The sequence below is a fragment of the Triticum aestivum genome, chromosome 1A (assembly GCF_018294505.1).
Source record: "Triticum aestivum cultivar Chinese Spring chromosome 1A, IWGSC CS RefSeq v2.1, whole genome shotgun sequence".
Classification (NCBI taxonomy): Eukaryota; Viridiplantae; Streptophyta; class Magnoliopsida; order Poales; family Poaceae; genus Triticum; species Triticum aestivum.
The window spans coordinates 460,790,590-460,862,678 of record NC_057794.1 but is presented as its reverse complement, the minus strand read 5'-3'; the positions used below and the strand labels follow the sequence as shown (position 1 = coordinate 460,862,678).

The following is a 72,089-nucleotide window of genomic DNA, read 5'->3' as shown; positions in this document are numbered from 1 at the left end:
GATTAGTCGGTACTGGAGAGGTGATTCGTTCCTCTCGACAAAATGGTGGGAAACCATAGCATTAAAATTTAGATAGGCAGGAGGTAATTCAATATCATCTTCGCGCACATCTATACCAAGAAAATTAGCTACGCGGGTTGCATAAATTCCACCAAAGAAATCTCCATTACGTCTATTATGATGCAACCTACGAGCTACAATGGCTCCCATATGATAAGATTGGTCTCCTAACACAACACTCCTGAGAATGCTAAGGTCAGGGACACACATGTGACATGCTTCATCCTTAGCATTTATGCACCTACCTATGAAGAGAGCAAAATAATGTATAGCAGGAAAGTGAATGCTCCCTATGGTAGCTTGCGTTATATCTCTAGATTCCCCTATAGTTATACTAGCAAGAAAGTTTCTAAATTCAGATTTAGGGGGATCCCTAACACTACCACATTGTGGAAGTTTGCATGCAGTGGTAAAATCCTCTAAGTACATGGTATAAGATTTATCATAAAGATCAAACAGGACAGTTGGAGAACTACATGAAGTGGAAAATTCAAACCTCCTCACAAAGGAACTAGTGAGGTTATGATACTGACTGCACTTCTCTTCCTCGAAGCTCACAAGATCAGCGCTATGCAAATATGTGTTGAGTTCTTCTTTTATTCCCGCTCGATCCATAAAATTTTCAGAAGGCCACTCGCAAGGACGCACTGGAGCATCTCTTGGTGGCTCTTCGTCAGCATCACGATTGCAAGCCTGGGTCCTTGCTTCTTTGAAGAACCACCTTGGAACATCTTCCTAAGCATTTTTCTTCCTCTGAAAAAATTCTAAAAAAAATTAGTAACTTCAAAATAAAAGTAAACCAAACTCAATATTGATAGAAACTACTCCTACAAGTGCCTAGGGCCTATATCATGCAGCAAAACTACTTTTGACCATATAAATTTGACATGCAAGCTTAAGAACAGGGTCACATAAGCAGCAAAAATTTGCAATGAATAAAGCACTAGAACAAAAACTAATTGGACCAATGGAGGAGTCACATACCAAGGAACAATCTCCCCAAGCAGTTTTGTGAGAGGTGCCTTGAGCAAGGAGATCGAAAATGGCAGCAAAACGAGCTTGGACTCGTGCTTGAGTTGGTTTTTCGTGTTTGTGGGAGGAAGAAGAAGAGGATGGGTGCAGGAATAAGTGGAGGAGGGCCACCGTGGGCCCACGAGGCAGGGGGCGTGCCCTAGGGGGGTGGGCGCGCCCTCCACCCTCGTGGCAAGGTGGTTGGCCCCCCTGGTGTGTTCTTTGTTCCATAAATCCTCAAATATTCTAGAAAAAATCATATTTAATTTTCAGTGCATTTGGAGAACTTTTATTTTCGAGGTATTTTTATATTGCACGGATAATCAGATAACAGACAGAAAATTATTTATTTTTACTTTATTTCAACTAAATAACAGAAAGTATAGAGAGGGTACAGAAAGTTGTGCTTCTAGTTTCATCCATCTCATGCTCATCAAAAGGAACCCACTAACAAGGTTGATCAAGTCTTGTTAACAAACTCATTCCGATTAAAATGAAACTAGAGAAATTTCGAATAACACTAGGTTACCTCAACGGGGATATGCACATCCCCAATAATAAGTATATCATATTTCTTCTTGACAGTAGGAAGAGGAAATTCAAAACCTCCAAATATAATCGATGGAATTTTTCCGATAGAATTGATACTATGAACTTGAGGTTGTTTCCTTGGAAAATGTACCGTATGCTCATTGCCATTAACATAAAAAGTGACATTGCCTTTGTTGCAATCAATAACAGCCCCTGCAGTATTAAGAAAAGGTCTTCCAAGAATAATAGACACACTATCGTCCTCGGGAATATCAAGAATAACAAAGTCCGTTAAAATAGTAACGTTTGCAACCACAACAGGCACATCCTCACAAATACCAATAGATATGGCAGTTGATTTATCAGCCATTTGCAAAGATATTTCAGTGGGTGTCAACTTATTCAAGTCAAGTCTACGATATAAAGAGAGAGGCATAACACTAACACCGGCTTCAAGATCACATAAAGCAGTTTTAACATAGTTTCTTTTAATGGAGCATGGTATAGTAGGTACTCCTGGATCTCCAAGTTTCTTTGGTATTCCACCCTTAAAAGTATAATTAGCAAGCATGGTGGAAATTTCAGCTTCTAGTATCTTTCTTTTATTTGTAATAATATCTTTCATGTACTTAGCATAAGGATTAGTTTTGAGCATATCAGTTAATCGCATACGCAAAAAGATAGGTCTAATCATTTCAGCAAAGCGCTCAAAATCCTCACCATCCTTTTTCTTGGATGGTTTGGGAGGAAAAGGCATGGGTTTCTGAACCCAAGCCTCTCTTTCCTTACCATGTTTGGGAGGAAAATATAGGTGAAGTAGCAAAAGCAGGGTCATGTCTCATCCTAGCATTTAGAGATTGCTTATTCCATTTAGCTAATAGCCTTTTGAGTTCATATCTATCTTTGCAAGCTAAAATAGATAAAGAAGCTTCTTGATCAAATAAATAACCCTCAGGAATAACAAGTGATTCTTCATCATCACTTTCATCTTCATAATCAGATTCAATATTTTCAATCTCTCTAGCCCTAGCAAGTCGTTCCTCGAGAAAATCACCAAGTGGCATAGTAGTATCAAGCATAGAAGTAGTTTCATCATAAGTATCATGTATAGCAGAAGTGGCATCATCAATAACATGCGACATATCAGAACGAATAGCAGAAGCAGTTTTAGGCGTCGCAAGCTTACTCAAAACAGAAGGTGAATCAAGTGCCTTACCTCCCCTCGTAGTTGAGGGATAAATCTTGGTTCTTGGATCTTTCAAGTTCTTCATAATGATAAGCAGATATAAATCCCAAGTGACTCAAAGAATAGAGCTATGCTCCCCGGCAACGGCGCCAGAAATTAGTCTTGATGACCCACAAGTATAGGGGATCGCAACAACTTTCGAGGGTAGAGTATTCAACCCAAATTTATTGATTCGACACAAGGGGAGCCAAAGAATATTCTCAAGTATTAGCAGCTGAGTTGTCAATTCAACCACACCTGGAAACTTAGTATCTGCAGCAAAGTGTTTAGTAGCAAAGTAATATGATAGTGATGGTAACGGTAACAAAAGAGTAACGGAAGCAAAGTAATGTTTTTGGTATTTTGTAGTGATTGTAACAATAGCAGCGGGAAAGTAAATTAGCGTAAACTAGTATATGGAAAGCTCGTAGGCATCGGATCAATGATGGATAATTATGCCGGATGTGGTTCATCATGTAACAGTCATAACATAGGGTGACACAGACCTAGCTCCAATTCGTCAATGTAATGTAGGCATGTATTTCGAATATAGTCATACATGCTTATGGAAAAGAACTTGCATGACATCTTTTGTCCTACCCTCCCATGGCAGCGGGGTCCTAATGGAAACTAAGGGATATTAAGGTCTCTTTTTAATAGAGAACCGGAACAAAGCATTAACACATAGTGAATACATGTACTCCTCAAACTACGGTCATCACCGGTAAGTATCCCGATTTTTGTCACTTCGGGGTTAACAGATCATATCACATAATAGGTGACTATAGACTTGCAAGATAGGATCAAGAACACTCATATATTGATGAAAACATAATAGGTTCAGATCTGAAATCATGGCACTCGGGCCCTAGTGACAAGCATTAAGCATAGCAAAGTCATAGCAACATCAATCTTAGAACATAGTGGATACTAGGGATCAAACCCTAACAAAACTAACTTGATTAGATGATAAATCTCATCCAACCCATCACCGTCCAGCAAACCTACGATGGAATTACTCATGCACGGCGGTGAGCATCATGAAATTGGTGATGGAGGATGGTTGATGATGACGACGACGACGAATCCCCCTCTCCGGAGCCCCGAACGGGCTCCAGATCAGCCCTCCCGAGAGGTTTTAGGGCTTGGCGGCGGCTCCGTATCGTAAAACGCGATGATTTCTTCTCTCTTAGTTTTTTCTCCCGGAAAGCAGTTATATAGAGTTGGAGTTGGAGTCGGGAGGTCTCCAGGGGGCCCACGAGGTAGGGGGCACGCCCTAGGGGGGGGGGTACCCCCCACCCTCGTGGCAAGGGTGTGGGCCCCCTGGTCTTCATCTTTGGCGAGGATTTTTTATTATTTATTGTAAGACATTCCATGGAGTTTCGAGTCATTCCGAGAACTTTTGTTTTCTGCACATAAAACAACATCATGGCAATTCTACTAAAAACAACGTCAGTCCGGGTTAGTTCCATTCAAATCATACAAGTTAGAGTCCAAAACAAGGGCAAAAGTGTTTGGAAAAGTAGATACGTTGGAGACGTATCAGTGCCCCAAAGTTTCTACCGGAGAGTCAAGACGAAAACGTGTGCCAACCCCTATGCATAGGTTCATGGGCGGAACCCGCAAGTTGATCACCAAAACATACATTAAGTGAATCAATAGAATAACCCATTGTCACCATGGTTATCCCATGCAAGACATATATCAAGTGTTCTCAAATCCTTAAAGACTCAATTTGATAAGATAACTTCAAAGGGAAAACTCAATTCATTACAAGAGAGTAGAGGGGGAGAAACATCATAAGATCCAACTATAATAGCAAAGCTCGCGATACATCAATATCGTACCACCTCAAGAACACGAGAGAGAGAGAGAGATCAAACACATAGCTACTGGTACATACCCTCAGCCCCGAGGGAGAACTACTCCCTCCTCGTCATGGAGAGCACCGGGATGATGAAGATGGCCATCGGAGAGGGATTGCCCCCTCCGGCAGGGTGCCGGAACGGGTCTAGATTGGTTTTCGGTGGCTACGGAGGATTCTGGCGGCGGAACTCCCGATCTGTTGTGCTCCCCGATAGTTTTAGGGTATATGGATATATATAGGCGAAATAAATACATCATGGGAGCCATGAGGGGCCCACGAGGGTGGAGGGCATGCCCAGGGGGGTGGGCGTGCCCCCTGCCTCGTGCTCTCCTCGTTGATCCCCTGACGTGCACTCCATGTCTCCTGTATTACTTTCTTTCCAAAAATAACTTTTCCGAAGGTTTCATTCCGTTTGGACTCCGTTTGATATTCCTTTTCTGCGAAACACTGAAACAAGGGAAAACAGAAACTGACACTGGGCTCTGGGCTAATAGGTTAGTTCCAAAAATCATATAAAATAGCATATAAAACGTCCAATGTTGATAATATAATAGCATGGAACAATCAAAAGTTATAGATACGTTGGAGACGTATCAATGATGCAAAGGTTTGATCTCTCTACGAACGATACGAATAAGCTACTCACCCTAGAGCCCCCCTTGATAGTACGACTATCAATCCTATAATCCGGTCTCCCAACTAACACCATGAGACCGGTAAAATAGAAACCTATCAAGGACAAACCTTTGCCTTGTGCATAATCCATTTGAGCTAGGTGATGAAGATCTTGACCTCCTCAACTTGTACCACCTTTCTTGATTGCGCTAGCTTGATGAAGACTAGTAGATTGCTCCCCCATACTCCACTATGGGTGAGCCACTACTTGGCACATCTTCACGAGTCCATTGTCACCAGAATGGACGGCAAGCATCAAGGACATGATCTCTTCATGATGCTCCACTTGAACTTGCACACCGCAATCTTGATGACGATCATCACCTGATGTCATCCTCTTCATGGGTTGTATGATATCTTCCTCTTCACACAAGTCCATGGAACATACCTAACCCCTGATACGTCTCCATCGTATCTACTTTTCCAAACACTTTTTCCCTTGTTTTGGACTCTAACTTGCATGATTTGAATGGAACTAACCCGGACTGACGCTGTTTTCAGCATGATTGCCATGGTGTTATTTTTGTGCAGAAATAAAAGTTCTCGGAATGACCTGAAAATCAACGGAGAATATTTTTGGAATATATAAAAAATACTGGTGAAGGAATCAAGGCCAGGGGCCCACACCCTGTCCACGAGGGTGGGGGGCGCGCCCCTACCTCGTGGGCCCCCCTGGTGCTCCACCGACCTCAACTCCAACCCTATATATTCACGTTCGGGGAGAAAAAAAATCATAGAGAAGGATTCATCGCGTTTTACGATACGGAGCTGCCGCCAAGCCCTAATCTCTCTCGGGAGGGCTAATCTAGAGTCCGTTCGGGGCTCCAGAGAGGGTAATCCGTCGCCATCGTCACCATCAACCTTCCTCCATCACTAATTTCATGATGCTCACCGCCGTGCATGAGTAATTCCATCGTAGGCTTGCTGGACGGTGATGGGTTGGATGAGATTTATCATGTAATCGAGTTAGTTTTGTTAGGGTTTGATCCCTAGTATCCATTATGTTCTGAGATTGATGTTGCTATGACTTTGCTATGCTTAATGCTTGTCACTAGGTCCCGAGTGCCATGATTTCAGATATGAACCTATTATGTTTTCATGAATATATGCGAGTTCTTGATCCTATCTTGCAAGTCTATAGTCACCTATTATGTGTTATGATCCGTTAACCCCGAAGTGACAATAATCAGGATACTTACCGGTGAGGACCGTAGTTTGAGGAGTTCATGTATTCACTAAGTGTTAATACTTTGGTCCGGTACTCTATTAAAAGGAGGCCTTAATATCCCTTAGTTTCCAATAGGACCCCACTACCATGAGAGGGTAGGACAAAAGATGTCATGCAAGTTCTTTTCCATAAGCACGTATGACTATATTCGGAATACATGCCTACATTACATTGATGAACTGGAGCTAGTTTTGTGTCACCCTATGTTATAACTGTTGCATGAGGAATCACATCCGACATACTTATCCATCACTGATCCATTGCCTACGAGCTTTTCTTATATTGATCTTTGCTTATTTATTTTTCCGTTGTTACTGTTACAATCACTATAAGACCAAAACTATTACCTTTGCTACCGTTACTGCTACTATCATATTACTTTGCTACTAAATACTTTGCTGCATATATTAAGTTTCCAGGTGTGGTTGAATTGACAACTCAACTGCTAATACTTACGAATATTCTTTGGCTCCCCTTGTGTCGAACCAATAAATTTGGGTTGAATACTCTACCCTCAAAAACTGTTGCGATCCTCTACACTTGTGGGTTATCAAGACTATTTTCTGGCGCCGTTGCCGGGGAGCATAGCTCTATTCTTTGAGTCACTTGGGATTTATATCTGCTGATCACTATGAAGAACTTGAAAGATAAAAGAACCAAGATTTTTCCCTCAACTACGAGGGGAGGTAAGGAACTGCCATCTAGCTCTGCACTTGATTCGCCTTCTGTTTTGAGTAAACTTGCGACACCTACACCTGCTATTCATTCTGATATGTCGCATGTTATTGATGATGCCACTTCTGCTTTGCATGATACTTATGATGAAACTACTTCTATGCTTGATAATACTGTGCCATTAGGTGAATTTCTTGATGAACAACTTGCTAGGGTTAGAGAGAATGAAATTATTGAAACTCATAATATTGATGAAAGTGATGACGAAGATTCTCCCCCTAGATATGAATTGCCTGTTGTTCTTGAGGGTTATGTTATGGATGCAGAAACTGCTAGAGACTTCTTAGCTTGCAATGATAGATATGATCTTAAGAAATTATTAGCTAAGCTTAAAGAAAAATCTTTGAATGCTAGAATGAAATATGACCCTGCTTTTTCTACTTCACCTATCTTTATTTCCGATAAGGATTATGATTTCTCTGTCGACCCTGAGTTAATTAATTTGGTTAAATCTGATCCTTTTTATGGCTATGAATCTGAAACTGTTGTGGCACATCTTACTAAATTAAATGATATAGCCACCCTGTTCACTAATGATGAGAAAACTCGCTATTACTTTATCCTTAAATTGTTTCCGTTCTCATTAAAGGGTGATGTTAAAACATGGTTTAATTTCCTTGATCCTGGTTGTGTGCATAGTCCCCAGGATATGATTTATTACTTCTCTGCTAAATATTTCCCCGCTCATGACAAACAAGCTGCCTTAAGGGAAATATATAATTTTGTGCAAATTGAAGAAGAGAGTCTCCCACAAGCTTGGGGGAGGCTTCTCCAATTACTTAATGCTTTGCCTGATCATCCTCTCAAGAAAAATGAAATACTTGATATCTTTTATAATGGACTAACTGATGCTTCTAGAGACCACCTGGATAGTTGTGATGGTTGTGTTTTCAGGGAAAGAACAGTTGATCAAGCTGAATTGCTATTGAATAATATGTTGAGTAATGAAAATGATTGGACACTTCTTGAACCAACTCCTAAGCCAACTTCGAAGAAAAGGGGTATTCTATTTCTCAGTCCTGAAGATATGCAAGAGGCAAAGAAATCTATGAAAGAAAAAGGTATTAAAGCTGAAGATGTTAAGAATTTACCACCTATTGAAGAAATACATGGTCTTGATAACCCGACACAGGTAGTAAAGGTAAATTCTCTCTATAGATTTGATGAAGGTGATATCCCTCGTTATAAGTCTGCTAGCCAATGCTTAGATGAGTTTGATAGTTTTATTGTGAAACAAGAAAACTTCAATGCTTATGTTGGTAGAAAATTGAAACACAATGCTGATATGCTTGAACACTTGAGTGATTATATGTCTAGAGTTAAAGGTGAACTTAAACTTATTAGTAAACATGCTTCTATGGTTACCACTCAAGTAGAACAAGTGCTTCAAGCTCAAAATGATTTGCTCAATGAATTAAATAATAAGAAAAATGATAATGCTATTAGAGTTATGACTAGAGGGGGTAAAATGACTCAGGAACCTTTGTATCCTGAGGGTCACCCCAAGAGAATTGAGCAAGATTCTCAGAGAACTAATGTTGATGCACCTAGTTCTTCTAAGAAGCAGAAAAAGAAAATGATAGGACTTTGCATCCTTCTAGTGAACCTATTGTAGACATACCTGAGAATCCCAATGATATTTCTATTTCTGATGCTGAAACACAATCTGGTAATGAACATGAACCTAGTGATAATGTTAATGATGATGTTCATGTTGATGCTCAACCTAGTAATAACAATGATGTAGAGATTGAACATGCTGTTTGATCTTGATAAACCACAATCAAAGAATCAACGTTATGATAAGAGAGACTTCATTGCTAGGAAGCACGGTAAAGAAAGAGAACCACGGGTTCAGAAACCCATGCCTTTTCCTCCTAAACCATCCAAGAAAAAGGATGATGAGGATTTTGAGCGATTTGCTGAAATGATTAGACCTATCTTTTTGCGTATGCATTTGACTGATATGCTTAAAATGAATCATTATGCTGAGTATATGAAAGATATTGTTACTAATAAAAGAAAGATACCGAAAGCTGAAATTTCCACCAGGCTTGCTAATTACACTTCTAAAGGTGGAATACGAAAGAAACTTGGAGATCCAGGAATACCAATTATACCATGCTCCATTAAAAGAAACTATGTTAAAACTGCTTTTTGTGATCTTGGAGCCGGTGTTAGTGTTATGCCTCTCTCTCTATATCGTAGATTTGAATTGAATAAGTTGACACCTACTGAAATATCTTTGCAAATGGCCGATAAATCAACCGCTATACCTGTCGGTATTTGCGAGGATGTGCCAGTTGTGGTTGCAAATGTTACTATTTTAACGAACTTTGTTATTCTTGATATTCCCGAGGACAATAGTATGTCTATTATTACGGGAAGACCCTTTTTGAATACTGCAGGGGCTGTTATTGATTGCAACAAAGGCAATGTCACTTTTCATGTTAATGGTAATGAGCATACGGTACACTTTCTGAGGAAACAACCTCAAATCCATAATATCAATTCTATTGGAAAAATTTCAACGATTACTATTGGAGGTTTTGAATTCCCTCTTCCTACTGTCAAGAAGAAATATGATATTCTTATTGTTGGGGATGTGCACATCCCCTTTGTGGTAACCTAGTGTTATTCGAAATTTCTCCGGTTTCATGCGATCCGGAATGAGTTTGTTAACAAGACTTGATCAACCTTGTTAGTGGATTCCTTTTGACGAGCATGAGATGGATGAAGTTAGAAAGCACAACTTTCTGTACCCTTTTTTTAATTTCTGTTATTTAGTTTAAATAAAGCAAAAATAGTATTTTCTGTCTGTTTTCTGAATTATCCATGCAATAAAAAATACCCCGAAAATAAAAGTTCTCCAAATGTCCTAAAAATTAAATATGTTTTTTTCTGAAATATTTAAGAATTATTGGCACTGAGAACACACCAGGGGGCCTCACCATGTGCCCACGAGGATGGAGGGCGCGCACTACCCCCCTAGGTGCGCCCGCTGCCTCGTGGACCCCACGTGGGTCCCCTCCACTTATTCTTGCACCCACACACTTCGTCTTCCTCCAGAAAAAATCATTCACCAACTCAAACCCGAGTTCTAGCTCATCTTGCTGCCATTTTCGATCTCCTTGCTCAAAGCTCCATTCACAAAACTGCTTTGGGGGATTGTTCTTTGGTGTGTGACTCCTCCAATGGTCCAATTAGTTTTTGTTCTAGTGCTTTATTTATTGCAAAATTTTGCTGCTTAGGTGACCCTGTTCTTGAGTTTGCATGTCAAATTTATTTGGTCCCAAGTAGCTCTAATGCATGATATGGCCTCTAGGCACTTGTAGGAGTAGTTGCTATCAATTTTGTTGAGTTTGGTTCACTTTTATTTTGAGTCACTAAAAATTTTAGAAATTTTTCAGAGGAAGAAATATGTTTAGGAAAATGTACCAAGGTGGTTCCTCAAGGAAGCAAGGACCCAGGCCCGCGATACGTGAGCCGGACTATGAACTACCAAGAGAAGCTCAAGTGCGGCCTTGTGAATGGCCGTCAGAAGATTTTATGGTCCAAGCAGGAATTAAGGAGGAATTTGACGCGTATGTGCGTAACGCTGATCTTGAGGACTTCATGTCAGATAAGTGCCCGCAATACCGCTACCTAGCTGATTCATTTGTGAGAAGGTTTAAATTTACATCATCACGTAATTCTCACACTATCCTATTTGATCTCTATGATAAATCTTATACCATGGACTTAGAAGATTTTAATACTGCTTGTAAACTCCCTCAGTGGTGTAGTGTCAGTGATCCTCGCAAATCTGAATTTAAAGACTTTCTGGCTAGTATCACTGTGGGGGAATCTAGAGAAATAACACGAGCTACAATAGGGAGCATTCATTTTCTTGCCATACATTATTTTGCTCTCTTCGTGGGTAGATGCATTAACGGTAAATATGAGGCATGCCACATGTGCGTTCCAAATCTTAGTGTCCTCAAGAGTGCGGTATTGGGTGATAAACAATACAACTTGGGGGCTATTGTTGCACGTAGGTTGCATCTTAATAGTTTAACTGGAGGCCTGTTTGGTGGAATTTATGCAACTCATGTAGCTAATTTTCTAGAGATACCCATTCATGAGAATGATATTGAGTTACCTCCTACTTATCTAGATTATAATGCTATGGTTCATCATCAGTTTGTTGAGAGGAACGATCAGTTCCTCCAGTACCGACTAATCTTTGACAGACGGTGCACCGTCCATGTTGCTCTCCCTACTCCTGCTTTCTTTGACTTGCAGACAAAAGGGAGATATGTTATAACCAGGGAGGAGGCGAACGAGTACGAGAGGAGGACGGAGGTAGCCCGCCTCCAAGCTGTAGCCCGTGAGGCAATAGCTGTTGCATCTCAGTACGATCCCAGTTACAGCTTTGGATTTCCACCAGGCCAGCCATGGCCATAGACCAACTTAGGCCAAAAGCCTAAGCTTGGGGGAGTACATATCTCTCACCGACATTACATTCATGTTCACACACTCATGCTAGTTGTCGGTGTTCATACTTTTTCATTGTATCATCCATGCTAGTTTATTTTCTGTTTAAGCTTTCTTCTTGTGTGTTTGAAAAACCTAAACAAAAACCAAAAAAATAGTTGTAGCTTTTAGCTAGTTTACTCTCCATGCCTATAGTTAGTAATTATTAAAAAGAAAACCCCAAAAGATTTCTCGTTCTTCTTTTGCTTGTTGGGAGCTTTCCAGTGTAAATAGTTTTATTTCTTTTCTTTGGGGGTCGAGAGGAGAAGACCTTAATGAAAATGTTGAGTGGCTCTCTTATGCATTATTGTTGATCTAACAAAGAGCGCATATTACCTTGTCTTCTCCCTTGAATTGAACTCTTGCAGATTCCAGCTTAGTCCAATGCACGTGCACTATTATTATTATCCACACTATTCGGTTGTGCAAGTGAAAGGCAATAATGACGATATATGATGGACTGATTGAGATGCGAAAAGCTGGTATGAACTCGACCTCTCTTGTTTTTGTAAATATGATTAGTTCATCATTCCTGATTCAGCCTATTATGAATGAAACATGTTTGCAATGACAATTAGAGATTATAGTTGCTCATGCCATGCTTAAGTAGCTAGGAGTTTATAATAGTTTACCTTGCGTGCCAACATGCTATTAAAATGGCTGTGATGTGGTATGATAGGGTGGTATCCTCCTTTGAACGATTCGAGTGGCTTGACTTGGCACATGTTCATGCATGTTGTTGAAACAAAATCAACATAGCCTCCACGATATTTATGTTCATGGTGAATTATATCCTACTCATGCTTGCATTCAGTGTTGATTAATGTTAGTGCATGTTCATGACTGTTGTCACTCTCTAGCTGGTCGCTTCCCAGTCTCTTTCTAGCCTTCACTTGTACTAAGCGGGAATACTGCTTGTGCATTCACTTCCATAAACCCCAAAAGTTATTCCATATGAGTCCACCATACCTTCCTATATGCGGTATCTACCTACCGTTCCAAGTAAATTTGTATGTGCCAAACTCTAAACCTTCAAATGGAATTCTGTTTTGTATGCTCGAATAGCTCATGTATCAACTAGGGCTGTCTGTATCTTCCATGCTAGGCAGGTTATTCTCAAGAGGAGTGAACTCCGCTCCTCACTCACGAGAAAATGAATGGTTACCGGGATGCCCAGTCCCATGCTCAAACCAAATCAAAATAATTGCAAACAAAACTCCCCCAGGATTGTTGTTAGTTGGAGGCACCCGTTGTTTCGGGCAAGCCATGGATTGATGCTTGTTGGTGGTGGGGGAGTATAAACTTTACCATTCTACTTGGGAACCGCATATAATGTGTGTAGCATGGAAGATATCGAGATCTCTCGGTTGTTATGTTGACAATGAAAGTATACCGCTCAAAATATTATTCATCTCTACTTCAAAACCGAGCTCTGGCACCTCTACAAATACCTGCTTCCCTCTGCGAAGGGCCTATCTATTTACTTCTATGTTGAGTCATCATCCTCTTATTAAAAATCACTAGTTGGAGAGCACCGCTATCATTTGCATGTATTATTATTAGTTTACATTGAGTATGACTGTGACTGGATCTCTTTTACCATGAATTACAATTTCCAGTCAGCCCTTGATCTTCAGAGGTGCTCTGCATTTATGTTTTGCGGTCTCAGAAAGGACTAGTGAGATACCATCTTGTTATATCATATTATGATTGTTTTGAGAAAGTGCTGTCATCCGAGATTTACTATTATTGCTCGCTAGTTGATTATGTCATTGATATGAGTAAACATGAGACCTAAATGTTATTGTAAATATGGTTAGTTCATAATCTTTGCTGAAAATTTGAATGCTGGCTCTACATATTTACAACAACAAGAGCAAACAGAGTTTGTAAAAGTTTTTCTTTATCACTTTTAGTTTATCAACTAAATTGCTTGAGGACAAGCAAAGGTTTAAGCTTGGGGGAGTTGATACGTCTCCATCGTATCTACTTTTCCAAACACTTTTGCCCTTGTTTTGGACTCTAACTTGCATGATTTGAATGGAACTAACCCGGACTGACGTTGTTTTCAGCAGAATTGCCATGGTGTTATTTTTGTGCAGAAATAAAAGTTCTCGGAATGACCTGAAAATCAACGCAGAATATTTGTGGAATATATAAAAAATACTGGTGAAGGAATCAAGGCCGGGGGCCCAGACGCTGTCCACGAGGGTGGGTGTGCGCCTACCCCCTAGGTACGCCCCCTGCCTCGTTGGCTCCCTGGTGCTCCACCGACCTCAACTCCAACCCTATATATTCACGTTCGGGGAGAAAAAAAATCAGAGCGAAGGGTTCATCGCGTTTTACGATACGGAGCCGCCGCCAAGCCCTAATCTCTCTCGGGAGGGCTGATATGGAGTCCGCTCGGGGCTCCGGAGAGGGGAATCCGTCGCCATCATCATCATCAACCTTCCTCCATCACCAATTTCATGATGCTCACCGCCGTGCATGAGTAATTCCATCATAGGCTTGCTGGACGGTGATGGGTTGGATGAGATTTATCATGTATTCGAGTTAGTTTTGTTAGGGTTTGATCCCTAGTATCCATTATGTTATGAGATTGATGTTGCTATGACTTTGCTATGCTTAATGCTTGTCACTAGGTCCCGAGTGCCATGATTTCAGATCTAAACCTATTATGTTTTCATGAATATATGTGAGTTCTTGATCCTATCTTGCAAGTCTATAGTCACCTATTATGTGTTATGGTCCGTTAACCCCGAAGTGACAATAATCGGGATACTTACCGGTGATGACCGTAGTTTGAGGAGTTCATGTATTCACTAAGTGTTAATGCTTTGGTCCGGTACTCTATTAAAAGGATGCCTTAATATCCCTTAGTTTCCAATAGGAACCCGCTGCTACGAGAGGGTAGGACAAAGATGTCATGCAAGTTCTTTTCCATAAGCACGTATGACTATATTCAGAATACATGCCTACATTACATTGATGAACTGGAGCTAGTTCTGTGTCACCCTATGTTATAACTGTTGCATGAGGAATCACATCCGACATAATTATCCATCACTGATCCATTGCCTATGAGCTTTTCATATATTGATCTTTGCTTATTTACTTTTTCGTTGTTACTGTTACAATCACTATAAAACCAAAACTATTACTGTTGCTACCGTTACCGCTACTATCATATTACTTTGCTACTAAATACTTTGCTGCATATATTAAGTTTCAAGGTGTGGTTGAAGTGACAACTCAGCTGCTAATACTTGAGAACATTCTTTGCCTCCCCTTGCGTCGAACCAATAAATTTTGGTTGAATACTCTACCCTCGAAAACTGTTGCGATCCCCTATACTTGTGGGTTATCAACCCCACACAGAACTCTCATATAGACCATGGGTTAGTTCACAAAGCATAATGGACAATGCTTACCATACCATGGGATCATTTGATCCCTCTCGGTATATCTTGCATGCTTTGTGAGTTGATCAACTTGATTCACTTTTTGACTTAGTCTTGATCAACCTCTCACATGACCAATCTTTAGATAATTCCTTGAATAGCACCTTGGTCATCACATACTCTCCTTTTTTTGACAAATCATCACATACTCTCCTTGAAGCCAATGAATGGACCTCAAGAAAATCCTATGGACAAATCCTTCAAATATAACTCAAGGCAACCATTAGTCCATAGAGATTGTCCTTAATTACGAAAACCAAAAATAGGGGCACCACATGTTCTTTCAGATGTACACCGACGCAAATGACTGTGGTCAGTAACGTACTTCAGTGTGCAATTGGGAAATTTCCATGCAACTACCTTGGCTTGCCATTAACAATCAGAAAGCAGTCGGCCGCACAACTACAAGGCCTTGTGGATCACCCAGCGAAGTGCCTACCATCTTGACACGCATCATCTCTGCCCAGAAGTGGAGGGTTGTTACTAGTAGTAAAATACGTGTTATGCCCGATGGCACTCCATGTGATGATGGCGTTGGATCTGCCCTTGAAAATGATCATTGCTCTAAACAAGATAGTCAGGGGTTTCCTCCGGCGCGGACATGCGGAGGCCAAGGGAGGCAACTATGGTGTAGCATGGTCAGAAGTGTGTAAGCCTAAACGGGTGGTGGGTCTCAGGGTTTCGGATCTAAGATGGATGAACATTGCGATGCAGATGCGATGGACATGGCTAAAACGTGCATAGAAAACACACTCATGGCAGGAGTTTCAGATAGAGGTACCAGACGAGGGATTACAATTATTTCATGCTGCTACTAGCGTGACTTTGGGTGATGGCGAGAGCACACTGTTTTGGGAAGATGGATGGCTTGACGATTTTCGCATCTAGGAGGTAGCGCCAAGGGTACATTCATAGGTCCCGATGAGGGTTCGACGCACACGACGTGTGTGCTCGGCCATCAATAACCAGGATTGGGCTAGAGATATTGGGCTTGAGCTGGAGCTTGAAACCATACTAGAGTACTTGACCTGTGGACGCGGGTGGTGGGAGTAGCCCTTTGAGAAGGAACCACCGACGAAATAAGATGGTCCTGGGAGAGATAAGGCGACTTCTCCGACTGATCAGCGTATGCGGCAAAGTTCGCCGGCCAAGAAGTTGTCCCTACCGCTGATTTTACTTGGAAGTCTCGTGCACCTTTGCGATGCCAGTTCTTTGCCTGGCTAGCACTCCGGAACAGATGCTCGACGTCATATAGACTATCAAGGAGGGGTCTACCTCACCAAGACTCCTGCCCATTGTGCCATCAGGAAGAGGAAACCATGGTTCACATACTTATGACATGTGTTCGCTAGAGAAGTATGGTTCCGAGCGTATGTGCCGATGAGGATGCTGACATAGGCTCCCACTGCTGAATATACACTCCAACTGTGGTGTTTGAATAAAGTCAAGGAGGGGCAGAAGATGAAGAATGACATCACAATTTTGCTACTAGTGCTCTTGGAACTATGGAAACATCGCAATGCAGTTGTATTCGACGGTGCAACTCCGGATACTAAAGAGGTATCTCGCCGAGTGGAGCTTGAAGGGAGGGCTTGGCGTGCAACTAGATTGATAAAAGGAGATATCAATGAGTTCTTAGGATAGATGGACGCATGGGCAAGTAGCGAGTAGTTCGGTTACATCTTTTGTTTAGGTGGACATGTGGATGTACGGGTGCCCTTATGTGTAAGTGATTGCCTATATCCCTTTCTCCTCTTTAATAGTACTCTCTCCATAAAGAAATATAAGAGCATTTAGATCATTAAAGCGGTGATCTAAACACTCTTATATTTCTTTAGAGGGAGTATATGATACGCATGCTACACGTATTTGTGAAAAAATAGCCAATAAGAAGAACACATATTTGATCAACAAGAATTTTCCATCATATGAGAGTAGGGTGGAACATCCTCAGTAGTGGATTGGGTATTGTATTGTGAAGGAAATCAGAAATCTATATACAAAGATCATAATGTAGGCTAAAGTTAATTAGAGAATATCCAACAGCCGCAAAATGCGTCGCACGCTAAAAACTACTTTATCGCGCGCCCATCGCCTGATTTGGCGCGGCGGGCAACACTGGCTCCAGTAGCGCGCAAAAATGCAGCGCGCACGACTCTCGCACAAACAATATATGCATTCCAAACACAAGCAAAAATATCAAACACAAACAAAATAAATCAACAATAAATAGTTCAATTTCGTTATTACAACTCAAACAAATAGTTTATCGTTCAATACAACAAATAGTTCAATATAACACAACAAATAGGTCAACAATACAACATCGAACGCACAAATCATGATACTATTTGTCGCCCATTTCATGCCCATCACTCCTCAATGAGATCCTCCTGAAGATCATCATGCGCTGCGGGACGTCGAATGGCATGATAGGAGGCAACAAAACAGGCCACCCTTTCAACCCTCCATCGCACTCGCACGAGATGTCCCAAGAGCTCATACTGAGAGTAGTTTATATCTTGACCACGCTCATTTCTCGATGATCATGTTGTGCATGATCACACAAGCGTGCATGATGTACCAAAGCATTTTTTGACCCCAAAATCTAGCCGGTCCTCTCACAATAGCAAATTGGGCTTGGAAAATCCCAAAAGCTCTCTCCACATCTTTTCTAGCCGCCGCTTGAGCATTGTGGAAATCAAGATATTTCTTACCTTCTGATTTTTTCAACGGCTTCACAAATGTTTGCCACTTTGGGTAGATGCCATTCGCAAGATAATAGGCATAGTTGTATGTACGACCATTTTCTACAAACTGCACCGGTGACAAATCACCATTTGTAATCTTATTCATCAGTGGTGACCGGTGGACACCATTGATGTCATTCAAAGATCCAGGCATTTCAAAGAAAGCATGCCAAATCCAAGTCTCTTGATCGGCCACCGCTTCAAGGATTATAGTGGAACCCTTTTTTGGTCTTGGAATTTCCCATGCCATGCCTTTGGATCTATAGAGCCAAGCATACATGGGAAGCCGCAAGCTTTGTTCATCTCCAATAGCCATGCACGTCTTCAGCATTGGGAGATCTCAAATACTCCTGGCCAAACACTTGCACAATTCCGATTGCGAAGCGCTTGACACACATGATGGTTTGGCTCTCACCCATAGCCAAGTGATCATCAACTAGATCATCCTGGATAACGTATGCCAACATACGCAAAGCGGCTATCACCTTCTGAAAGGTGCTATGCCCGAGCTCTCCGGCGGCATTCCTCCTTTGCTGAAAAACCCGGTCATGGCTCGCTAGTTTCTCGGCAATGCGCCTGAACAACTCGGTGCTCATCCTAACCGGCGACAAATGTACGACTTCGGGTATGTGGGATTCTCCATGAAATAGTGCCTCATCAATCTGTTATGGGCATCGATCCTATCCCTCCAAATTTGCTGCCAACCCATAACCTAACCACCCTGCTTCGGTTTTTTATTGATGTGCATAGCTAGGATCGTTGCAAGATCCTCCTCCTCTTCCATATCAAATTCTTCTTCGGAAGAATCATACAACGAACTCATCTACAATGTGAATACTAGGCTATAAAAACTACAATCAACACGCACCAAATTCATGAAGCTTGAGAAATACATACCTTACGGGCGCCGAGTGGCAGTGAGCGGCCGCACGCTGTTCGTCGGAGGACCGCCGCACGCGAGGGGCAGCGGTGACTACAGGGAGGCGGAGGAAGCCTCCGCGGTGCGAGGATAGGCCAGGGAAGCGCCGGAACGGTCGCCGGGCGGCGGCGCCGCCGCAGATGGATGGTGTGACGCCCCGAGACCGTTGCGCCAGGTGTCTTCTAGTTATTCACCGTCGTTGCCTTGTCATTCGCTTGCGTCTGCATCTTGTCATTGCATCATGTGCATTGCATCATCATGTTTTTGAAACTTGCATCCGTCCGGCTTTCCCCGTTCTCTCCACTGTCCGTTCTGAGCCCAGACACACTTGCACGCGCCCGCGGCACGTCCGAAATATTATTTTATAAGTGGCCGGAAAATGTTCTCGGAATGGGTTGAAAGTTGGCATGTGGTGTTGTTATGTTGTAGGTAGGCCGCCTGCCAAGTTTCATCGCATTCGGAGTTCGTTTGATAGCCCAACGGATAACTATAGCGACATTATAGTCGGTCAAACGTCGGACGTTTTCGGTCTCCGGAAACGGTTGCCGGGCTGCCTTCTTTCCTCTCCTCTCAGCCCAAGGCTTTCTGCACAGCTCACTACCACTCACCGCCAGGCCCTGAAACCCCTCTTTGCATAGTGCATCGAACCCCTCGCGCGCGCCCGGATGTTGTCCCGAACCTGACCCGGGGAGTCGTCATCGTTGAGTCCGGAACATCCCCAAACGTCTACAAAACATCTCTGTTTTTCTTGTTTGGACTCCCTATCTATTTTTCCCGACCGTCTGATTATGATCGGAGGGACGGATTTACCCCTGACCAAAACCACTTGCTATATATATTAGCCTAACCTAGACCAAATCCTAATTCCTAGGGATCCATCCGACCACCGCCACTCACTTCCTCAGATTCCACGCCGAACCAATCCCTGCATCCCTCCCGGTCCAAACCTCCAGCCAACCGAAGCCACCGCCTTCCTCCTCGAATCCGCCGCCGCCACCCTCAAATCCCACATCGGGATCCTCCCGGATCCCCTTCTCCCTCCGCCGACAAGCATCACCAGCAGGTGCTCTCCACGCCATGGAAGCCACCGCAGGCCTCCACCTCGACCACCACCGCCATGGAGCAGCCCCACGCCCGAGCGTCCCTGCTCGCTGTCGTCTCGTCCCTACCAGAGCCTCCTCAGCCGGCGCTCGATCCAGTTTGGGATCGAGGCCACAGCCTTGCTGCGCCCGAGGGAAGGAGCTCCTCGCACCCACTCCTTCCATATGCCCCTCACCGACGCCTGCACCTCGCCGACACCACAGGACACGCCCCCCAGTGACCCCGCCTTCTGCGACAACAACCAGGACCGACCTCCTCCGCCGCTGCAAGTCCCTCACCGCGCCGCGCGCCGTTGGCTGCATCGGCCCGAACTGGCCTCCTCAAGTCCGGTCTGCCCCGCCGCCTCCGCTCGCGGTTCCGGCGAGTCCCAGTCGTATTGCGCCACCTCCGCTCCTCCCCGTCGTCGCCTAGCACCGCCAAGTTTCCCCGCCGCTGCTGCCGTTCCCCTGCCATGGCGCCTCGGCCCCCTCTGCTCCCGCACCTGAGGCCCCGAGCTCCTCCAGCTCGACCCAGTCCGCCGAGCTCCCTGCCACGCCGGAGTCTCGCCGTTCCCGCGTCCGGTCGCCGTCGTTCCTCAACTACGTCGCCTCGCCAAGTCCCTGCAATCGCGCCGCTGTTTTACCTATTGCTGTCGCTGTTCTTCAGAGCGAGCAGTTTGCCCGCTCGCCTGCGCCTCGCGTTGACCGAGCACGATGCCGCAGCGACCGCGCGTGGGCCTCCTCTTGCCTCGCCCCGGCCCAGAGCTTCCTCCAGCGAGGCCGGCCCAGCACCAAGGTGCAGGCCCAGCTCCCTTCGTCCGCGAGGCCCAGCTCCGCGCGCCCCTGCAGGCCCTATGTGAGCAGCTCGTTCCACCAGATTTCAGCCCAGAGTCTATTTTTTTAGGCTCTACGAATTTAGTTATTTCTCCAGAGAGACCTGTTTTACAGAAAACCCCTCATAGTTCATGCATATAATAACTTAATAACTAAGCATCACATGTAAAAACTTTATATATGAAAAATGCTTAAAATTGTGTCTAGTTTCATAATATGTCACTTTGACCCATGTTTAAAATGTTTAAACCGCTGTTTGTTTAAATTTGCTTAAATAACTTGTTAAAATGTTTTAATTCATAACTATTTAACCGTAGCTCGGTTTCTAATGAACTTTATATGTAAATGGGGTAGAAAAATGCCTAGTTTAACTTGGTGACCTTACTTTGCATGTTTAACTACTCTAAAATTGTGTTTAGGGCAGAACAGTACCAAACCTAAAATATTGCACATGAGGAGTTTCCGAACTTGTTTGCTTGTTGTTCCGACCTCATTTAAACTTGACTAGATAGCTAGTTTACTTATGCCTCACCTCTTGCCATGTTAATCAACATTTAATATTGTTGGGTACCTAAACGAGAGAGAACTAAATAATTGATGTGGTGTTTCGTCAATATGCAACTCGTTGCATATTGAGCTCCACTTAACTTGTAGTTTTGCTTGTGCACTTTGCCATGCCATGTATCCTTAAACCGGGCATGCATCATACTTGGTTGTGCGTCATGCCATGATTATGTGATGGTTGTTTACTATGTTGTGTGCTTCTTTTCCGTGTTGCTTCTTCGGGTTGGTCCCGATAACGTCGCGTTTGTGAGGATCCATTCGACTACGTCCGTTTGTCTTCTTCATGGACTCGTTCTTCTTCCTTGCGGGATCTCAGGCAAGATGACCATACCCTCAAAATCACTTCTATCTTTGGTTGCTAGTTGCTCGCTCTTTTGCTATGTCTTTGCTGCGATACCTACCACTTGCTTTATCATGCCTCCCATATTGCTAAGCCAATCCTCTAACCCACCTTGTCCTAGCAAACCGTTGTTTGGCTATGTTACCGCTTTGCTCAGTCCCTCTTATAGCGTTGTTAGTTGCAGGTGAAGATTGGAGTTTGTTCCTTGTTGGAACATGCATACTTGTTGGGATATCATAATATCTCTTATTTAATTAATGCATCTATATACTTGGTAAAGGGTGGAAGGCTCGGCCTTATGCCTGGTATTTTGTTCCACTCTTGCCGCCCTAGTTTCCGTCATACCGGTGTTATGTTCCTTGATTTTGCGTTCCTTACACGGTTGGGTATAATGGGAACCCCATGACAGTTCGCCTTGAATAAAACTCCTTCAGCAAGGCCCAAACTTGGTTTTACCATTTGCACTAACAACCTACCACCTTCCCTTGGGTTCTGCAGACTCAAGGGTCATCTTTATTTAATTCCCCGAGCCAGTGCTTGTCTAAGTGTTGGTCCGAACCTGTTGACCGCCGGTGGCCACCAGGGGGAAGTCTGGGCTGGCCTACCGGAAGTCAGGACAATCCGGTGTTGCCCTGAGAACGAGATATGTGCAGCTCCTATCAGGATGTCGGCGCATCGGGCGGCTTTGCTGGTCTTGTTTTACCATTGTCGAGATGTCTTGTAACCGGGATTCCGAGTGTGATCGGATCGTCCTAGGAGAAGAAATATCCTTCGTTGACCGTGAGAGCTTGTGATGGGCTAAGTTGGGACACCCCTGCAGGGTTATGAACTTTCGAAAGCCGTGCCCGCGGTTATGGGCAGATGGGATTTGTTAATGTCCGGTTGTAGAAAACTTGACACTTAACTTAATTAAAATGCATCAACTGCATGTGTAGCCGTGATGGTCTCTCTCCGGCGGAGTCCGGGAAGTGGACACGGTGTTGGAGTTATGCTTGATGTAGGTTGTTCTAGGATCACTTCTTGATCATAGTTTCTCGACCGTGCCTTGCCTTCTCTTCTCGCTCTCTTTTGCGTATGTTAGCCACCATATAAGCTAGTGCTTGCTGCAGCTCCACCTCATACCTTTTCCCTACCCATAAACTTAAATAGTCTTGATCATGAGGGTGTGAGATTGCTGAGTCCCCGTGACTCACAGATTACTTCCAAACCAGTTTGCAGATGCCGATGATACCGTGCAGGTGATGCAACCGAGCTCAAGGAGGAGCTCGATGAAGATCGTGTTCGTTATGTTGTTCCATTTCCAGTTGATCAGTAGTGGAGCCCAGTTGAGGCGATCGGGGATCTGTAGCACTAGGGGTAGTCTTCTTTATTTTGGTTCCGTAGTCGGACCTTGATTGTATCTGAATGATTGTATTGTTATATTCATGTATTGTGTGAAGTGCCGATTGTAAGCTAACCCTGTATCTCTTTCTTATTCAGTACATGGGATGTGTGATGATTACCCCTCTTGCGACATTGCCTTCAATGCGGTTATGCCTTTAAGTCGTGCTCCGACACGTGGGAGATATAGCCGCATCGAGGGTGTTACAGATGGGGCAGGTGAAGTTGCGAGTGAGTGCTCGAGAGTCCAGCGCGCGGGAGCGGGCGCAGCAAATAAGCGGCGCACGATAGGTTTCGGCCCGCGCGCTAAATAGATATGTCACGCGCGCGATTTTTACGCTTTCACTGGAGCGACCGGAGCAGTAGCGCGCGCAAAAAACACCAATATTTCAGCGCGACGCTTATATAGCGCGGCTATTGGAGATGCTCTTACATGTACCAGATTAGCGTCTGCATAGGCGCAACAAATATAAATACTAATTAGTCAGTACCGTAGTTACTAGCTCACAATAGCAGAGATAGATTTTTTTTAACACAGTACAGACGCAAGCGCTCATATAAACGGCGCCTCGTAGTCGACGAGAACGTATTCTCCCACTGAAAGCGTATCGCCGGAATTTCTGAAATAAATCCAGAATAAATACGAGCACCAGAATTTAAACCTTGATAGTTAGGGATATCACTGTCCACCTAACCATCTCAACCAGAGATTGGTTCGCAACAGCAGAGATAGATTTTTTTTTTTTGAGGATACAGCAGAGATAGATAATCATCAATCACACACACTAGACAGTCCCTTGGGCCTGGGCCGGGCCGTGCGGCAAGGGCGCGGCGGAGAAGCTCGGCGGGTCAAGCCAGCGCGCGAAGGCGTCGAGCGTGCGAGAGTCGGCGCGGTAGTGGCGCTGCGTGAAGCGCATGAGCTCCGCCCAGGTGAAGTCCGGGTAGAGCCGCGGCGCCGGCGCCGGCGACGGCGGCGGGCGCACCACCCGGTCCTCCCGCGGCGAGAGGAAGTAGGCTAGCGACCGGCGCTCCTTCTCCCGGTGCACCACCGCGCGGTGGAGGCAGCTCTTGTACCGCCCGTTCGACAGCGCCTGCAAAGCCATATATACAACAACCAATGCAAGTGAATCCGTGCTCGTCTGCTAGGCCTAGCAAAAGAAAACCTCGGAAGAAGCGGAGAGCTCGACACGCGGGCTGCTCGCCGCCGGGATGCCAACTCGACACGTTTTAAAGAGAAAAGAAGCGAGGACGTCGAGGCGCACGGCGCGGGCATGACGAGACGCGCGGAGGAGTCGTCGGTCGAGTGCTGTGCGCTCCGCTGCCGCGCGCACAAGCATAGATAGGCAGGAGCTACCGCCACGGACGGGCACTCGTCACGGCACACAAATTAACTCCTTTGGCGTCACCCACCGCTGCGGGGGACAGGCCCCGCCGGCCACCACGGCCCGCCTGCCAAGATAGGCAAGCGTCCAAAACGGCCAGAAGAGAAAGAACCGCGTATCCTTTTCCGGTCACTCGCTCCTGGCGGTTCAAAAGCTCGCTTGGAAAGAGACGAGTAACCACGCGCGCATCACATACACATGCGCGTCTATGTGTAGACGAGTCAAGAGGTGCATGAATGCCTAATACTACTCCCTCCGTAAACTAATATAAGAGCGTTTAGATCACTATTTTAGTTATCTAATAAATACTTTTATATTAGTTTACAGAAAGAGTATTTTCCAGTAACAAAGCAGTGGCTTTGCTAAAGCCCAGCCGCCTGAGATTTTTCGACTTCATGTCGACTTCGAAAAGTGCCATTTCAGTTTATCAGAAAAAAAGTTTACCTTGCGCTTCTCTATGAAAAGCGTAATCAAGTGAAAAAGTGCAGCTTACACTTGCTAAAATAAAGGGGAAGTTGTCCGACTGAGACTTAGACGGAACCTACGTACACATGTAATTGCTACGGGCGAAACCTCTATGCTTCCATGTGAGCCTTCATGTAGGTGTTCTGTTTTCTTCTTCTTGTGCTCGATTCTACCGCATCTTTTTCCCACTTCAAGATTCTAAAGTCTGTAATGATTTTTAATCTAGTGTATTCTTTTATGAGAATGCTGCCGCTCATATTCGAACCAAGATGCTTGAGAGCACTGCCTCTTGGGAGCAGCATATCTACCAATTTCACCATGATGACTAATTTCAAATAATGTGTAACTTAAGAATACTACTCCCTCCGTCCCATGATCATAATGTAAGAGTGTTTTTGACACTAGTGAAGTGTCAAAAACGCCCTTATATTATGCGACGAAGGAAGTAGCTATTATCTCATGAATCGTCGTTCTCGCATCCTTGTACTTCAATTTCTTTCTTTCTTATTTCTACTGCTAGTCGAAATATACAATCCAACACAAGAACATAGTAGAGACACACGATGCAGTTGAAAGGCCATTTGCTTCAATCTTTATATATAGATAAACATGCGCTTGTGTTAGCAAAAACGTTTGATTTCTTCCCATCGTTCTCCTCCGGCCGACCTGTCGTTCTCGTCCTCTCATAACAATTCATGTTGCCATGTGCCGGGGGTGTAAATCCTCTCGCAGTCACTCCCAGTTGCTTAATTTAGAGGCAATTGTGTCGTGTTGCACACTGTGGAGTGCGGCGAGAGCAAAACACTATTACGCTGGTGACGACACGACACGACACTAGGTAGGTGAAGCCGTAGAGCAACGGTTCTCTGGAATAGTGGAATTATAGTCTAGAAGAAATTAAGCAAAGCGACAGTACGTATCGTACGTACGTTCCTGTAGACATCCTATACCGCAAAGAGAAGACATCATACTACCTATCTCATACCATGACCGGCAGGCCGGGAAGAGTACGTACCATGAAGGTGTCGCCGATGTTTACCACGAGCTCGCCGGTCTTGGGCCGCACGAAGCGCCATGCGCCGTCGACGAGCACCTGGAGCCCGTCCACATCGCCGTCCTGCAGCAGGATGGTGAGCGCCGACGGGTCGCAGTGCGGCCCCGTGCCCAGCGTCCGGTCTGGCTCCGGGCACCGCGGGTAGTTGTTGCACCTCATGGTGGAGCTGCCGTCGGCGAAGTAGTCCCTGTAGTACCCTCTCCCCAGCCCCAGGCTCACCCCCAGCACCTCCATTATCGCCAGCGACGCCTCCTCCATCGCCTCGCAGTACTCCTGGTACACCTCCCTGCGACCATGCGTACGTAATTTAGGGTGTGTGCGTGTGTGCCAAAATCGGAATGCAGAAGCAGAAAAAACAAGTCAGTTTACTAACCCTAGGTGCTTGAAGTCGTCGCCTAGGGCGGAGGTGAAGTAGTCCACGACGACGTGGCTGTTGCCGCGGGCGCCGACATCGTCGTGGTTGTGGCTGAAGGAGAGAGTCTCCTTCCAGGGAAGCTTGGCGGCGAAGCGGTCGGCGTGGGCGGAGGCGTACCCTTCCACGGTCCCCGGGGAGCGGCGGACGCGCTGCTTGGTGGCGAGCGGCAGGCGGAAGAAGTCCGCCGCGCCGTCGAGCGCGGCGCGGGCCAGCGCGAGGTCCACGCCGTGCCCGGTCACCTGGAAGAAGCCGTGGCTCGCGCACGCCTCGGCGACCTGCGCCGCGGCACGGCCCATCCCGGCGGCGCTGTGCAGAGCTGCGCCTATGTCGACCACAGGCACGTCCAGCTCCAACATCGACGACGGCCGTGCGTCCGCGTGGGGCCAGACGAAGGGAGCCGGGATTTGTTTTTGCTGCCGCCAGAGGTCGAGGACGTCGGTGGCACTGTTGCTGTCTGTCGCGTTCGCGTCCACGGGAACGCATGGGAGGTGAGGACTCCGAGCGACTTCCATGGCCGGAAACGACATTGCTGCATTGGCTTCTAGAAAGTTCGATAGGTGTGGCAAACACACTATGTGCTACTGGTGGGCGGGTTTGAAGGAAGCTTGAGGGCTATTTGTAACGAGAAGAGCCCGGGCCCGTTTGATGCACGACAAAGTGACAAGCCAAGCTTAGCACAAGTGATGGTTTGATGTACAAACTCCACAAAAACCGCCCCACATGTCATACAATAATTCAGATCTTGGAATAGATTCTACACACATGTATTAGGTACAGTTTTGCTAAAACACATCAAGATGTGTTCTGAATATTGCACATCTAAATTCTATGTCACTAAATTTTACGCTAAGATCCGTGCAAGCATTTTCTTTTGCTTTTTTATTTTTCTTTCTAGTTTGATTGAGTCATTTAGATGTGCAATAATAAGGGCACATCTAGATCTGTCCTAGACAGATCCAGATAAGTATACCAAAATCATCCACATGTCATAACCCCATGCCCATGAACCGAGCATAGCTCAGATGGTGAGATGTTTAGGTTCCTTGGTGGAACCAACCAACCAGGATTCAAATCCTAGACTTGGCATTAATGATTGCATTTTTCTGAATTTATTTTAGGTCTTTCAGCCATGTGCGTTTAGTGGGAGGAGACGTACCTGTCGACTACGAAGACGTTTATAGCGACTCCATCAATCTTAAGACGATGTGTCGACTCGGTCTATTAGAGATGCCCATAGAGATATGACGTGTATATGCGTATATATGAGCGCCTGCGTCTGTATTGTGTTCATAACAAAATCCCATGCCCAATGCTAATATTGTTGGATGTGAAACAATCGTTTGTGCGTATGATCTGTAAAACAACTATCCTGTATGTCAAATCACAAGTCATCATAAGACGTTTTATTTTAGGTAGAAAAACCAAATTAATCCCACACCCCTTCTCAGATGCACATGCATATTCACTAGATGACAAAAGTTGATGTCAACAAACATTTCACCAAATCAAATGTTTTGTAGATCAAGCCATTGGTCCGATTCATACTTCTTTTTTATCATTCAATTCATCGTGACAAGATCTTTGAAACTAGATTCGATGCAGATTGTTTTGACCTTTTTTCAAAGTTACAAGGTTGCAGTGCGTATATTACCAACTTGTTCACACGAAAGTTATTGAGCATTAGAACTGGACTTTTTTTCCCACATGTTTTCATAATTTCTAAGGTCAAAAGTTATCGCCTGGTACTATAAGAGTTGCCAGTACTGCTCACATATTGTGATCGACAAACATTACATTGGTTGTCAGACTACTCATGGATAATCATTGATTCTAAATTTGGACATCGCCACAAACACCAATGTAACCACATCTCTACTATGTTAGTAATTGTGACCTAACACGGTCGACAAATGTAGCAAGAGCTATTGGTAACTATAGTTGTCTTATGTTGTTAAATATCACATGATAGCTGAGTAACTACATAGTTGACATGTTGATAACTGTGGCATGGGCAACTGGTAATTATATTGGACTGTTATACCTTCGTTTCACGGCCATCACATATGAAGAAGTACCATTTTGGATTTCTTGGTGTGTATGAGGTTCTCTGCGCAAAAGGTCATTTGGAGACACAAAGGAGCACAAGTGGGCTCGCCAGTTTTTTTTTTTTTTTTTGGGGGGGGGGGGGGGGGGGGGGAGGGCGCTTGCCACCGGTGGTGTATGATTTGTCACAGGATTTGGCGGACGCGCTGCTGTAGCGCGATGATTAACCAGACACAGGGTACATAGGCAATGGTAGAGACCTCACGATCGAGACGACGGGAGCGACGAGGAACTCGGCCATGGCGGCAGCGAGGAAGGCTAATTACGACGCTCTCGGCCGGCTCAGGTTCGTTCGTGGAGCTGCTACCTTATCTCTACGCTTCGGTGGCTCTGTTTTCGGCCACATACGATACCCGTCGGCTAGAGGGAGGAGGAAGAAGCGAAGGAACAAGAGAAGGGAGAGGGAAGGGAGAGGAGGAAGAATTAAACGGAAAGAGGGAGGAGGAGAAGGGAGACAAGAAAGAAGTGAAGGAATAAGACACGAGGAAGAAAAAATAAGTGAATGGGAGGAAGAAGAGAAGGTAAAAATTGATGAAGCTAGATGTATAGAGAAGTTTGAGCCAATTATTGAGCTATATATTATGGCATGAGACTGCACCGACACACTACTAGTGGGAGGCTTACTAGTGGCGTGCCTTGCATTGGCATACCCATCATGGCATGAATCCCTGCTAATCACGATCATACCCATCATGGCATGATTCCCTTCTAACCACGTTCATTTTTATTGTAGCGTAGTTACTTTTCTCTTAAAAATTGCTATGGCATGAATCCGTGGGTGCATATATACTTATATATAGTTACATATATTGGTTGTATAAGAAGTACGTGTTTGAGTCATAAATAGTAAATTATTATTATGTCATTTTCAAATTCACTTCAACTTTGGTTATCATGATACATACCGAAACCATACCAAAATAATTTCATTTATACCAAACTGAACTATATCTTAATTTCATATCGTATTTATTGAAGTATTAAAATCATACAAACCGAAAACCATATAAAACCGAACCATGTAGATTAAATAAGCCGAATGCACAGGGTTAAGTGTATATGCATGTATGTCATTATTTTCTGCCTCTTCGCCTCTCCTCCAAGCGAACAAGCGGTTAGGGTTTCTGCCTCTCGTCGGAGGCGCCACCGATCTGCCTCGTCTTGTGTGACCTTAGGACTATGGGGGCGCGGTGGATCCCGGGCCTTGCTGACTGGAGGGTTCATTTTTATTTGTTTCTTTGAGTATTGCTAGGATTTTGTTCTAATCATGAAGACGAGTCGGCGGCGGCTCCCAGAAGATGGAATAAGTTTCTTCCCGCCTAGCCATTGTTCCGGTGATGCTCTAGCATCGTCGGATGACGTGTGGAGGTGTGTCTCCGGTGGTCCTCGCAAGATTTGATCAGTAATTGTCTTCGATGGATCCACTCGGATCAGGTCTTTGTTCGTCTTCGTCAGTGTGTCTTTAGGTCGGATCCTTTCGATCTACGCTTCTCTTCATCAGCGGTAGTTGTTGTTCTTGTGCGCTGGCCCTATGAGGCCTTAGGACAACGATCGCCAACTGTCTACTATAACAAGTTTTGCCGAGCTCCGGCAAAGAAGGAGTGATGACGGCGGCACGCGTTCAGCTTGTTTCAGTGCTTGTAGTCGTCGCTAGGTGGTCTACGGCTCTGCATGTAGTTTTTATTATTTTTGGTGTTCGTTGTGTTGTTATGATTAATGATGAATAGATTGAAAGTTTTCTGGAAAAAAATGTATGTGCGTGTATGAGAAAAAACATAGTGAATAAATTTGAAGTCATGAGCGCTTGTGTTCGGGAGCCATAAGGACGCCAAAACCAAGTGGAGATGATAACCATGTTAAGAGTACCTTTTATGGATTATTGGAAATAATCTGTACAAAACATGTTTATATTATTCAACAGGGTTAATCTTCCAGAATTCTGTACCAAAATTGGATATGAAACCCGAGAGGAAACGACGAACAGCATTGAAGTGACCACCGACAGGACAACGGACGGGATTTGGACGGATAGTTTTGGCCCTTGTGCTGTGGGTGCACATGTGTCCCCATCCTACGTTGCCACGCGTGCTAGCTTACGCATGGAGACCATGCCGATCGATGCTGATCAAAATATCTTCCGATGCAAGTTGCGTATTTCCATGTGAAACACTGGGCCTATGCTGAATCCAACAGCCATTGAAAAGGAAAATTTAATGTTGCCTTGGCTCTTATCGGAGAAGATCGAGACAACAGATCGAGGGAATGTGCATCACGAATGAGGCTGAGGCAAGGAGGACAAGGACCTGCATGCATGCATGATTGCCGAGAGCAAATGGGCCAAGGCTTCACTACTAGCAATATACACTTGCACGTTCTCTCCGCTTTCCGTTCTGAGCCCAGACACACTTGCACGTGCCCGCGGCACGTCCAAATATTATTTTATAAGTGGCCGAAAAATGTTCTCGGAATGGGTTGAAAATTGGCATGTGGTGTTGTTATGTTGTAGGTAGGCCGCCTGCCAAGTTTCATCGCATTCGGAGTTCGTTTGATAACCCAACGGATAACTATAACGACATTATAGTCGGTCAAACGTCGGACGTTTTCGGTCTCCGGAAACGGTTGCCGGGCTGCCTTCTTTCCTCTCCTCTCAGCCCAAGGCTTTCTGCATAGCTCACTACCACTTACCGCCAGGCCCTGAAACCCCTCTTTGCACAGTGCATCGAACCCCTCGCGCGTGCCCGGAAGTTGTCCCGAACCCGACTCGGGGAGTCGTCACCGTTGAGTCCGGAACATCCCCAAACGTCTACAAAACATCTTTGTTTTTCTTGTTTGGACTCCCTATCTATTTTTCCCGACCGTCTGATTATGATCGGAGGGATGGATTTACCCCTGACCAAAACCACTTGCTATATATATTAGCCTAACCTAGACCAAATCCCTAATTCCTAGGGATCCATCCGAACGCCGCCACTCACTTCCTCAGATTCCACGCCGAACCAATCCCTGCATCCCTTGTTGCAAATATGCCCTAGAGGTAATAATAAATAAGTTATTATTATATTTCTTTGTTCATGATAATAGTCTTTTATTCATGCTATAACTGTATTATCCGAAAATCGTAATACATGTGTGAATACATAGACCACAATATGTCCCTGGTGAGCCTCTAGTTGACTAGCTCGTTGTGATCAACGGATAGTCATGGTTTCCTGACTATGGACATTGGATGTCGTTGATAACGGGATCACATCATTAGGAGAATGATGTGATGGACAAGACCCAATCCTAAGCATAGCACAAAGATCGTGTAGTTCGTTTGCTAGAGCTTTGCCAATGTCAAGTATCTCTTCCTTTGACCATGAGATCGTGTAACTCCTGGATACCGTAGGAGTGCTTTGGGTGTATCAAACGTCACAACGTAACTGGGTGACTGTAAAGGTGCACTACAGGTATCTCCGAAAGTATCTATTGTTTTATGCGGATCGAGACTGGGATTTGTCACTCCGTGTAAACGGAGAGGTATCTCTGGGCCCACTCGGTAGGACATCATCATATGCGCAATGTGACCAAGGAGTTGATCACGGGATGATGTGTTACGGAACGAGTAAAGTGACTTGCCGGTAACGAGATTGAACAAGGTATCGGTATACCGACGATCGAATCTCGGGCAAGTAAAATACCACTAGACAAAGGGAATTGTATACGGGATCGATTGAGTCCTTGACATCGTGGTTCATCCGATGAGATCATCGTGGAACATGTGGGAGCCAACATGGGTATCCAGATCCCGCTGTTGGTTATTGACCGGAGAACGTCTCGGTCATGTCTGCATGTCTCCCGAACCCGTAGGGTCTACACACTTAAGGTTCGGTGACGCTAGGGTTATAAAGGAAGCTTGTATGTGGTTACCGAATGTTGTTCGGAGTCCCGGATGAGATCCCGGACGTCACGAGGAGTTCCGGAATGGTCCGGAGGTAAAGATTTATATATGGGAAGTCCTGTTTTGGACACCGGAAGAGTTTCGGGGTTTATCGGTATTGTACCGGGACCACCGGGAGGGTCCCGGGGGTCCACCAAGTGGGGCCACCGGCCCCGGAGGCTTGCTTGGGCCTAGAGTGGAAAGGGACCAGCCCCAGAGTGGGCTGGTGCGCCTCCCACCCTTGCCCAAGGCGCAGCCAAGAGGGGAGAGGGGAAACCCTAGGGCAGATGGGCCCTAAGGCCCATACTCCCTGCGCCTCCCTCTCCTCCCCCTCCTGGCCGCCGCCCCCTTTGCCATCTAGGGCTGGCCGCACCCCTTGGGGGTGGGAAACCCTAGAAGGGGGCGCAGCCCCCTCTCCCCCTATAAATAGTGAGGCATAGGGCTGCCCATAACACGCAATTTGATCTCTGGTTGGTGCAGCCCTGCCCCTCTCCCTCCTCCTCTTCTCCCATGGTGCTTAGCGAAGCCCTGCTGGATTGCCACGCTCCTCCATCACCACCAGGCCGTTGTGCTGCTGCTGGATGGAGTCTTCCTCAACCTCTCCCTCTCTCCTTGCTGGATCAAGGCATGGGAGACGTCACCGGGCTGTACGTGTGTTGAACGCGGAGGTGCCGTCCGTTCGGCACTTGATCATCGGTGATCGGAATCACGACGAGTACGACTCCATCAACCCCGTTCACTTGAACGCTTCCGCTTAGCGATCTACAAGGGTATGTAGATGCAAACTCTCTCCTCTTTCTACTCGTTGATGGTCTCTCCATAGATAGATCTTGGTGTTACGTAGGAAATTTTTTGAATTTCTGCTACGTTCCCCAACAGTGGCATCATGAGCTAGGTCTATTGCGTAGATTCTTTGCACGAGTAGAACACAAAGTAGTTGTGGGCGTTGATGTTGTTCAATATGCTTACCGTTACTAGTCCAATCTTGTTTCGACGGTATTGTGGGATGAAGCTGCCCGGACCGACCTTACACGTACTCTTACGTGAGACAGGTTCCACCGATTGACATGCACTTGGTGCATAAGGTGGCTAGCGGGTGCCAGTCTCTCCCACTTTAGTCGGAACGGATTCGATGAAAAGGGTCCTTATGAAGGGTAAATAGCAATTGGCATATCACGTTGTGGTTTTGCGTAGGTAAGAAACGTTCTTGCTAGAAACCCATAGCAGCCACGTAAAACATGCAGACAACAATTAGAGGACGTCTAACTTGTTTTTGCAGGGTATGCTATGTGATGTGATATGGCCAAAAGGATGTGATGAATGATATATGTGATGTATGAGATTGATCATATTCTTGTAATAGGATTCACGACTTGCATGTCGATGAGTATGACAACCGGCAGGAGCCATAGGAGTTGTCTTTATTTTTTGTATGACCTGTGTGTCATTGAAGAACGCCATGTAACCTACTTTACTTTATTGCTAAACGCGTTAGCCATAGAAGTAGAAGTAGTCGTTGGCGTGACAACTTCATGAAGACACGATGATGGAGATCATGATGATGGAGATCATGGTGTCATGCCGGTGACGATGATGATCATGGAGCCCCGAAGATGAAGATCAAAAGGAGCAAAATGATATTGGCCATATCATGTCACTATTTGATTGCATGTGATGTTTGTTATGTTTATGCATCTTGTTTACTTAGGACGACGGTAGTAAATAAGATGATCCCTTATAAAAATTTCAAGAAGTGTTCTCCCCTAACTGTGCACCGTTGCTACAGTTCGTCGCTTCTAAGCACCACGTGATGATCGGGTGTGATGGATTCTTACGTTCACATACAACGGGTGTAAGACAGTTTTACACAGCGAAAACACTTAGGGTTAACTTGACGAGCCTAGCATGTGCAGACATGGCCTCGGAACACGGAGACCGAAAGGTCGAGCATGAGTCGTATAGTAGATACAATCAACATGAAGATGTTCACCGATGATGACTAGTCCGTCTCACGTGATGATCGGACACGGCCTAGTTGACTCGGATCATGTAATCACTTAGATGACCAGAGGGATGTCTATCTGAGTGGGAGTTCATAAGATGAACTTAATTATCCTGAACATAGTCAAAAGACCTTTTGCAAATTATGTCGTAGCTCGCGCTTTAGTTCTACTGTTTTAGATATGTTCCTAGAGAAAATATAGTTGAAAGTTGATAGTAGCGATTATGCGGACACTAGAAAGCTCATGTCCTTAATGCACCGCTCAGTGTGCTGAACCCCAAACGTCGTTTGTGGATGTTGTGAACATCGGACATACACATTTTGATAACTACGTGATAGTTCAGTTAAACGGTTTGGAATTAAGGCACCAAAGACGTTTTTCGAAACGTCGCGGAACATATGAGATGTTTCGAGGGCTGAAATTAGGATTTCAGGCTCGTGCCCACGTCAAGGTATAAGACCTCCGACGATTTTCTTAACCTGCAAACTAAAAGAGAAAAGCTCAATCGTTGAGCTTGTGCTCAGATTGTCTGAGTGCAACAATCACTTGAATCAAGTGGGAGTTAATCTTCCAGATGAGATAGTGATGTTTCCCCAAAGTCATTGCCACCAAGCTGCTAGAGCTTCGTGATGAACTATAACATATCAGGGACATATATGATGATCCTTGAGATATTCGCGATGTTTGACACCGCGAAAGTAGAAATCAAGAAGGAGCATCAATTGTTGATGGTTGGTGAAACCACTAGTTTCAAGAAGGGCAAGGGAACAAAGGGATACTTCATGAAACGGCAAATCAGCTGCTGCACCAATGAAGAAACCCGAGGTTGAACCCAAACCCGAGACTAAGTGCTTCTGTAATAAGGGGAACAACCACTGGAGCAAGATTACCCTAGATACTTGGTAGATAAGAAGGCTGGCAAAGTCGATAGAAGTATATTGGATATACATTATGTTAATGTGTACTTTACTAGTACTCCTAGTAGCACCAGGGTATTAGATACCGGTTCGGTTGCTAAGTGTTAGTAACTCGAAATAAAAGGCTACGGAATAAACGGAGACTAGCTAAAGGAGAGCTGACGATATGTGTTGGAAGTGGTTCCAAGTTTGATGTGATCAAACATCGCACGCTCCCTCTACCATCAAGATTAGTATTGAACCTGAATGGTTTATTGAATCTCGGTCGTAGTGATACACATTTTCATGCCAAAAGATATAAGATAGTAATGATAGTACCACTTACTTGTGGCACTGCCATGTAAGTCATAATGGTATAAAACGCATGAAGAAGCTCCATGTTGATGGATCTTTGGACTCACTCATTTTTGAAAAGTTTGAGACATGCGAACCATGTCTATTGGTATATATGCATGAAGAAACTCCATGCAAATGGACCGTTTGAACTCACTTGATTTTGAATCACTTGAGATATGCAAATCATACCACATGGGCAAGATGACTGAAAAGCCTCGTTTTCAGTAAGATGGAACAAGATAGCAACTTGTTGGAAGTGACACATTTTGATGTGTGCAGCCCAATGAGTGCTGAGGCATGCAATGAATATCATTATGTTCTTACTTCACAGATGATTCGAGTAGATGTTGTATATATTTACTTGATGAAACACAAGTCTGAATTATTGAATGGTTCAAGTAATAAGTAGAAGATCATTGTGACAAGAGGATAAAATGTCTATGATATGATCATAGAGATGAATATCCGAGTTACGAGTTTTGGCACACAATTAAGACATTGTGGAAATTGTTTCGCAATTAATACCGCCTGGAACACCATAGTGTGATGGTGTGTCCGAACATCATAGTTGCATCCTATTGGATATGGTGCGTACCATGATGTCTCTTATCGAATTACCACTATTGTTCATGGGTTAGGCATTAGAGACAACCACATTCACTTTAAATAGGGCACCACGTAATTCCGTTGAGATGACACCGTATGAATTATGGTTTAGAGAAACCTAAGTTGTCGTTTCTTAAAGGTTTGGGGCTGCGACGCTTATGTGAAAAAGTTTCAGGATTAAGCTCGAACCCAAAGCGGATAAAATGCATCTTCATAGGACACCCAAAACAGTTGGGTATACCTCCTAATTCAGATCCGAAAGCAATATGTATTGTTTCTTGAATCGGGTCCTTTCTCGAGGAAAGGTTTCTCTCGAAAGAGTTGAGTGGGAGGATGGTGGAAACTTGATGAGGTTATTGAACCGTCTCTTCAACTAGTGTGTAGCAGGACACAGGAAGTTGTTCCTGTGGCACCTACACCAATTGAAGTGGAAGCTTATGATATTGATCATGAAACTTCAAATCAAGTCACTCCCAAACCTCGTAGGACGACAAGGACACGTACTACTTCGGAGTGGTAAGGTGGTCCTGTCTTGAAGGTCATGTTGCTAGACAACAATGAACCTACGAGCTATGGAGAAGCGATGGTGGGCCCGAATTCCGACAAATGGTTAGAAGCCATGAAATCCGAGATAGTATCCATATATCAGAACAAAGCATGGACTTTGATGGACTTGCCCGATGAACGGCAATCCATTGAGATAAATGGATCTTTTAAGAAGAAGACGGACGTGGATGGTAATGTCACCATCTATGAAGCTTGACTTGTGGCGAAGTGTTTTCCGACAAGTTCAAGGAGTTGACTACGATGAGATTTTCTCACTCGTAGCGATGCTTAAAGTCCGTCGGAATCATGTTAGCATTAGCTGCATTTATGAAATCTGGCAGATGGATGTCAAGACAAGTTTCCTTACTAGTTTTCGTAAGGAAAGGTTGTATGCAATACAATCAGAAAATTTTTGTCGATCCTAAGGATGCTAAAAGGTATGCTAGCTCCAGCGATCCTTTTAAGGACTGGAGTAAGCATCTCGGAGTTGGAATGTACGCTTTGATGAGATGATCAAAGATTTTTACAAAGTTTATAAGAAACTTGTATTTCCAAAGAAGTGAGTGGGAGCACTATAGAATTTCTGATGAGTATATGTTGTTGACATATTGATGATCAGAGATGATGTAGAATTTCTAGAAAGCATATAGGGTTATTTTGAAAGTGTTTTTCAATGGAAAGCCTGGATTAAGCTACTTGAACATTGAGCATCAAGATCTATAAGGATAGATCAAAATGCTTGATAATACTTTCAAATGAGCACATACCTTGACATGATCTTGAAGGTGTTCAAGATGGACCAGTCAAAGAAGGAGTTCTTGCCTGAGTTGTAAGGTATGAAGTTAAGACTTAAAGCTCAACCACGGCAGAATAGAGAGAAAGGACGAAGGTCGTCCCCTATGCTTAAGACGTAGGCTCTTCAGTATGCTATGCTGTGTACCGCACCTGAAGTGTGCCTTGCCATGAGTCAGTCAAGGGGTACAAGAGTGATCCAAGAATGGCTCACAGGACAGCGGTCAAAGTTATCCTTAGTAACTAGTGGACTAACGAATTTTCTCGATTATGGAGGTGGTAAAAGAGTTCGTCGTAAAGGTTACGACGATGCAAGCTTGACACCTATCCGGATAGCTCTGAGTAGAGAGACCGGATACATATAATGGAGCAATAATTTAGAATAGCTCCAAGTAGAACGGTTGTTTGGAATAGCTCCAAATAGAGCGTGGTAGCTGCATCTAGGAGATGACATAGAGATTTGTAAAGCACACACGGATCTGAAAGGTTCAGACCCGTTGACTAAAACCTCTCTCACAAGCAACATGATCAAACATAAAACTCATTGAGTGTTAATCACATAGTGATGTGAACTAGACTACTGACTCTAGTAAACTCTTGGGTATTAGTCACATGGCGATGTGACCTGTGAGTGTTAATCACATGGCGATGTGAACTAGATTATTGACTCTAGTGCAAGTGGGAGACTGTTGGAAATATGCCCTAGAGGCAATAATAAATAAGTTATTATTATATTTCTTTGTTCATGATAATAGTCTTTTATTCATGCTATAACTGTATTATCCGAAAATCGTAATACACGTGTGAATACATAGACCACAATATGTCCCTGGTGAGCCTCTAGTTGACTAGCTCGTTGTGATCAACGGATAGTCATGGTTTCCTGACTATGGACATTGGATGTCGTTGATAACGGGATCACATCATTAGGAGAATGATGTGATGGACAAGACCCAATCCTAAGCATAGCACAAAGATCGTGTAGTTCGTTTGCTAGAGCTTTGCCAATGTCAAGTATCTCTTCCTTTGACCATGAGATCGTGTAACTCCTGGATACCGTAGGAGTGCTTTGGGTGTATCAAACGTCACAACGTAACTGGGTGACTATAAAGGTGCACTACAGGTATCTCCGAAAGTATCTATTGTTTTATGCGGATCGAGACTGGGATTTGTCACTCCGTGTAAACGGAGAGGTATCTCTGGGCCCACTCGGTAGGACATCATCATATGCGCAATGTGACCAAGGATTTGATCACGGGATGATGTGTTACGGAACGAGTAAAGTGACTTGCCGATAACGAGATTGAACAAGGTATTGGATACCGACGATCGAATCTCGGGCAAGTAAAATACCGCTAGACAAAGGGAATTGAATACGGGATTGATTAAGTCCTTGACATCGTGGTTCATCCGATGAGATCATCGTGGAACATGTGGGAGCCAACATGGGTATCCAGATCCCGCTGTTGGTTATTGACCGGAGAACGTCTCGGTCATGTCTGCATGTCTCCCGAACCCGTAGGGTCTACACACTTAAGGTTCGGTGACGCTAGGGTTATAAAGGAAGCTTGTATGTGGTTACCGAATGTTGTTCGGAGTCCCGGATGAGATCCCGGACGTCACGAGGAGTTCCGGAATGGTCCGGAGGTAAAGATTTATATATGGGAAGTCCTGTTTTGGACACCGGAAGAGTTTCGGGGTTTATCGGTATTGTACCGGGACCACCGGGAGGGTCCCGGGGGTCCACCAAGTGGGGCCACCGGCCCCGGAGGCTTGCTTGGGCCTAGAGTGGAAAGGGACCAGCCCCAGAGTGGGCTGGTGCGCCTCCCACCCTTGCCCAAGGCGCAGCCAAGAGGGGAGAGGGGAAACCCTAGGGCAGATGGGCCCTAAGGCCCATACTCCCTGCGCCTCCCTCTCCTCCCCCTCCTGGCCGCCACCCCCTTTGCCATCTAGGGCTGGCCGCACCCCTTGGGGGTGGGAAACCCTAGAAGGGGGCGCAGCCCCCTCTCCCCCTATAAATAGTGAGGCATAGGGCTGCCCATAACACGCGATTTGATCTCTGGTTGGTGCAGCCCTGCCCCTCTCCCTCCTCCTCTTCTCCCATGGTGCTTAGCGAAGCCCTGCTGGATTGCCACGCTCCTCCATCACCACCACGCCGTTGTGCTGCTGCTGGATGGAGTCTTCCTCAACCTCTCCCTCTCTCCTTGCTGGATCAAGGCATGGGAGACGTCACCGGGCTGTACGTGTGTTGAACGCGGAGGTGCCGTCCGTTCGACACTTGATCATCGGTGATCTGAATCACGACGAGTACGACTCCATCAACCCCGTTCACTTGAACGCTTCCGCTTAGCAATCTACAAGGGTATGTAGATGCAAACTCTCTCCCTTGACTCGTTGCTTAGATGAACTCATAGATGGATCTTGGTGAAACCGTAGGAAAAATTTTAATTTTCTGCAACGTTCCCCAACATCCCTCCCGGTCCAAACCTCCAGCCAACCGAAGCCACAGCCTTCTCCTCCTCGGATCCGCCGCCGCCACCCTCAAATCCAACGTCGGGATCCTCCCGGATCCCCTTCTCCCTCCGCCGACAAGCATCACCAGCAGGTGCTCTCCACGCCATGGACGCCACCGCAGGCCTCCACCACGACCACCGCCGCCATGGAGCAGCCCCACGCCCGAGCGTCCCTGCTCGCTGTCGTCTCGTCCCTACCAGAGCCTCCTCAGCCGGCGCTCGATCCGGTTTGGGATCGAGGCCACAGCCTCGCTGCGCTCGAGGGAAGGAGCTCCTCGCGCCCACTCCTTCCATATGCCCCTCACTGACGCCTGCACCTCGCCGACACCACAGGACACGCCCCCCGGTGACCCCGCCTTCTACGACAACAACCAGGACCGACCTCCTCCGCCGCTGCAAGTCCCTCACCGCGCCGCGCGCCGTTGGCTGCATCGGCCCGAACCGGCCTCCTCAAGTCCGGTCTGCCCCGCCGCCTCCGCTCGCGGTTCCGGCGAGTCCCAGTCGTATTGCGCCGCCTCCGCTCCTCCCCGTCGTCGCCTGGCACCGCTAAGTTTCCCCGCCGCTGCTGCCGTTCCCCTGCCATGGCGCCTCGGCCCCCTTTGCTCCCGCACCTGAGGCCCCGAGCTCCTCCAGCTCGACCCAGTCCGCCGAGCTCCCTGCCACGCCGGAGTCTCGCCGTTCCCGCGTCCGGTCGCCGTCGTTCCTCGCCTGCGTCGTCTCGCCAAGTCCCTGCAATCGCGCCGCTGTTTTACCTGTTGCTGTCGCTGTTCTTCAGAGCGAGCAGTTTGCCCGCTCGTCTGCGCCTCGTGTTGACTGAGCACGATGCCGCAACGACCGCGCGTGGGCCTCCTCTTGCCTCGCCCCGGCCCAGAGCTTCCTCCAGCGAGGCCGGCCCAGCACCAAGGCGCAGGCCCAGCTCCCTTCGTCCGCGAGGCCCAGCTCCGCGCGCCCCTGCAGGCCCAGCGCCCTTGCTGACTGGAGGGTTCACTTTTATTTGTTTCTTTGAGTATTGCTAGGATTTTGTTCTAATCATGAAGACGAGTCGGCGGCGGCTCCTAGAAGATGGAATAAGTTTCTTCCCGCCTAGCCACTGTTCCGGTGATGCTCTAGCATCGTCGGATGACGTGTGGAGGTGTGTCTCCGGTGGTCCTCGCAAGATTTGGTCAGTAATTGTCTTTGATGGATCCACTCGGATCAGGTCTTTGTTCGTCTTCGTCAGTGTGTCTTTAGGTCGGATCCTTTCGATCTACGCTTCTCTTCATCAGCGGTAGTTGTTGTTCTTGTGCGCTGGCTCTATGAGGCCTTAGGACAACGATCGCCAACTGTCTACTATAACAAGTTTTGCCGAGCTCCGGCGAAGGAGGAGTGATGACGGCGGCACGCGTTCAGCTTGTTTCAGTGCTTGTAGTCATCGCTAGGTGGTCTACGGCTCTGGATGTAGTTTTTATTATTTTTGGTGTTCGTTGTGTTGTTATGATTAATGATGAATAGATTGAAAGTTTTCTAGAAAAAAATGTATGTACGTGTATGAGAAAAAACATAGTGAATAAATTTGAAGTCATGAGCGCTTGTGTTCGTGAGCCATAAGGACGCCAAAACCAAGTGGAGATGATAACCATGTTAAGAGTACCTTTTATGGATTATTGGAAATAATCTGTACAAAACATGTTTATATCATTCAACAGGGTTAATCTTCCAGAATTCTGTACCAAAATTGGATATGAAACCCGAGAGGAAACGACGAACAGCATTGAAGTGACCACCGACAGGACAACGGAGGGGATTTGGACGGATAGTTTTGGCCCTTGTGCTGTGGGTGCACATGTGTCCCCATCCTACGTTGCCACGCGTGCTAGCTTACGCATGGAGACCATGCCGATCGATGCTGATCAAAATATCTTCCGATGCAAGTTGCGTATTTCCATGTGAAACACTGGGCCTATGCTGAATCCAACAGCCATTGAAAAGGAAAACTCAATGTTGCCTTGGCTCTTATCGGAGAAGATCGAGACAACAGATCGAGGGAATGTGCATCACGAATGAGGCTGAGGCAAGGAGGACAAGGACCTGCATGCATGCATGATTGCCGAGAGCAAATGGGCCAAGGCTTCACTACTAGCAAGATACGTCGAGGAAAGTGTATTGCACTGACAATAAACCTATTCGATCTTTATAAAATCAGTCTTGCTAAATTTTGTAGAATTGTATTGAATAATTATTGATGCAATATTATGCCGGTACAAGAAGTATATATAAGAGCTAAGCCGCACCTGACCTAACTTTATTACAAACCGAGTAGAAGTCATAATCCTAATACAAATTGTATTCTAACATCCCCCGCAGTGTCAACGGTAGGCTTGACGACATTGACACTGAAATGAATGTCTTAAAACGGAGTAGTCGCCAGGCCTTTAGTAAAGATATCAGCAAACTGAGCAGAAGTAGGCACGTCGAGAACGCGAACTTGACCGAGAGCCACCTTCTCTCGAACAAAATGAATGTCGATCTCAATATGCATCCTTGGTGCGACGGTGTTGAACCAGATTCCCTGACATGTAGACAGCTGAAATATTATCACAGTAAACAATGGTAGCTTGCTCAATAGGACAATGCAGCTCCGACAGCAACTGGCGCAACCAAACCGTATCAACAACCGCATGAGCCACAACGCGGTACTCAGCTTCAGCAGACGAGTGGGAGACCGTAACCTGCCTTTTTGAAGACCAAGAAACCAAATTGTTACCAAGAAAAACACAAAATCCGGATGTGGACCTACGAGTATCTGGACAACCAGCCCAGTCTGCATCAGAGTAAGCTGTCAAGGAGGTGTGAGAGGATTTGTTGATATGAAGACCTAAGTCTAGTGTGCCTTTGAGATACCGAAGAATACATTTGACATGATTGTAGTGTGGAATACGAGGATCATGCATGTATAAACAAGCTTGTTGGACAGCAAAAGAAATTTCAGGACGAGTGAGAGTGAGATACTGAAGTGCACCAGTAAGACTACGATAAAGAGAAGGATCAGAGAAATGATCACCGTCGGCAGAGAGTTCGGAACCTGTATCAACAGGGGTACGGGAAGTTTGACAATCAAGCATACCAGTACGAGAAAGAAGATCCAGAGTGTACTGACATTGAGACAAGAAAAGACCAGATGAGTCATGATAACAGCAATACCTAAGAAGTGGTGAAGAAGACCTAAATCTCATAGAGAATTCGTGGTGAAGAAGAGAGATAATATGATCTAAAAATTGTTGTGGGGAAGCTGTGAGGATAATATCATCAACATATAAAAGAAGGTAAGCAGTGTTGTTGGTGTGATGAAAGGTGAAGAGTGAAGTGTCAGAACGGGAAGGGGTAAAGCCGATGGTTTGAGCATAAGTAGAAAAGCGTTGAAACCAGACACATGGTGCTTGTTTAAGACCATAAAGATATTTTTTGAAGAAGATAAACATGATTAGGATAGGAGGAATGTTCGAAGCCAAGAGGTTGTTGACAATAGACAGTTTCTTGAAGAGAGCCATGAAGAAAAACATTTTTGACATCTAATTGATGACTTGTCCAGGAAGAAGAGACGACGATGCTAAGTACAGTGCAAATAGTGCTGGGCTTGACAACTGGAGAGAAAGTCTCATCATAATCGATGTCGTGTTGCTGAGAGTAACCACGGCATACCCATCGAGCCTTATAATGTGCAAGACTCACACCGGAATTAAATTTATGGCAAAAAACCCATTTGCCCGAAATGATATTTGTATTGGAAGGACGAGGAACTAACTACCACATGTTATTCTGTAGAAGGGCACCATGTTCATCTTTCATAGCTGCGGCCCAATTAGGATCTAGGAGAGTTGATTTGTAAGATTTGGGTAGAGAGGAAGGAGATAGAGATGCATGAAGATTGAGACGGTCTTTTGCAGGTAAACGAAACCCGTACTTGGCACGTGTGCACATGGTATGATCGTTAGTCGGAGCTGGAACGAGAATAGCATGAGCAGGAGGGGTGGGGGAAGATGTGGTGGACGCATCCGGCGCAGCGGAGGAAGTGGACGCGGGAGATGGCAGTGAAGACTGCGGTGGCATGATGTCCGCCGCGACAGAGTGTAATGGGTTTTCCTCTGCCGGAATAGAGGTGATGACAGAAGTGGTCGCGGCAGGATCCCCTACTGCGGTAGAGGATTCGGCTGGTTTCGCTAGATAGGTCGGCGGGTGAAAGAAGGGAAGATGATTGCGACGAGAGGGACCAGTGGCCTGCGTGGGTGAGTTGGGATCTAATTGTTGACGCTCGGAAAAGGGAAAAATGTTTTCAGCGAGTGTTACATGACGAGACACATGAACACGGCCACTAACAAGATCTATACAACAATAACCCTTGTGCTCATCAGAAAAACCTAGATGGACACACGGGGTAGAGCGCGGGGAAAGTTTGTTAGGAGAAGTGGAGTAGAAGTTTGGGAAACAAAGACAGCCGAAGACACGAACACCGGAGTAATTTGGATGAGAGAGAAATAAAGAGAAGCAATGAGTAGTTTGTGGGTTAACTTTGGATGGACGAATATTGAATAAATATGTGGCCGTGTGGAGGGCCTCAGCCCAGAACTTCGGAGGCATAGAAGATTGAACAACCAGAGTGCGAATGATGTCATTAAGAGTACGAAGAGAACGCTCGGCTTTGCCATTTTGAGGGGAGGTATAAGGACAGGAGAAGCGCAAGAGAATTCCATATTGTAGAAAGAAATTTCGATTTTTAAAGTTGTCAAATTCACGACCATTATCACATTGGATGAATTTTATAGGGAGGAAAAAGTGGACCGAGACATAGCACTGAAAGTTAAGGAACATATTATGAACGTCAGATTTGTTGCGTAAAGGAAAAGTCCAAACATAATGAGTAAAATCATCAAGAATCACGAAATAATACTTAAAACCAGATACACTTTCTATGGGTGATGTCTAGAGATCACAATGAAGTATTTCAAAAGGAAAAGTACTAGAGGACTGAGAGGAACTAAAGGGAAGGTGAACATGTTTGCCCAATTGATATGACTGACACATAGAAGAATTATGAGAGTCTCTATTGCAAGGTATTGAAAATTCACTAAGAAGTGTGGATAAGACATTTTTATTGGGATGGCCGAGACGTTGGTGCCACAGATCAAAAGAGGCCACCATAGATGTTGGAGGAGCAGCGACCGGAGCACCATGGAGAGAATATAAATCACCGGAGCTATTGAATCGAGCGATCTCGGCTTTGGTCGGGTAGTCCTTCACAGACGAACCAAAGGGGTCAAACTCAACGGAAACATGATTATCAGTGGTGATTTAGCAAACAGAAATCAGATTTTTAATAAGAGCAGGAGCTACAAGAACATCACGAAGAAGCAAAGGCTTAATTGGGGATTGGATTTGAGCCTGACCGACATAGTAAATAGGAATAGAAGATCCATCACCGAGAGTAATAGAGGGAAAAGATGAAGGTGTGCAAGAAGAAAGCAAATTACTTGATGTAGACATATGATGAGAAGCACCAGAATAGAAAATCAAATCCGTACTTGAGTTCCCTTGTGCAGCAAAGTTGTTCATGGCTTGTAGAAAAGCAACTTGGTCCCAGCTCGGAGTCGAAGTAGAGGCCGGTGTAGTCATGGGAGCTTGCAGGTGTGGTGGCGTCGGCAATAGGGCCGACATCGGCGTAAAGAGAGAGACACCATCATTGTATTGTTGCATGTACGGGGGCGATGGAGCGCCATAGGATGCATAAGGACTGGTGTTGTAGATTGGTGACACGTAGGAGGGAGCAGCGTGGTACGCATCCGTCGGCTCTCGAGGCGCGAGGACGGGCGCGCCGGTGTGAGGGCGAGCACCGGGCTGCCAGCCACCGGTATAGGCAGGTGGGGCACCATATGGCGTAGGGGCGGACCAAGGCATAGGCCACGCTTGGACTAGCCCTGTCCATGGATCAAGAGATGGGCGCCATCCGGGCGGTGGTGGTGGTGCAGTTGATGAAGCCGGGGGTGATGGTGGTGCAGTTGGTGGAGCCGGGGGTGGAGCAGGAGCGGGCGCCGTGCGGAACTGCCGCGGCCTAGGGTTTTGCCCCGGTAGTTGGGACTTGGACGCCAGCCAGATGGTTGAGGAGATGTTGTTGGTGGAGGTGGCGGTGGCGGCGTCGACACAGGCGGGCGAGGAGAAGCAGTGAAGACCTGAGGACGGGAGTCCTTTGTAGTTAGGGCACGATTGGCCCATTGGAGCATCGAGCGAACCTCGGCGAAGGAGGGACGCAGACACATCATAGGGATGAAGGAGGCCTGCTTCTCGAACCGCTCATTGAGGCCGACGAGGAGGACGTTGATGAGCCGGTGATCATCGATTGGATCACCAAGTTCGCGGAGTTCATCCTCGATCGCCTAGAGGCGTTGGCAGTAGACGCCGACTGGTGAATCACCTTGCACTGTATTCCGAAGCTCGGTGTGGAGATTGTTGGCGCAAGCATCGACGTTGTCCTGGAAGAGCTAACGAAGGGCCGCCCATAGATCGGCGATAGAGGCACCATCACGGTGGACGAGATTTAAGATCTCTGTGGAGACTCGCATGTAGATCCATTGAATAATGGCGAGATCATCCTTGACCCATTGCGGATCATGAAATTGAGGAAGAGAATCGTCGGCAACATGAGAGCGGAGATTGCATCGCCCAAGGTGGACGTCAAAAAGGTGACGCTAATGGTAGTAGTTGTGAGGGGCGAGGTCTAGGGTTACGGGGATGTAGGGGCTAATATCGGAGATGGTGTCGGTGAAGGAGATGGAAGGGGGTATTGGTGGAGGTATAGCTAGAGTAGAGGTAGAGGCGGAGGAGGCCGTGGTCGCGGCGACCTTGGCGGCAACAATGGCGGCGCGCCGCTTGAATTAGCCAAGCGGCGGCAGCGGTGGCGGGTTAGCCATACCCTAGGATCAAAAGTCTAATACGATGTAGAATTGTATTGAATAATTGTTGATGAAATATTGTGCCGGTACAAGAAGTATATATAAGAGCTAAGCCGCACCTGACCTAGCCTTATTACAAACCAAGTAGGAGTCATAATCCTAATACAAGTTGTATTCTAACAAATTCCACTCGACCGAGACTTGGTTAGAGCAACTCCAAGACGCCGACCGAAACAAACACGCATTTTTTCCGCTTTTCGTCCGTTTGGATCGGTCAGGTGGACGTGCGTGTTCAGTTTTTCTTTTGGATCGGCAGGTGCACCCAACGAGAGGCCGGCCCATTTATGCCGACATGGCCGAAACTGACTAAGTAAACATAATTATACATAAATGGCCAGTTAAACGCCGGCCAAAGTCCACTTAAACAACTAGAAAATTAAAAATCTAATAAACGCCCGGACACTGCCCTAGTAGACCGCCTTTCCCTTGCCCTTGCCCTTGCCCTTGTCGTCATCGTCCTCACCGCCGGTGAGGTCAATAAAGACGGGGGGAGGCCCAGCCCAACCAAATGCGGCTTGATAGGCTCCCAGGATAGCCTCCTCCAGCGTCTGCTGCGGTGGCGACATAGCGGCAAGGCGGGCGCGCTCCTCCTCCTCCTCTTCCTCAAGCCGCCAAGCCTCGTTGTGGCGCAGCATCTACTCATATCGCATCTGCTGCTCGCCGTCGGCCCCCCTCCTCGGCGAGCCAATGCGCCTTCCAGCGCTCAAGGTGGCTCGCCTCTTCTTCAGGCGTGGAGGCGCGCTCACCCACTCGCGTGATGGAAATATGCCCTAGAGGCAATAATAAAATGGTTATTATTATATTTCCTTAATCATGATAAAGGTTTATAATTCATGCTAGAATTGTATTGATGAAACTTAAATACATGTGTGAATACATAAACAAATACCGTGTCCCTAGTGAGCCTCTACTAGACTTGCTCGTTGATCAAAGATGGTTAAGGTTTCCTAACCATGGACATGTGTTGTCATTTGATAACGGGATCACATCATTCTCCTAATGATGTGATGGACAAGACCCATCCGTTAGCTTAGCATAATGATCGTTCGGTTTATTGTTATTGCTTTCTTCATGTCAAATACATGTTCCTTCGACTATGAGATTATGCAACTCCCGGATATCGGAGGAATACCTTGTGTGCTATCAAATGTCACAAGGTAACTGGGTGATTATAAAGATGTTCTACAGGTATCTCCGAAGGTGTTTGTTGAGTTGACATAAATCAAGATTAGGATTTGTCACTCCGAGTATCGGAGAGGTATCTCTGGGCCCTCTCGGTAATACACATCATAAGAAGCCTTGCAAGCAAAGTGACTAATGAGTTAGTTGCAAGATGATGTATTACGGAACGAGTAAAGAGACTTGCCGGTAACAAGGTTGAACTAGGTATATAGATACCGATGATCGAATCTCGGGCAAGTAACATATCGATGGACAAAGGGAACTACATATGTTGTCATAACGGTTTGATCGATAAAGATCTTTGTAGAATATGTATGAGCCAATATGTGCATCCAGGTTCCGCTATTGGTTATTGACCGAAGAGGTCTATCGGTCATGTATACATAGTTCTCGAACCCGTAGGGTCCGCACGCTTAACGTTCGTTGACGATATAGTGTTATATGAGTTATATGATTTGATGATCGAATGTTGTTCGGAGTTCCGGATGAGATCACAGACATGCGAGGAGTCTCGAAATGGTCGAGATGTAAAGATTGATATATAGGACGATGGTATTTGGACACCGGAAGTGTTTCAGGACGTACCGGGAAGAAATCGGATCACCAGAAGGGTTTCCGGGCACCCCCGGCATGTATATATGGGCTTAATGGGCCAAGGGAGGGACAAACCAGCCCATAGGGGGCTGGTGCACCCCTTTCCCTAGCCAAATAGCCCTAGGTAAGGAAATGGGGGAGGGGTAGCCCCTCCTTCCTTTCCCTCTCATGGGAGATAGGAAAGGGGGGGCACCCTCCCGTGCCTTTTCCCCGCTCCTATACACGACAGGGGGGCGCCACCTTGGGAGAGACCCCAAGTAGGATTCCTCCTACTTGGGCACCCCCCTTGGCTGCTTCTCCCTCCCCCCCCCACACACACACACATATATATATATATATAGGAGGGGGCGTCTAGCACACAACAAACAATTGCCTAGCCGTGTGCGGCGTCCCCCTCCATAGTTTACACCCTCGGTCATATTTTTCATAGTTCTTAGGTGAAGCCCTGCGAGAATCACTTCACCATCACCGTCATCACGCTGTCGTCATTACGGAACTCATCTACTACCTCAACGTCTTGCTAGATCAAGAAGGATAGGGACGTCACCAAGCTGAATGTGTGCAGAATGCGGAGGTGTCGTGCGTTCGGTACTAGATTGGCTGAAGCGCGAAGAAGTTCGACTACATCAACCGTATTGAGAAACGCTTCCACTTACGGTCTACGAGGGTACATAGACACACTCTCCCCCTCGTTGCTATGCATCTCCATGGATAGATTATTGCGTGTGCGTAGATTTTTTTTTTGAAATTGCATGCTACATTTCACAACAGTGGCATCATGAGCCCGGTCTATGCGTAGATGATACGCACGAGTAGAGCACAAAGAGTTGTGGGCGGTGATAGTCATACTTCTTACCACCAACGTCTTATTTTGATTCGGCGGTATTGTGGGATGAAGCGGCCCGGACCAATCTTACATGTCCACGCACTGAAACCGGTTCCACAGACAGACATGCAACTAGTTTTGCATAAAGGTGGCTGGCGGGTGTCTGTTTCTCCTACTTTAGTTGAATCGAATTTGACTGCGGCCAGTCCTTGAAGAAGGCTAAAACAACAAATTTGACAAAACACCGTTGTGGTTTGATGCGTAGGTAAGAATGGTTCTTGCTAGAATATCATAGAAGCCACATAAAACTTACAACAACAAAGTAGAGGATGTCTAACTTGTTTTTGCAGGGCATGTTGTGATGTGATATATGTTATTGTATGAGATGATCATGTTTGTAGAAGTTATCGGCAACCGGCAGGAGCCTTATGGTTGTCGCTTTATTGTATGAAAAGCAAACGCCATGTAATTTCTTTACTTTATCACTATGCGTTAGCGATAGTTGTAGAAGCAATAGTTGGCGAGACAACCATGATGCAATGATGGAGATCAAGGTGTCGAGCTGGTGACGATGGAGATCATGACGATGCTTCGGAGATGGAGATCAAAAGCACAAGATGATGATGGCCATATCATGTCACATATTTTGATTGCATGTGATGTTTAACTTTTATGCATCTTATTTTGCTTAGTACGGCGGTAGCATTATAAGATGATCCCTTGACTAAAATTTCAAGGTATAAGTATTCTCCCTAAGTATGCACTATTGCGACAGTTTGTTGTGTTGAGACACCACGTGATGATCGGGTGTCATAGACTCTATGTTCACATACAACGGGTGCAAGACAGTTTTGCACATGCGGAATACTCGGGTTAAACTTGACGAGCCTGGAATGTACAGACATGGCCTCGGAACACTGGAGACCGAAAGGTCGAACGTGAATCATATAGTAGATATGGTCAACATAGAGATGTTCACCATTGATGACTACTCCATCTCACGTGATGATCGGACATGGTTTAGTTGATTTGGATCACGTATCATTTAGATGACTTGAGCGATGTCTGTCTAAGTGGGAGTTCTTAAGTAATTTGATTAATTGAACTTAATTTATCATGAACTTAGTCCTTGTAGTATTATCATATCTATGTCGTAGATCAATAGCTCGCGTATAGCTCCCCTGTTTTATTTTTGACATGTTCCTAGAGAAAACTAAGTTGAAAGATGATAGTAGCATTCACGCGGACTGGGTCCGTGATCTGAGGATTATCCTCATTGCTGCACAGAAGAATTATGTCCTTGATGCACCACTAGGTGACAGACCTATTGCAGGAGCAGATGTAGACGTTATGAACGTCTGGCAAGCTCGGTATGATGACTACTTAATAGTTTAGTGCACCATGCTTTACGGCTTAGGACCGGGACTTAAAAAATGTTTTGAATGCCACATAGCATATGAGATGTTTCAAGAGCTGAAATTGGTATTTCAGACTCATGCCCGTGTTAAGAGGTATGAGACCTCTGACAAGTACTTTGCCTACAAGATGGAGGAGAATAGCTCAGCCAGTGAGCATGTGCTCAGAATGTCTGGGTACTACAATCACTTGTATCAAGTGGGAGTTAATCTTCCAGATAAGATAGTGGTTGATAGAGTTCTCTAGTCACGATCACCAACCTACTAGAACTTGGTGATGAACTATAATATGCAAGGGATGACGAAAACGATTCCCGAGCTCTTCGCAATGCTGAAATCGGCGAAGGTAGAAATCAAGAAAGAGCATCAAATGTTGATGGTTAACAAGACCACTAGTTCAAGAAAAAGGGTAAAAGGGAAAGAAAGGGAACTTCAAGAAGAATGGCAAACAAGTTGCCACTCCCGTGAAGAAGCCCAAAGCTAGACCCAAGCCTGAAACTGAGTGCTTCTACAGCAAAGGATATGGTCACTGGAAATGTATGGAACTGCCCCAAATACTTGTGGGATAAGAAGGATGGCAAGTGAACAAAGGTATATTTGATATACATGTTATTGATGTGTATTTTACTAGTGTTCGTAGTAACCCATAGGTTTTTGATACTAGTTTAGTTGCTAAGATTAGTAACTTGAAACAGGAGTTGCAGAGACTAGCTAAAAGCGAGGTGATGATGTGTGTTGAAAGTGATTTCAAGGTTGATAAGATCACCATCACACACTCCCTCTACCTTCATGATTAGTGCTGAACCTAAATAAATGTTATTTGGTGTTTGTGTTGAGCATGAATATGATTGGATCATGTTTATTGCAATACGGTTATTCATTTAAGTCAGAGAATAATTGTTGTTCTACTTACATGAATAAAACCTTCTATGGTCATACACCCAATGTAAATGGTTTATTGAATCTCGATTGTAGTGATACACATATTCATAATATTGATGCCAAAATATGAAAAGTTAATAATGATAGTGCAACATACTTGTGGCACTACCGTTTAGGTCATATTGGTGTAAAGCCCACGAAGAAACTCCATGCAGATGGACTTTTTGGAATCACTTGATTATGAATCATTTGATACTTGTGAACCATGCCTCATGGGCAAGATGATTTACGACCCACAAGTATAAGGGATCTATCGTAGTCCTTTTGATAAGTAAGAGTGTCGAACCCATCGAGGAGCAGAAGGAAATGACAAGTAGTTTTCAGCAAGGTATTCTCTGCAAGCACTGAAATTATCGGTAACATATAGTTTTGTGATAAGATAAATCCTAACGGGTAACAAGCAAATAAAGTAAGCAAGGTGCAACAAGGTGGTCCAATCCTTTTTATAGCAAAGGACGGGCCTGGAAAAACTCTTATATAAAGCAAAGCGCTCCCGAGGACACATGGGAATTATTGTCAAGTTAGTTTTCATCATTGAGGGAGTCCTGGATTAGGGGGTCTCCGGACAGCCGGACTATACCCTTTGGCCGGACTGTTGGACTATGAAGATACAAGATTGAAGACTTCGTCCCGTATCTGGATGGGACTCTCCTTAGCATGGAAGGCAAGCTAGGCAATACGGATATGTAGATCTCCTCCCTTGTAACCGACTCTGTGTAACCCTAGCCCCCTCCGGTGTCTATATAAACCGGAGGGTTTAGTCTGTAGGACAACAGACAATCATACCATAGGCTAGCTTCTAGGGTTTAGCCTCTACGATCTCGTGGTAGATCAACTCTTGTAATACTCATATCATCAAGAACAATCAAGCAGGATGTAGGGTATTACCTCCATCAAGAGGGCCCGAACCTGGGTAAACACCGTGTCCCCTGCCTCCTGTTACCATCCGCCTTAGACGCATAGTTCGAGACCCCCTACCCGAGATCCGCCGGTTTTGACACCGACATTGGTGCTTTCATTGAGAGTTCCACTGTGCCGTCACCATAAGGCTTGATGGCTCCTTCGATCATCGGTAATGATGCGGTCCAGGGTGAGGTTTTCCTCCCCGGACAAATCTTTGTATTCGGCGGCTTCGCACTGCGGGCCAATTCGCTTGGCCATCTGGAGCAGACGAGAGCTATGCCCCTGGACATTAGGTCAGGTTCGGAAACTTAAACTACACTGCCGACATCCGCGGAGACTTGATCTTCGACGGATTCGAGCCCATGTCAGGTGCGCCGCACAGTCACGACGAGCATGACGTAACTCCGCCATCAGACAATATTCGGGAGATCGCATCTGCAACTACTCCGGCCGTCAATCTGGAGCAAATCGCGCCATCCGAGAGCGGAGGGATACACCCCGCCATGGAGGCCGCACTCTCAATGGCGATAGAGCCGGATACCGACTTCACCCCTTACGAGAGCCGTGTCGCCGAACCACTGGATTCACCTCCGGCCACGGACCCCGAGCCGCTTACATCCGTGCCTGTCAAATCCGACTGGGCGCCGATCATGGAGTTCACCTCAGCGGATATGTTTCAGCATTCGCCTTTCGGCGACGTGCTAAATTCATTAAGGTCTCTCTCCCTGTCAGGAGAACCTTGGCCGAACTACGTCCGGCTAGAATGGGATGCGGACGATGAAGAAATTCGCTGCCCACCCACCACCCACTTAGTAGCCACTGTCAACGATTTAACCGACATGCTCGACTTCGACTCCGAAGACATCGACAATATGGACGACGATGCAGGAAACGAGCAGGAACCACCGCCCACAGGGCGCTGGACCGCTACCTCATCATATGATATATACATGGTGGACACCCCCAAAGAAGGCAATGGCGACGAGACAGCGGAGGATGACCCCTCCAAGAAGCAACCCAAGCGCCGGCGTCAGCGGCACCGCTCTAAGTCCCGACACAGCAAAAGTAGTGATACCGGCACAGGAGACAATAACACTCCGGATAATGCCGAAGACAAACACAATCCCCTCCAACACGAAGTAGAGCCGGAGGATGAACAAGCTAGCCCTCCAGAGCAGGCAGCAGATGGAGAACCGGAGAAGGACAATTACATGCCTCTCTCCGAAGACGAGGTGATCCTCGGCGACGAAGAATTTATCGTGCCTGAGGATCCCATCGAGCAGGAGCGCTTCAAGCATCGGCTTATGGCCACAGCAAATAGCCTGAAGAAAAAGCAACAACAGCTTCAAGTTGATCAAGACTTGCTAGCAGACAGATGGACTGAAGTCCTTGCGGCCGAGGAATACAAACTCGAGCGCCCCTCCAAGAGTTACCCAAAACGCAGGTTGCTACCTCACCTCGAGAAGGAAGCATTGAAACCTCCATCACTAGTGTACGATGCGGCTGACCGGCCACCACGTGGCCAAGCCAGATAGGCGTTTCAGCCTGAAGTTCAGCCTGCACCCCACCGCCACTCAATCAAAAAAAAACCAAGGCCCGGGGCAACACACGGGACCTGCGAGACGTATTGGACAGTAAGGCAAAACTCGCAAGGTCAATATACGGGTCACGGGCGCGTGCGCTAACGCGGGGCGATGATCGTCACGCCGGATACACCAAAGGTAAATCCGCCTGTGCCGAATACAACAGACAAGACTCATATGAACTGCGTCGTCATATAGCCCGGCACAGAGGCACCGCACACCCCCTATGCTTCACTGATGAAGTTATGGATCACGAATTCCCGGAGGGTTTTAAACCCGTAAATATCAAATCATATGATGGTACAACAGATCCCGCTGTATGGATTGAGGATTTCCTCCTTCACATGCACATGGCTCGCGGTGATGACCTACATGCCATCAAGTACCTCCCACTAAAACTCAAAGGACCAGCTCGTCATTGGCTGAATAGCTTGCCAGCAGACTCCGTCGGCAGTTGGGAGGATATGGAAGACACATTCCTTGACAATTTCCAGGGTACTTATGTGCGACCACCGGATGCTGATGACTTGAGCCATATAACTTAGCAGCCAGGGGAATCGGCCAGACAATTCTGGACACGGTTCCTAACTATGAAAAACCAAATTGTCGACTGTCCGGACGCAGAGGCCCTAGCAGCATTCAAGCACAACATCCGTGACGAGTGGCTTGCCCACCACCTTGGCCAGGAGAAGCCGAAGTCTATGGCAGCCCTCACGACACTCATGACCCACTTTTGCGTGGGCGAGGATAGCTGGCTGGCTCGCAGCAACAACACATCGAGGAATCCGGGCACTTCAGATACCAAAGATGCCAATGGCAGACAACATCGTAACAGACCAAAGCGCCACAATAACAGTGATAACACTGAGGATACGGCAGTCAATGCTGGATTCAGAGGCTCTAGATCCGGTCAGCGGAAAAAGCCATTTAAAAGAAGTACTCCGGCTCCGTCCAGTTTGGATCGCATACTGGATCGCTCGTGTCAAATCCATGGCATCCCCGACAAGCCATCCAATCACACCAACAGAGAATGCTGGGTGTTCAAGCATGCCGACAAGTTAAATGCCAAAAACAAGGACAAGGGGTTGCATAGTGATGACGAGGAGGAGCCCCAGCTGCCAAACACGGGAGGACAGAAGGGGTTCCCCCCACAAGTGAAGACGGTGAACAGGATATACGCAACCCACATTCCCAAGAGGGAGCGGAAGCGTGCACTAAGGGACGTCTATGCGATGGAGCCCGTCGCCCCAAAGTTCAACCCATGGTCTGCTTGCCTGATCACCTTTGATCACAGGAACCACCCCACTAGTATCCGTCATGGCGAATCCACCGCACTGGTCCTAGACCCCATCATCGATGGATTTCACCTCACTCGAGTCCTTATGGACGGCGGTAGCAGCCTGAACCTGCTCTATCAGGATACAGTGCGAAAAATGGGTATCGATCCCTCGAGGATCAAACCCACCAAAACCACCTTTAAGGGCGCCATCCCAGGTGTAGAGGCCCATTGCACGAGCTCAATCACACTGTAAGTGGTCTTCAGATCACCGGACAACTTCCGAAGCGAGGAGTTAATCTTCGACATCGTCCCGTTTCGCAGTGGCTATCACGCACTGCTTGGACGAACTGCATTTGCAAAATTCAATGCAGTACCGCATTACGCATACCTCAAGCTCAAGATGCCAGGACCTTGGGGGGTCATAACAGTGAATGGAAACACATAACGCTCGCTCTGCACGGAAGAGCACACTGCGGCCCTCGCAGTAGAAGCACAAAGCAGCCTTTTAAGGCAAACCACTAGTTCGGTGATACAGCCCCCGAACACCTTCAAGCGAGTCCGGAGTAAACTGCAACAGGATCGCCTGGCACGTTCAGAGCTCGCCTAGCAATTCGGCCCCCGTCCCAGTCCCAGTCAAGCGACGAAATATGTGTCACGCATACATAATTACGCACTGAAAATACCATGGACATAGGCGGGGGCACGATCAGGGCACGTCCCGCAATGCGGCTTAACCTCCCTAGGGGTTGTATACCTTTATCATTTCTTTTCTCTTTCAGGGCCTAACTCTCTGGAAGCCCTTTCCGGCAGTACGATTGCCAGACACATTACGGGAAGGAACAACCAAGGCGGCAAGAAGCTATGATGTACACGGGAACCCCCAGGTGGTCTCTAATAATAATTGATATACCCGCTTTCTACTATACATATGCAGCTTGCCCTTGGATAGGACATTTCGAATAGTCCTACTTTCTGCTTATTGCACTACTTGTACCAGTATGCTTCGACGTATTATTTAAATAACAATGCATAGCGTTAGTCTATTATCACATTATTCATCCTTTTTTTCCTTATATGTCCATTTACGAAAATCCGCACCCGTACATTCGGGTATGGTCAGTATGCCAGGGGCTTTCGTTTACCCCATAATACGGCGCGAGAAGTCCGAACACTTTCAACAGTGCGGCACCCCGAACTTATAGCACTATATGCATCAGCTCCGAATCATGTCTTGGGTCAATAGTTGGGTTTGCCCGGCTCCCATGCTTTGGTACCTTACGTTCTGCTATATCGGCTAAGGTAGCGGTGGGAGAACTACTGCGATTGTGTCCCGGTTCTTTCGGACGAGCACCTCAGTAGAGAAATTCGAAAACTGACTGTCATGATAAGACAAGAGACTGGTCGCTGTTCGAGAGGTCTCAAGTCCTTAAAGAATTTTTCCGCTTTAGGTGAGGAGTCGGCCTTGCGTGGCTTAGGCGTGTATAGCGCCCCAAATTCGGCCTTCCGAATACTAGGGGCTTCGCCAAGATTTAAAATTGTAGACTTCTATGGCTAAGTGAGAGTGATAAAGCCTTATAGTCTGATTGCCTGGTTCATTGCGCTGAACACCTACCTTGAAGGACCCAAAATTGGGGTAAAGAGTGCTCAGGTTTATCCCGAACACCCCAGTACTAGTTACATGGGGGCAGAAGCCGACGACTGGCCAACTCTCAGATTTTGTAAACGGGCGCACAGAAGGTAATATTTTAAATTTAAAAAAAGCGTTGAATAGCGTAGATGAACTTGTTTCACATTACAGGATCACACGAGCATGTTCATTCAAAAATTACATCCCTGACACATTCATCCGCCACAAGGCGGGAACCCTTCAGGACACTCTCATAATACATCTCGGGGCAGCGATGCTCCTTGCCCTCTGGCGGCCCCTCCTTCACCGGCTTCACGGCGTCCAGGTTCGCCCAGGCAAAAGCCCTGCGCGCACCCTCGATGCAGACATACCGCTTTATGACTTCAAGCTGTGGGCAGACATCCACAAGCTGCCTCACCAGACCGAAGTAGCTGCCGGACAGGGGTTCGCCGGGCCACATCCGGACTATAAGGCCCCTCATGGCCTGTTCGGTCTCCTTGTGAAGCTCGACCAGTTTCTTCAGCTGGTCGCTCAAGGGTATTGGGTGTTCGGTCCTAGTATACTGAGACCAGAACAACTTTTCCGTCGAGCTCCCCTCCTCAGCTCGGTAAAACTCCACAGCATCCAGTACACTGCGGGGAAGATCTGCGAACGCTCCTGGAGAGCTCCGAACTCGGGTAAGAAAAAGAAAAGTTTCCTTCACATGCTTGCTTTGCATAATGAATGTCTTACCCGCTGCTATCTTCTTCACTGCATCAATCTCCTGGAGGGCCTTGTGGGCTTCAGCCTTGGCACTCCAGGCGCTTTCGAACGCCTTCTCAAGCTCGGAGTCTCGTGTCTTAGAGTCAATCTCCAAGGACTTGTGTTTCTTGGCGAGAGCCTCGAGCTCTTGTTGCACCTCGGCTACTCGGGCTTCTTGCTTTTCCCGCTCAAGGCGCTCCTTGACTGCTTTGTTTTCAGCCTCGGACAGCACCTTCTGCAGGGTCTCCACTTCGGTCGTGGCACCTGCCAAATTCATGATGATCCTATTATTTTACAACCGAACTTCTTTTTTAAAGTGTAGACAAGGTATTGCTTACCTTTGCTCTCCTCGAGCTGCCTCTTGGTAAGGCCGAGCTCATTCTCAGACCGCTCCAGGTCCTGCTTCAGTGCGGAGACCTCCGCAGTATGTGCGACAACGGCCAGTGATGAAGCTATGTAACTAGGGTAGGGTCATGGACCTGTCCAGCATACCCTCCCCAAGGACATCTTTACAAAGAATTAGAAGCAGTCGAAGGAAATCATCATCCACTCGACCGCGAAGATGCGCTCACTTGACCACCTTGAAGACACTCGACCACCAGAAGATGAGGAACCCTCCACTCTACAACGGTTAGGACTTAAACCATAGCATTATGAGCATTTATGACATTTTACTGTAGGCGTTACCAGTAACGCCTTTCCTTTATGAGCATCGAACCCTGAGTAACAGAGGGGAGCTGGGGTCCTGGCGCACTCTATATAAGCCACCCCCTCCTCTGGGACAAGGGTTCGCACTTTTGTAAACTCACACACACACACACATATAATCCAGTCGACCGCCTCAGGGCACCGAGACGTAGGGTTGTTACTTCCTCCGAGAAGGGCCTGAACTCATAAAACTCGTGTGTACAACTACTCCATAGCTAGGATCTTGCATCCTCATACCTACCCCCCATTCTACTGTCAGTCTTAGATCCACGACAGTTGGCGCCCACCGTGAGGCAGGTGTCTTAGCGACTTATTGGAGAAGTTGCAATTTTTCTGATAACCATCATCATGGTTCCAGGCGGAGGTTTGGCTGAGGGCCTCGAGATCCATCTTGGCGCGCTCGTGTTTGTCGCCGACGACTCCGCTTGGCTTCAGGAGGCACCACTCGACGTCGATGCGCTCCCCGCCTGCGGGGCGACACACTTTCACGCGTACGTCCACGGCGTCCTCCTGCGGCAACCGTCGACCCAGTACCAGTCGACTCCAATGGCTTTCCCCCTTCCTGTGACCCGCCGGAGCAAGCGCACCGGTCGGTCAAGGATTCAACGGTGGGTGAAGCATGTGGTGGCCCGCCAGTCGGACACCCCTCAAGTCGCGTCACTCGAGCCCGACGAGTCTCTCTACGGCCTATTCGATCTGTAGACTGGCTCCGTAGAGACTGCATCCGAGTGCGGAAACAATGACTCGGCAGCGGAAGTCCTGATGGTCAATGGACCACGCGGTCCTCCTGGCTTCGATCGTGAAGACAGAGGTGATGGGAATGGCGATCCGTCGCACGTTCACGAGGAGTACCGCCCCGAGCCTCTCTCCTCACAGCAGAGAGAAGAACTTCATCGCCGAAACATGGATGCCCTACATACTCCTATAGTTGGAGAAACCCCCGAGGCCCAGGCTTGGAACAGGCTCGCTTGGCCAATCTGGCTGAGTGCACTCGGCTGGAGAACCTACAGCGCGCACTCGACGATCACGCTCGTGAAAGTGCTCCTGAGTCCAGCCGACGCCAACTTTTTCCACCTCCAGCTCAGGTATACCGGACACCGATCCAAAACCTAGCAGCTGCTGCCCGGATAGCAGAGTCGATTCAACCTTCCTAGTCAGAAGCTGGCCGAGGTCTGGCGCAGATCAGGGCCTTGCTCCGAGCAGCAGGAGAGCAAAATACAGCCGTGTCTCAGTTGCGGGATAGGATCCATAGCAGATCTGTGGTCGCAGATACGGTCCAATCATCCCATTGCCTGAGATCGTCCCCGAGGCGTGAGGGACGTGCAGAGCGGCGTGATCAGTACAGAAACCAGGAGCAGTATGATCGTCGAGCCGATCACGATGGTCGCCGTCGAGTGCCCACGCCTCCTCCATGGAGTGGGTCATACGTGTTGCGGCCACATGAAGACAGGCGCCCTACCAGCGTCGGAAGAGGTATTCCAGTCGACCCCAGGGAGTCAGGCTTTGATGTGAGATCTATTCTCGTACAAGGCTTGGTCGACAGAAACAGAGCTCACCGAGATGGCCATGACAGAGGCCCGCAAACCAGCAATAGGGTACATGTCTCTGGTCCGGAGTGCTTCAGCAGAGCTATCAGAGCTGCAGTGATTCCCCACAACTTCAGGTTGGCGACTGGAGTCAGTAAGTTCACTGGAGAGTCCAAGCCTGACACCTGGCTCGAAGACTACCGAGTGGCTGTCCAGATTGGTGGCGGCAATGATGAGGTGGCCATGAAACACCTTCCTCTAATGTTGGAGGGCTCAGCTAGGGCGTGGCTGAATCAGTTGGCACCTGGCAGCATCTATACTTGGGAAGATCTCGCCTGAGTGTTTGTCAGAACGTTTGAGGGTACTTGCAAGCAGTCAGCAGGTTTGACAGAATTACAGTGTTGCATCCAGAAACCGAATGAAACTTTGAGAGATTATATCCAAAGGTGGATCACCCTGCACCACACGGTGGAAGATGTGTCTGATCATCAGGCAATTTGTGCTTTCAAGGAAGGCGTCAGGTACCGGGAGTTGAACCTGAAATTCGGTCGGACAGGAAACATGACTCTGACTTGGATGATGGAAATCGCCACCAAGTATGCCAATGGTGAAGAGGAGGAGTGACTGCGTAGCGGCAAGCACAAAGCAGTCGCCCACAAAGCCGGAGGAGGAAACTCCAGTCGGAAACAAAAATGCAAGGACGAACCAGCTGCTCCGGGTGAGGCCTTGGCTGTGGTTCAAGGAAAGTTCAAGGGGAAGCCCAAAGGGCCGTGGAACCCCAAGAAAGTAAAAGATCAGGATGGAAATGACGTGTTGGATCTGCCATGCCATATCCACACCAAAAAAGACGAAGAAGGTAATTTCATTTACCTGAAGCATACCACTCGAAAGTGTCGGCTCCTGATCCAGCAGTTCCGAGAGAAACAGCCCAAGGAAAAGGAGAAGGAGGCAGACAAGGCTGAGAGTGAAGGAGAAGATGATGATGGTTATCCTCACGTGAATTCCACTCTGATGATTTTCGCTGATGTTGAAAACAAGAGTCGATTGAAAGTCATCAACAAAGAAGTGAACATGGTCGCTCCAGCGACACCCAATTACTTGAAATGGTCGCAGACTGCCATTACATTCGACTAGTCTGATCATCCAGCGCACATCGCCACCCCTGGGAGGCAAGCACTGGTGGTCGACCAGGTGGTCGAATGCACTCGACTGACAAAGGTCCTGATGGACGGTGGCAGTGGCCTGAACATTCTGTACGTTGAAAGGAATGGGCATTTTGATGTCCAAACTCAGTGAAAGCCATATGAGTTTCCATGGGGTCATCCCGGGCAAGAAGGCTGCGTCCCTTGGTCAGATTGCACTCGACGTGGTTTTCGGTGATGCCAAAAATTACCGCAAAGAAAAGTTGACGTTTGAAGTCGTGGATTTTCAGAGTGCATATCATGCAATTCTAGGCAGGCCGGCTTATGCACGATTCATGGCTTGACCTTGTTACGTGTACCTCAAACTGAAGATGCCTGGTCCCAGAGGAGTGATCACTATCTCTGGTAATCGGAAAAAGGCGGAAGAGTGTTTCCAAAAGGGCTCAAAGATCGCCGATGCCCAGATGGCCATGGCAGAATTGCAAGAATACCAGAAAAATGCAGACCCGAGTGCCTTGTTGCGAGCCAAGAATCCAGCCACGGATTCAGCATTCCAATCGTCTGGCGAGACAAAGTCTGTTCACATCCACCTGACGGACCCCAATGCAGCTCCGACCCACATTTCAACCACACTCGACTCCAAATAGGAAGAAGCGCTCATCTAGTTCCTCCGTGAGAACTGGGACATCTTTGCATGGAAGCCTTCTAACATGCCAGGTGTTCCCAGGGGACTGGCTGAGCATCGTTTGCGAGTCGACCCAAAAGTGAAACCAGTCAAAGAGCATCTTCGACGGTCCGCCGTCCAGAGAAGAAAAGCAATCGGCGAAGAGGTGGCTCGGCTTTTGGCAGCTGAGTTTATCCAAGAGATTTACCACTCCAAGTGGTTAGCCAATGTTGTCATGGTCCCAAAGAAAGATGACTCACTCCACATGTGCATCGATTTCAAGCATATCAATTGGGCCTGCCCGAAAGATCACTTCCCTCTCCCTCGCATCGATCAGATAGTCGACTCGACTGCTGGGTGCGAGCGTTTGTCCTTTTTGGATGCCTACTCTGGGTACCACCAGATCCGTCTGTACGGACCCGACGAAATAAAGACAGCCTTTATCACCCCATTCGGGTGCTTCTGTTATGTCACAATGCCATTTGGCTTGAAGAACACTGGAGCCACATTTACATGAATGATTCAGAAGTGCCTGCTCACTCAGATCAGTCGGAATGGGGAAGCATACATGGATGACACTATGGTCAAGTCATGTAAAGGTTCTGACCTGCTGACTGACCTCGCTGAAACCTTTGCCAACCTCAGAAGGTATGATATCAAGCTCAATCCATCAAAGTGCACATTTGGAGTTCCAGGCGGAATGTTGCTCAGTTTTCTTGTTTCCGAAAGAGGAATCGATGCTAACCCAGTGAAAGTAGGCGCTATACTCCGAATGAAACGCCCTGTGCGTGTGCATGATGTCCAGAAGCTTACTGGTTGCTTGGCCGCCCTAAGTCGATTCATTTCTCGCCTCGGTGAAAAGGCACTGCCTCTTTATCGACTAATGAAGAAATCAAATAAGTTCGAGTGGACTCCAGAAGCTGATACAACATTTGCAGAGCTAAAAGCCCTGCTTTCCACCCAGCCGGTGCTTGCTGCTCCAATCAGCAAAGAGCCTCTTTTGCTTTATATAGCAGCCACTGTACAAGTCGTCAGTATAGTACTTATGGTCGAGCGGGAAGAAGAAGGAAAAGCATACAAAGTTTAATGCCTAGTTTATTATATTTCCGAAGTCCTGACCCTGTCAAGGCAGAGATATCCTCACTATCAGAAGCTTGTCTATGGAATTTACATGACCACGAAGAAGGTTGCACACTACTTCTCAGATCACTCTGTTACAGTCATCAGCAACGCTCCATTGTCAGAGATTCTGCACAACAGGGATGCAACTGGTCGAGTGGAAAAATGGGCGATTGAACTCCTTCCTTTGGATATCAAGTTTGAGGTAAAGAAAGCTATCAAGTCCCAAGCAATAGCGGATTTCCTCGCCGAGTGGATCGAACATCAACTACCGACTCAAGTTCACTTGGAGCACTGGACCATGTTCTTTGACGGATCCAAGATGTTGAACGGTTCTGGTGCTGGAGTAGTTCTGGTATCCCCCCGAGGAGACAAGCTCAGATATGTCCTCCAGATTCACTTTGATTCCTCCAACAATGAAGCAGAGTATGAAGCACTCCTGTATGGGTTGCGCATGGCCATCTCACTCGGCGTCCGTCGCCTCATGGTCTATGGCGACTCAGATTTGGTAGTTAATCAAGTGATGAAGGAGTAGGACGTCAGAAGCCCAGCATGACTGGTTACTGCAACACGGTGAGAAAGCTTGAGAAGAAGTTCGAGGGGTTAGAACTCCTTCACATCCCCCGATTGAAAAATCAAGCAGCCGATGAATTGGCAAAGATAGGTTCCAAGAGAGAAGCCATTCCCAGCAATGTGTTCTTGGAGCATATTCACACGCCGACAGTTCAGGAAGACCCTTTCACTAAAGAGCCCCCACAACCCAAGAGCACCACGGATCCGACTGAAGTTGAGGTCCCAGCTATGGTCGACCTAATCATGGAGGTTCCAGCCATTACTCCCGACTAGACGGTGCCCTACATTGCGTACATCCTCAGGAAAGAGCTCCCAGAGGATGAAGAAGAAGCTCGACAGATCGTCTGCCGATCTAAAGCTTTTACTGTGATAAGAGGGCAGCTGTTCAGAGAAAGTGTGACCGGAGTCGGTCAGAAGTGCATAACACCAGAAGAAGGTCGAATGATCCTCAATGACATCCACTCGGGGACCTGTGGCCACCATGCATCCTCTCGGGCCATCGTGGCTAAAGCATACCGAGCTGGATTGTATTGGCCACGAGCAAATGAGATGGCGAAAGATATAGTCGACATATGTGAAGGCTCTCAATTTTACTCCGATATGTCTCACAAGCCAGCGTCAGCCCTGAAGACCATTCCCCTCGTCTAGCCCTTCGTTGTTTGGGGACTGGATATGGTTGGACCGCTGAGGACTAGCAAAAGCGACTTCACTTACGTGCTCGTTGCAGTCGACAAGTTTACCAAATGGATCGAAGCCAAACCTATCAAGAACCTTGACGCTAGCACCGCTGTCAGTTTTATCAGAGAATTGACATTCAGATATGGAGTCCCACATAGCATCATCACAGACAACGGGTCGAACTTCGATTCCGATGAGTTCAGAATTTTCTGCGCCTCTCAGGGCACTCGAGTCGACTATGCTTCTGTTGTTCACCCACAGTCGAACGGACAAGCAGAAAGAGCCAATGGCCTAATTCTCAAAGGACTGAAGCCCCGACTGATGCGTGATCTCAAACACGCAGCAGGTGCTTGGGTTGATGAACTTCTGTCAGTTCTGTGGGGTTTAAGGACAACTCCTAATCGGTCGACTAGAAGAACTCCTTTCTTCTTAGTCTATGGAGCCGAAGCTGTTCTGCCAACTGACTTGCTCCACAACGCACCCTGAGTTGAACTCTTCTCCGAAGCAGAAGCAGAGCAGGCCCAACAAGGTTCAGTCGATCTCTTAGAGGAGGAAAGAGAGATGACCTTGATCCGCTCGACCATTTATCAGCAAGATTTGCGTCGATTCCACGCCAGGAATGTGAGGGGTCAGGCCTTTCAAGAAGGAGACTTGGTTCTTTGAGTGGATCAACAGAAACCACACAAGCTTGCTCCAACTTGGGAAGGCCCCTTCGTCGTCACCAAAGTTCTCCACAATGGAGCATACCATCTTTACAGTATCAAGCATCAGAAAGACGAGCCACGGGCTTGGAACGCGGAGCTACTCCGCCCCTTTTATACTTAAACACTCGTTTGAATAAAATGTAATAAGCAACACCTTTTGTAATTCGTTTATCAAAGACAAGAGCTTACGGTTCTCTCATTTGATTGTGTTGTTCTTATTTACTCCTGAAATCCCCCCAGTGGGTGGGTTTAGTCGCGAATCCGTTCCGCCTAAGTTCGAAAAAATCCTACCGAGTGGACAGCAATCTTCCCACTCGGGGGCTTAGCTGCAGTCGAGCACTCACCTAAGTTCTCTCACTAAGAGGCTTAATGGCAGTCCAGCACTCGCCTAGGTTTGAAAAAATCCTACCAAGTGGAGAGCAATCCTCCCACTCGGGGGCTTAGCTGCAGTCGAGCACTTGCCTAAGTTCTCTCACTAAGAGACTTAACGGCAGTCCAGCACTCGCCTAAGTTTGAAAAAACCCTACCAAGTGGAGAGCAGTCCTCCCTCTCGGGGGCTTAGCTGCAGTCGAGCACTCGCCTAAGTTCTCTCACTAAGAGACTTAAAGGCAGTCCAGCACTCGCCTAAGTTTGAAAAAATCCTACCGAGTGGAGAGCAATCCTCCCACTCGAGGGCTTAGCTACAGTCGAGCACTTGCCTAAGTTCTCTCACTAAGAGACTTAACGGCAGTCCAGCACTCGCCTAAGTTTGAAAAAACCCTACCGATTGGAGAGCAGTCCTCCCACTCGGGGGCTTAGCTGCAGTCGAGCACTCGCCTAAGTTCTCTCACTAAGAGGCTTAACGGCAGTCCAACACTCGCCTAAGTTTGGAAAAATCCTACCGAGTGGAGAGCAATCCTCCCACTCGGGGGCTTAGCTGCAGTCCAGTAGTCGCCTAAGTTTGAGACCCATCCCTATCCGCAAGGACGACGAGGTGCAGGTCGACTGCAACCTTCTCCTTCGGAGCTGCGGCACAAATACAACGTCCGCTCCATCCCTATCCGCAAGGACGGCGAGGTGTAGGTCGACTGCAACCTTCTCCTTCGGAGCTGCGACACAAATACAATGTCCGCTCCATCCCTATCCGCAAGGACGACGAGGTGCAGGTCGACTGCAACCTTCTCCTTCGGAGCTGCGGCACAAATACAATGTCCGCTCCATCCCTATCCGCAAGGACGATGAGGTGCAGGTCGACTGCAACCTTCTCCTTCGGAGCTGCGGCACAAATACAACGTCCGCTCAATCCCTATCCGCAAGGACGACGAGGTGCAGGTCGACTGCAACCTTCTCCTTCGGAGCTGCGGCACAAATACAACGTCCGCTCCATCCCTATCCGCAAGGACGACGAGGTGCAGGTCCACTGCAACCTTCTCCTTCGGAGCTGCGGCACAAATACAACGTCCGCTCCATCCCTATCCGCAAGGACGATGAGGTGCAGGTCAACTGCAACCTTCTCCTTCGGAGCTGCGACACAAATACAACGTCCGCTCCATCCTTATCCGCAAGGACGACGAGGTGCAGGTCGACTGCCACCTTCTCCTTCGGAGCTGTGGCACTAATACAACGTCCTCTCCATCCTTATCCGCAAGGACGACGAGGCGCAGGTCGACTGCCACCTTCTCCTTCGGAGCTGCGGCACAAATACAACGTCCTCTCCATCCCTATCTGCAAGGACGAAGAGGTGCAGCAAGCAAAGTCCATCCGAAGGCAAACACAAGCACATTCGGAGATAAACCAAATTCAGATAAATACTAAAAGGTTCCAAGCAGCGAACCAAAGGTACTCGGGCACCAAGCCCGAAGGAGTTTAACGGTTACAGAAACCACTCGGCATTCTGAGGCAAATTTAAAGCGTATCCAAGTGTCATAAGATTGTTCACTCGGTCGTAGGAGGGCTAGCAGGCTCCACGAATGAGTCCAGATCGATCCCATTAGCGATCCGAGTGGTGGCAGCAATGAAAGTCTCCATGAAGGACTGGAAGTCGCGCTTTTTGGTGTTAGCGACTTTGATCGCAGCCAGCTTGTCTTCACGAGCCTCCTTGCAATGGACTCGCACCAGGGACAGCGCCACATCAGCACCACACCGGGTGGAGGATTTCTTCCATTCTTGCACTCGGTCAGGGATCTCGTTCAGTCGAGTCATCAGAGATTCCAGATCATTCTGAAGCGTCGCCCCCGGCCAAAGCGTCGAGTCGATTCGAGAGACAACCTCCTTCAGGCGTGAGAGGTAGCTTGTGGCGCTGGCGATACGGGACTCCAGTCGGAGCACGTTCATCGCAGTTTCATCGCAGACTGGGGAAGCGATAGGGTCTAGACCCGTCTCGACCCTTCCAGTTTCTTCGTCAAAGTCTTGACAGAGTTCTGTAGGCAAAAGTCAGTTCAACCAACCGAGCAAAATCCGATGGCAAGCATCAACACAGTCGGATTAAAAGAAATACCTCCTAGCACGAGATAAAGCTTCTTAGCGAGGGTCCTCAGATAAGCTTCCGTGTCGTTCCCCTTGCGGATCGCAGACTCCAACTTTTCATTCAGGACGACCTTATCCTTCTTCAGGCTGGTCACTTTGCGGTTAGCTTCATTAAGACAAGATGTCAGTCTAGTCACCTCTCCTTCAAGCGTTCCGACTGAAGCAAGCATCTTGTCTGCAAGAATGGTTTTGTCTTGGGCTGCTTTTTGCACGGCGGAGAGGTCCGAGTCCTTCTTGTCCAGAGCCAACTTCATTTTCTCTGCAAATGAAATAATCGAATAAAAAAAGAGATCAAATAGATATATTGAAGTTCAGTCGGCAATCAGTTACCTTCCATACCAGCGACCTCGTCTTGAGCTTTTTTCAGATTTTGCTGAGCCAATTCCAAGTCTAAGTTGAGTTGCCTCTGCTTCTCTTCGAGTTCGGCAAACTTGGAGATAAGAGTACAAGACTTCTGCAGGAGGCAAGGGACAGATCAATCGATAGGTTCGAAGGCAGTTCATTTCCGAGTGAATAAAACCTAAAGAAGTGGACAACATGCTGTTCAGACCCCAGTCGACTGCCAGCAGTCGACCGTGGTCTCGAGGACTACACCCAGTGGGTGCACTTGGCATGCCCCCACCGATTTTGATCCGACTCGACCGGTCCGCCGGAGTCGAGTGCAAGGAGTAAAAAAAGAGAGGGAAAGAACAATTGCGTCGTCAAGAAAGAAGAACTCAGACCACAGTCGACTGCCAGCAGTCGACCGCGGTCTCGGGGACTACACCTAGTGGGTGCACTTGGCGTGCCCCCACCGGTTCTGATCCCACTCGCCCAGACCGAGTGGAAGAGCGAAACTACCAAAAACGACAGCAACACCCAGTGGGTGCTCTAATTCAACGCGAACAACAGGAGATTGTGCAGAAGAAGATTTTTCAAGAACAAAAACAGTCGAAAAGTCTACTCACCTGGACGTTGGCCCGAAGGGCGGCACTAGCGTTGTAGGCAGCCTGACTGCTCTCGTGCACTATCTTCACCCGCTCCATCATTGTATCAGCCTGTCGGATGGCTTCCGCAGCCGCTTCCGACTGGTTGTGTGGGACGGGGTAGCTGGTGAAAAAATATGCAGATGACCCAGGTGCGGTTGCTTGAGGCTCCATGGTGTGGAGTTGGATGGTTGAAGGAACCACAGGTGCGGTCGACCGCGTGGGATGCCCACTCGGCAAGGGTGCAGCGAACGTCACAGTGGCCCTGCCCGCGCCTTTAGCTTGACAGATGGGAGGCGTTGCAGTTGGTTCTTACCGAGCCACCCTGCCAGCTGTTACCTTCTTGCTCTTCCTAGGCTTAGGAGCCACATCTTCGTCGTCGTCCGGAAGGTCAATGATGTTGGGTGGAGCTGCAAGACAGAACATTCGACCCCAAGTGAACCACTCGACCCTAAAAGGATCAAGAATCGAAATCGCAAGAGTTCATACCTGGGTTAGAGGTTACCGCATCCTCCATTTCCTCGTGCCGGTACTGGTATGAAGAGGTCCCTAGTGTAGCAGCACTGCAAAGGCCCGCATTCAATCGGTTACACCCAGTTAATCGAATCCACATAAAGGACAAGTTAGATGGTTACCCGTAGATACTAGGAACAGTCACTTTGATCCGAGGCAAAGCTTTGGGCGGTTTGGAAGAGATGGCTTTCGACACTTTCGGCGCTGGAAGCGGCACGACCTTGGATTGCTTTGGAGGCTTATCAGTCGGCGTCGGGGAAGACATCCTGGGGCACTTCGAGGAATGCCCGATCGGCGCAGTCACCAAGTCCGGAGCGCGTGCCAGGTCATGAGTGTTCTTAGACCTCCTCTCCCTGCGAGGAGGCGAGTCAACTTCTTCCTCATCGGTCGATTCGTCGCTCTCCTCGTCCTCCTCGGCTTCCGAATGCTCCTCGCCGCTCTCGCCCCCGCTCCCTTCTTCTTCAGCGCCTGGGTCCTGCACTCCGTTGGGCATCGAGTACATTTCAATGAGGGCCTGAAAGAGTAACAATCAAAAGACATTCAATCGACCACAAATGGGACATCACATGGTGAACCGAAAAGATACTTGGTAAAACAGAAATATACCTGCTCCGGCTGGTGCGAGTTGTCGAATGGAATCACCCTCCTGGATCCCCAAGGGTTGTCTTTGTTGCCAGTGATTCCCCTCAACCAGTTCTCCAAGATATCCTCGCTAACCTCCTTCGGGTGGATCCGAGTGGTATCCTCGAGCCCAGAGTACATCCACATTGGATGATCGCGCGCCTGAAGAGGTTGGATGCGTCGACCGAGAAAGACCTCCAGCAGATCCATCCCGGTCACTCCGTCGCGGACAAGCTGGACGACCCGTTCAACCAGCTCCTTGACCTGCACCTTCTCTTCTGGAACTACCTTCAGGGGAGCAGGCTTCTCCACTCGAGCCAAGGAAAAAGGAGGAAGTCCAGTCGACTGGCCAGGGGTTGGCTGATCCTTGCAGCAAAACCAAGTCGACTGCCAGCCCCGGACCAAGTCAGGAAGGATCATCACTGGGAAAGTGCTCTTGCTTCTCATTTGGATCCCCAGACCACCGCACATCTGGATCACCCGCGTCCTCTCATCACTCGACTTGGCCTTTTTGACCGACTGGGAACGGCAAGTGAAGATGTGTTTGAAAAGCCCCCAGTGCAGTCGACAGCCCAAGAAGTTTTCGCACATGGACACGAAAGCGGCCAGATAGACTATGGTGTTCGGAGTGAAATGGTGGAGCTGAGCCCCAAAGAAGTTCAAAAAACCCCGGAAGAAAGGGTGGGGAGGCAGTGAGAATCCGCGATCTATGTGGGTTGCGAGGAGGACACACTCACCCTCTCTATGCTGCGGCTCGGTTTCGTCCCCCGGGAGCCGAGCCGACTTGTGAGGGATCAATCCCCCCTCCAGCAGGTCATCGAGGTCATCTTGCGTGATTGCCGAGCGGATCCAGTCGCCCTGGATCCAGCCCGCCGGCAGGCCGGACCTCGACGAGGATCCGCCCCGGCTGGTCCGCTTGCCCTTCGCCTTCTCGGTCGCCTTCTTCGCGTGTTCCGGCGCCACCGTCTTATCCTTCCCCATGGTGGCGGATCGAGCTCGAGCGGAGGTCCGGCGACGAGGCGGAAGCGAGAGTGGCGGAGGGATCGGGAGAAAGAGAAGAGAGAATGGGAGCGTGCGGAGCAGAGGCCTGGCCCGAGACCTTTTATAAGGCCTTCCACCGAGTGGCTGACTGGTGGACCCAAGCGATCTAAACAAATCCCGCAACAGTCTCGCGCAGTACATGGTGAAAAAGGTGGCGCGGGGATCGAGGAGACTTGCCTAATCCATCCCGATAACCTCGGTTCCTCCCATCTGGCGCACTTCCCAAAATTTGAATCCCGCGAGATCCGCGGAGAGCAGAATAACCTGTCAGACTGAAGACAAATGCCCTCTACATCATCATTCGGAATTCTACCATGAAAGTTCACTCGACAACAACCAAGAATGGACCAAGGTGATTGAGAAAGGAGTCGACGTCATCTCCTCAGCTCATTGTTTCAGGACAAGACATATTCATAGCGCAAAGAGTGGGTCGGAAGTGTTCTCAACCCCTTCCTCACTCAAACCCTGATCCATTCGGGGGCTAATGATGAAGCTATGTACCTAGGGTAGGGTCATGGACCTGTCCAGCATACCCTCCCCAAGGACATCTTTACAAAGAATCAGAAGCAGTCGAAGGAAATCATCATCCACTCGACCACGGAGATGCGCTCACTCGACCACCTTGAAGACACTTGACCACCAGAAGATGAGGAACCCTCCACTCTGCAACGGTTAGGACTTAAACCATAGCATTATGAGCATTTATGACATTTTACTGTAGGCGTTACCAGTAACGCCTTTCCTTTATGAGCATTGAACCCTGAGTAACGGAGGGGAGCTGGGGTCCTGGCGCACTCTATATAAGCTATCCCCCTCCTCTGGGACAAGGGTTCGCACTTTTGTAAACTCGCACACACACATATAATCCAGTCGACCGCCTCAGGGCACCGAGACGTAGGGTTGTTACTTCCTCCGAGAAGGGCCTGAACTCGTAAAACTCGTGTGTACAACTACTCCATAGCTAGGATCTTGCCTCCTCATACCTACCCCCCATTCTACTGTCAGTCTTAGATCCACGACAGCCAGCAGTGAA

At 47.2% G+C, this 72,089-nt stretch overlaps 1 protein-coding gene across 1 annotated transcript; it reads right to left on the bottom strand.

Annotated features, from left to right (window-relative positions):
- Positions 1–23,638: 23,638 nt before the first annotated feature.
- On the bottom strand, positions 23,639–27,116 carry LOC123056499 (gibberellin 20 oxidase 2). The gene is made up of 3 exons (XM_044479922.1): positions 26,449–27,116; positions 26,037–26,361; positions 23,639–24,265 (listed from the first exon to the last, which is right to left on the bottom strand). Exons 1-3 carry the CDS (start codon positions 27,015–27,017, stop codon positions 23,960–23,962), a joined length of 1,200 nt encoding a protein of 399 aa, XP_044335857.1. The 5' UTR covers positions 27,018–27,116; the 3' UTR covers positions 23,639–23,959.
- Positions 27,117–72,089: the final 44,973 nt, after the last annotated feature.

Coding starts and splice junctions, on each gene's coding strand:
- LOC123056499 (XM_044479922.1), bottom strand. CDS start 27,017: ATGTCGTTTCCGGCCATGGAAGTCGCTCGGAGTCCTCACCTCCCATGC. Junction 26,362..26,448: donor GACGACTTCAAGCACCTAGG/GTTAGTAAACTG, acceptor GCATGGTCGCAG/GGAGGTGTACCAGGAGTACT. Junction 24,266..26,036: donor ACATCGGCGACACCTTCATG/GTACGTACTCTT, acceptor ATGGCTTTGCAG/GCGCTGTCGAACGGGCGGTA.